General features: G+C 38.7%; 2 protein-coding genes across 2 annotated transcripts; one reads left to right on the top strand and one right to left on the bottom strand.

The window, feature by feature from the left end:
• Positions 1 to 37,089: 37,089 nt before the first annotated feature.
• Positions 37,090 to 42,377, bottom strand: CIP111 (Cam interacting protein 111). Its single transcript, XM_079047564.1, has 11 exons — positions 42,027 to 42,377; positions 41,287 to 41,436; positions 40,408 to 41,162; positions 40,125 to 40,329; positions 39,819 to 40,026; positions 39,338 to 39,741; positions 38,791 to 39,217; positions 38,176 to 38,256; positions 37,905 to 38,095; positions 37,647 to 37,834; positions 37,090 to 37,341 (listed from the first exon to the last, which is right to left on the bottom strand). Exons 1-11 carry the CDS (start codon positions 42,339 to 42,341, stop codon positions 37,284 to 37,286), a joined length of 2,982 nt encoding a protein of 993 aa, XP_078903690.1. The 5' UTR covers positions 42,342 to 42,377; the 3' UTR covers positions 37,090 to 37,283.
• A 5,857-nt stretch (positions 42,378 to 48,234) lies between these two features.
• On the top strand, positions 48,235 to 50,856 carry NPQ1 (non-photochemical quenching 1). Its single transcript, XM_079047562.1, has 6 exons — positions 48,235 to 48,389; positions 48,944 to 49,223; positions 49,288 to 49,454; positions 49,532 to 49,628; positions 49,730 to 50,121; positions 50,228 to 50,856. Exons 2-6 carry the CDS (start codon positions 48,972 to 48,974, stop codon positions 50,673 to 50,675), a joined length of 1,356 nt encoding a protein of 451 aa, XP_078903688.1. The 5' UTR covers positions 48,235 to 48,389; positions 48,944 to 48,971; the 3' UTR covers positions 50,676 to 50,856.
• The last annotated feature ends 21,233 nt before the right edge of the window (positions 50,857 to 72,089 follow it).

The following is a 72,089-nucleotide window of genomic DNA, read 5'->3' as shown; positions in this document are numbered from 1 at the left end:
GTTATATATTTCATACATTATCTTTATATTTTATGCTACATTTTGTGTTAATTCTAGAACAAAAGATACTTATTATGTTTGAAATATGTTTTGTAGCAGCCACATGCTCGGGACAAAAAGGAAGCATACAAGGAGCTTTAAGCAGGAAAACGGGAGATAAAGCAAAAAGAAGACAAAGAAGGATGTTGTTGTACCTTGACCCCTCGTCAGTGTTTAGGCCATATCTCATCACTCGTAACTCCGATTGACGAGATTCAAAATGTTCTGAAAACGAGAAAGAATTTTGGACGACTTTCGTGTTTTGATAAAATTTGATTCCCAACGAACACGTCGTGGTGATCACAAACACGCCATGGTGAATGGAATCTTCGCAATTTTATTGATGTTGACTTGGAGAATACGAGATTTTAGTGAAGAAAACGGCGTGTTGGCTATCAAAGATGTTGTGTTGACGCTGAAACCTATACATAGAGCCAAAAATTAGCCCTAATGATATATCTTAAACCCTAGATCGATTACTGCGATTATAAACCCCCAAGAAGCCATTTTAAGGGTCTAGAAAGCTGCCGGAAGGCGTTAAGCTGACAGGAGCCAAGATTTGAAGGATTGAAGAGCAGATTCATGCCGGTAATCATGTGGTTTGTTATCGTGACCAAGTTTAGCATTCCACTGTGATTCCATTATGTGTTTACTTTCTGATTTGGGCATTAAAACCTTTTACTTTGTGAATATGATTGAATGAATCTTTGAATTTGTGGATTAATTGCTATTTGGAATGTTTATTCGTGTTTAATTTATTTTTTCAAGTTTAATTGAAGATCCATATGTGTTAAGATTGTTACTTATTCCTTATTTTTGAATTGATAGAGTTTAGATGACCATTTGACTGTGTTAATTTAAATCAAAGATGCCCACTAGAGTTTTGACCAAAACCTAGGGTTTGGAAATAAGTGATGAACTTTAATGTGTATGCATGAGTAGATGACCAATCTATGCATGATTTAAATACTATGACCATTAGGATTAATAAAGATCAAATCTTGCTTAATACGAACTAAATACTGATTTGCATGATTGTTTGTTCACCCGATCAATGAATTAATAGCTGTGTTGAAATCAAAGGATTAGTAGTCATGACCATGACACTAGTCATATTAGGAATCGGTGAATAATGAATAAATATCCTCTGTATCAGTAGTTAGTCATTAATTTAAGATGTAATTTATTTAGACCAAAGTCCCTAAAGAAATTTGTCTTCCAGTCAGTTTATCGATATTTGATGTTAAGTGGTATTTAAAGTATTTAATAAAACTCTTCTTATTGCTTATGTGTTTTGTGTAACCTATAATCAAACACTCCAAATTAATTCACCACCGTTCCCCTTGTGTTCGACACCTGTTCTTACCACAACTATACTATTACACGATTAGGTTCATTGCCTAGTGTGTGTGTTAGTCTGGTTGCGATAAAATTAGTTTTATAAATTTAAAACTTGAGCAATTAATATATATATATATATATATATATATATATATATATATATATATATATATATATATATATATAAATCAGACATCACCAACTTTCAAACAGATAGAGACAACTTTCGTTCTCAATCTGGCTGGGTGTTTACATTAAATGGAGGAGCAGTTACTTGGAAACATTCCAAGCAAGACACAATGGTTGATTCTACTTGTGAATCAGAGTACATAGCGACAAGTGAAGCATCAAAGGAAGCAGCTTGGTTGAAGAACTTCATCGGAGATCTTGGAGTAGTTCTAACCATTCACGAACCAATGGAACTTTTTTGCGATAATGAAGGAGCGATTGCTTTGACCAAAGAACCGAGAGATCAGGGTAAATCAAGACATATCGACATAAAGTACCATTATATCAGACATAGAGTTGAAGAAGACCATCTCATAGTAAATAGAGTTATGCCATAAGATAATACTGCAGATCCTCTCAAAAAGGCTTTGAGTAGTATTAAGCATAGTCAGCATGTTAGGGGCATTGGTCTAAATGATGACATTGGTTTTAGTAGTTAGATGATTAGTTTGAAACTTGTAACAAAATAAATGTAATTGACGTTTGGTGATTAAATAATGGAGATTATTTATGAGTTTGTTTACCGCCTTTGTTAATTATTTATTCTTTTATTTCGTTTTGCATGTTTTACTTCCCGGATAATTTAATTATTAAAACTCCACAGTCGTTCCTACTTTGGGAAGGAAGTAGTGAATTAAGACTGTCATGAATTGGATTGTAATTTGTCTAAGGGTGTTAGACATAGCAATTGTATTGCTACAACATTCATGGGTACTTAGAAATGGAGATTTAAGTATTGGATAAACCCACGCTCATAGAATTACTTCATGGATTATATCATGAGTAATTCTGAGACGACGATATCTTATATTCTTGAAACGGAGATATATGAGTTATAATTTACAAGTCGATTGTGCATTGGTGTTGCGAAAATGCATCAATAACATGTTGTTATAAAACGCACTATCATGTACGATTTGGTGAGTAAAGGATACAAGCATATAAGTCAAAGTTTATTTGTCCCTTTTTCCCTAACAGTAAAAGCGATATCTTTGGCCCCTCGGTGATTTGGTGTTGACTTATAGTGTTGGGCCCAGCCAGGACTCAATTGATGTGTTGAATTTGAAGTCTTATGTCGTCATCACAAATCAGAAAATCGGGAAACAAAATTTTGACAATGAGATTGATTCTAATCCATGTCTCATGTCTATATGATATCTAGTAGGATGGAGGAATTTTGGATCACTTATCTTAGGACCAATGTATGTTTAGTTCAGAGTTCGGTAGTTGCTACAGAAGCACTCTTTGTTGTTTAATTTAGAAGTTATACCAGTAATTTAGTTTTAGACTTATCGAAGTGGGAGACTATTGGATTAGGTGTCTAAGCCAATAACTAAATTAGTATAATCTTGATTATTAGCAAAGTCCTTTTGGGTTGCCCTCAAACCTAGTAATTGAAAAGGATGACTTTTACAGAAAGAGACTGATTTATTAATTTATTATGTGATTAATAAATTAATTAGAAATAAAAATAAATGAATTTATTAATATGTTATGGAATTAATATATTAAATAGAAATTATTTAATTAATAATTAATCATAAATTAATTAGAATTAGTTTTGAGATTAATTGGATTATTTAAAAGTGCAGGGACTGTTTGGTTATTTATTGAAAGTTAAAGTAGGAAGACTCTAGAACCCCATGGGATGGGGTGGACGAAAATTGGCTAGGAATAGACTAGAGTTTTCGTCCATGGGGTTAGGATAAGGAGATAAGGCGGCTTGATTATTATATTAATTAATCTAGGCCTTATCCCAAAAACCCTAGCTTTGACCCTAAGTTTCCTCCAGCTATATAAACTCATCCCTGGCCTCATAATTTCGACCACCACTCCTTTCCAAGAAGCCAAGGCCGAAATTTTGAGCTTCCCTCTCCTTTCTCTTAAATCCTCCTTGTTACTAGGGTTGGGTGTGAACCATCAGAGGCACGAGATTTCTAGTGCTAGCTTCCAAGCAACTTTAAGAAGGGTTTTGATTTGATTATCTACTAGTATAATCAAAAGGTATGTTTTCTAAATCCTTTTATTAATTTCAAAAATACTAGGGTTACTATAGGGTTCTTGATATTCAAATTGGTTATTGCATTCAATAGTTAAAACTTAAATCCTTAGGGTGTATGCGTATTTAGGGTTTATGTTTTTCTGCCAAAAATATGATTTTTGTAACATGTAAAATCCATCAAGACGTCCTTAAGTAATCATGCTCAATTTCAATTAATAATATTAGATGGCATATTACTTCCATACTTCACATTATGTAAACATGCAATAAAGGTATCACATGTTAAGGCATTTTACATCTTTTATATAATCATGCACATATCATCACTTCATCATTAATGCATATTTATATCACTAGCATGCATTATCCTAACCAACATAGACAAATATTACCAATAAATTATAGCATGCATATAGAATGAAGAAAACATCAAAATAACAATCTACACAAATCTCTCCTTCTATCATGGATCTATCACACCCTCACATCAAAATAGCAACCAAAACGTATAGCATGAAGGAAACATCATTCAAATCAAAATATCATTCAAAATTGGGGTACATGCAACCTAAACAACCTAGTTTCATTCCAATCCCTCTAAGATGTGGAATCCCTAACAAGTACTGTAAATAACCACAAAGATTGACTCACCTTTGACAAAAATGTGTCCTCTCTACCTTTCAAATCTTTTATAAACTGAAGAATCAAACATTCCCCTATTAAAGCACAAATATATGGATTACTATAAGTTTACATGAACAAATTATGGTAATTTACTACCCAACCATGCAAATTGGTTATTAGGTCAAATTCTCAAATTTTAACCTGAAACAGCAGCCTATTCAAGGCCACTTTAGCCCCAATAAGACCATAATAAGTTGCAATATTTTTTCATATTTCAGTATATTAGAATTTTAGCTTTTCATAAAGTGCTTGCACAAGTCCATACGATGTTTCTTGATATTTTTATGAATTTTACAAGATAGCATGTTCGTTCAACTAATTTCTGACCAGTCAGTGAAAAAGACGATTTTCACCTTGGTTAGGGACAATATCAGGTCTTGGAAAAATCATTGACAAACTAGACTCAAAATTAAAACTTTGAAAGTTCACGGATCCCCAATCCGACTCCTAATGGTTTTTCTATATTTTTTTCAAAGCAGAGATTGATTGGTAATTTTTCAGAATTTCCCAGCATTGCATTTTAAGAGTTAATTGACAGCTTAACCTATTAAGCAATAACCAAAATCAATTATAAAGATGGAAATTAAGTTATTAACAGTATCAATGATTCAATTAGTTAGAATGGAAAATACAACCTCAAATTATGACTCAAAGTGCATTGCTTTTATAGGAAAACAAAGTGCATTGATTTTATAGGGAAAACAAAGTGCATTGCTAAAAAGAGTACCCCACCAAAGCTTAAGTTTGATCCACCTTAAAGCTTCATGGAAAGACTTTCTAAGGCTATTTTGAAGACCTTTTGGGTGGCTCAAAACATGGCCTTTTATAGAAAAATTGCCCTCTTGAATCAAGGTAGCAATAAAATGAGTTTTATCAATCACCAAGGAATACAATGTTCTCAAAAACTTGGAGTATTTCATGAACATGAAGCATAGCATTCTTGGAAGAGTTCATACTTGAAATTGACAGCAACAAAACATCAAACTACACCCAACTAAACAATAATTTGATCATATGAACATTCAAATATTGTAACGTAAATGAAGAGATGATTATAACACCATATAGGAAGAAATTTAACACCACAACTCAACTAATTGCCAATCAATTGAAACCTAAACCTTGAGGAAGAAGATACCAAGAAAACTTCCCAACTAACTGATCAACTTTGACCTTAATTAATCTTCAATCCAATTTCAATGACCTCTTTCCCTCCCTCGACGCCTCTCGATTTTTTTTTCCTGTTTTCCTTATTGCTATTCCCGTTTTTTCTTCTTCTAATCGATGCACAACAAATCAGTAAACAAAAAACGATTGATTTGGTTTGCCTCTTAAACGCACAAACATGTTGCGTACCTCCCTCTGTCAGCTCATATTATTCTTTTCTTCTTCTGATTGACGCAATAACAAAAGACCAAGAACGATTGGATATTTTTGTCTTCCCTAGCTAATCTCCTTAATCTCTCACCAATCACGTACTCTCCATTGTTGCTCTTTTTTTCGATGCACGACATCACAGCCTAAGAACGACTTGGAGATGTTCTTGGTGATCGCATGTATAACCTAAACATAAGAAAAGGACATACTCCTTAATTCGTTGATTGTAACTCATGGGGATTTAATGCCATTTTTCCAATTAAGTCCCTACACTTCCATGATTAAATTCCAGACACCCCTAACCCTAATAACATAACATATTAAGTTTATATTAATGAAACTTTAGCCCCTCAACACCATCTACACTGTAACATCCCAAAATTCAAGACCAAAAATTTCGTTTTTAATCAAGTTATTATAAAACCAACAATATAAGAAAACATCCATAATAACGTTCCATGTCAAAATCAAAGTGTCAATAATCAAAACATGTTATCATAAAATAATATCAGAGTGTAATCCCAAAGATCTCATGTGTGGAAAACATAGTGTTATGCGCTGCGATCGATCCAACTCATTTCCTTTGGAAACGAAGTACCTGAAACCAAAACTATAGACCGTAAGAACGAAGCTTAATGAGTTCCCCCATCATACATACCATACACATAACATATTGTCAGGCAAAGGGTGCCTGACCTACCCATGTCAAGCCATTTTGGGGGGCTCGACCTACCCTGCCAGTCAATTCTGGGGTGCCCGACCTACCCTTCCAGGAAATTCTAGGGTGCCCGACCTACCCTCCGGTCTATCTTAACCGGCTACGGGGACTATTTCACCCCTACCACTACCATATAATATCATAGCATTAACATACTGCCAAGCAATTCTGGGGTGCCCGACCTACCCTTCGGTCCTTACGACCGTGACACGGGGACAATTCCCCCTACTACCATTATCAAATAACATCATATCATGCTACCACATAACACATATCAGGTAGTAGCAAACCTAGATGATTATCACAAAGACAATCATCTATCAAACGACTCCTACTAGTGGGCCAACATTGTGGTCGTATACCCACTTCTACTGGAAGGTAACTCACCTCACACTGCTGAAGTCCCGCAGACAAAACTCTAGTTGCTGGATAATAGGTTCCCGAACTGTCAACATCAAAATAACACCCAATTAATCGTTGGGTTCCAACACATATCCATACGTCCATGCTTGGGGTAAAAGACTACTCTACCCCCTAACTTAGCTTGATTCAAGCCCAAGGCCCAATCCAAAGGCCCAAAAGTCAACTATGAGTCAAGGCCCAACATATGGCCCAATTTTCCAAATTGGGCCCACACCTTTACATGGTCTTATTCTAAGCCCCAACCTTTTAGTCCAGTCCGAACATTTGGCATTTCTAATGGCCCAATATCTCATAATCATAAAGGCCCAATTATAGCCCATCTATGGCCTAATTTTCCAAATTGGGCCCAAACCCTCACATGGGCCTTACCCTAAAGCCCATCCAAAATTCTTAGTCCATAGGGTTGTTCTTGGATGGCCCATCAATAGCCTAATCACCAAAGCTCGATAGAAATGCCCAACTCAAAGCCCAAGTGAAATTAGGGTTTTCACATAAAATGACGATTAGGGTTAAGTGTTTCTCACTTAACCCATTAAGGACTTAATCCAATAAGTCCATCAATCTACTAGGTCAATCATATAGTGTGGTCGGGCTTAATACATAATCCCAATCCGGCCATCCAAAATGCAGGTCCCGACAACCCATAACCCATATAATCTAAAATTACGGTTTTCTAACCCTAATTAGGGTTTCCAACCCAATCACAACCCAGTAGGCCCAAAAGCTAAGTCCTTAGATCCATTAGGGTTTCATTAGGCCCACTAGGGTTTCATTAGTCGGGGACCAACCACTACCACCTCGGGTAGTGGTGGTCAACGGCGACTCACGGTGGTGGTTATGGTTCTAGTCCATTTTTGTCCAAGCATCCCAAAAGCAACTACACGCAAGCAAAAGCACACCGCCACCCAAAACGGAGGCTGGTGGCGGTAGGAGGCGGCAGCCACCACCTCACGGTGGTGGTTATGAGTTTTTTTTCTTATTCTAGCACCGATTACAACATTACAATGCAAAATCCCAAATAACACACACACATGCACCCTTGTGGTGGCCGGCGGTGGCACATGGTGGCGGCCACCACCTCACGGTGGTGGTGGTGGCCTTTTCTCGATTTTCCTATCAAACAAAACCACACACAATATGCACAGCAGTAGTAGACGCACAAACACTTGTCCTTTGCTCGAGAAACGAACCCAAATCACCCACCTGTGGTGAGCGGCGACAGCAGTGGCGCAACAGCCGGCAACAACGGCGTTTGGATCGGCTTCAGCGACGGAAGGAGCGGTCTCGTCTTCAGTGGAACGGCGTGCGTCTTCAACTGATGGCGACGACTCCTCCACGGTTCACTTATGTATCCGACAACCTCGTCGCGATAGCGTTCATCAACGAGGCAGCAAGCGGCGGCCTTGTCGTCGTCGGCAAAGGAAGATATGGCAGTGAACAGTCTCGCCGGCATCCACGGTTGCGGTGGTGGCTCACGTCTTCAGCGGCAGAAGAACGACGCCGGTGGTGGAGGCATAAGGGTGGCAGCGGCGCCGGAGACGAAAGAGTATAAGGTGGTGGCGGCTGGATGTCACTCCCAGGGTTAGGGTTTCAGGAGGGATATATACCCGATGCCTCCCAAACTTTTCGCCATAATGTCACCTTTGGTCCCTCCCTTCCCTTTTTTCTTTCAAACTCAATCCATAATTTACCCTTTTAACCCCTCCTTCTGAAAACCCTTACAAATTAAGTCCGAAATTTTACCAAGCAGCCCCTGCTTGACAAATTCTTTTCAACTTAAGTACATAATTTACCCTTTTAGCCCCATCCATCCAAAATCCTTTCATATTAGGTCTCTATGATACCAAACACCCCCTGACTACTGAAAATCGTTACAAAATAAGTCCCGAAATTACACTTTAACCCCCCGAAACTGTAAATCATGTCATTCGACTCCCCGAAACCAACACTCCGATAAATATTATGGATTTTAGGGCTACTATTCATCCATTAATTTTATTTATTTATTTATTAATAAACGGGATGTTACAACTCTCCCCCACTTAAATTAGATTTCGGCCTCGAAATCATTCCTTACCATTGCTTACGCGTCAAACCACTCAAGTAACATGGCCACAATCCTGGGTACACCCTAGCCTTCCCAAGGCAATCCAAATCATCCCTCGCATGATTCTAAAACCCGAAAAATAAACGAACCCCTTACAACAATCACATCTACTCAGTCTGAAATATGTAGTCTCGAGATGGTCTGACTCCCTGGCAGACCACCCATGCTGAGCTTTACCAAGCTTAATCTTCCTCGAGTGCAGGGGCGGACGCAAGATTTTATAGTAGGGGTTGCACAGGAAAGTTAGGGGTTGCACGGTAGTAGAAAAAATAAAATTTTCAAAAATTTTCCACTGCGGCCGGAAAAGTTAGGGGTTGTCGGTGCCACCGTGGACCACCCCTAGGTCCGCCCCTGCTCGAGTGACCAACCAATGCACACTTTCTGCCTTGATTATCCCGATGCTACCATTAGAAATAAAACCACTGACCATAGTCAACAATAGAGCACTTATTCTTGACCAAAGGCTCAAATAATCCTTCGAGTAGAAGATCCATCCCTGCAACCGTTAGACTTAGACGAGAGCTGCGCAACAGGATCAAATCGACTACTCTGAGGTTATTTAATCCCACTGTGAGTGACTTAGCATAACCCAAGTAATCTGTTATTCTGTCCGTACTTGCAACCCAAAACACAAACACTATTACTGCCCAAACGCTAAAAGTGTCTGAACACTGAACTGCCTGAAGCAGTATGTTGCCACATGGCTGCTTTCCAAAATCTACCGAGGCCTCCCTGGTCTCAATTCGTTCACCAGTCATTTGAAATACCGGGTTCCTGCCCGATTGCGGAGCCAAAAGGCTCACACGCAGTCGCTCCACACGAATTCCGAACGAATTCCTTCTCTGTAACTAGTTTCCACTAGTTATCACGCCACTGTGGCCCTAACGACATTCTGATCCAACTGTGCGGGTCCATGCGTCGGATCCTGACGTCACCAATCCAAGGCTAAAAATGATTGCTACAAGACCTAATGGTAGCCTTATATCACAAATGACCTTAAGCAGTCCATTGCTTCCCTGATCTCATAACTGTAGTGGCGTTCCTACAGTCTTATCATTGGCTCAACCAGGTCTAATCCCTCTGGGGAAATCCATAAACCAATCTGTAGATTTCCCACGCCCTCACTGTTACACCCGAACTGGTGGGTACTTCTATTCCTTCCGCGATCTAAATAACGCTCTCATGCTATCTACCAATCCTAGTGAATGCTACGGCTACACCCGCAGTCTTACAACATTCTAGCACTCGCCAACCTCGTGAATGCTACGGCTACACCCGCAGACTTACAACACCTTCCATACCGGTCGAACACGCACTCGACCTAACACTCAAGTGAACTTGAGTCCTAACTGGAACTCTAGCGTGGTTCCCAAAACCTGCTATCTGATGGCAAGGAAAAGCATGAATCAAATTTTGGAACGTTTTCTGAACTCCCAACTCACCCAATCCTCCTCCTAGACGGCCAATCGACCGCCTTCCGTCCTGACGAGGATGCGAAACTCATCCTAGTTTCACACCTATTACTGCTCCTAAGTACCTGGTCGATTCTCCCCCACTTAGATTCGACTAAGTCTTCATGGCACGTGAGAGTTGAAGGATTCCCAATCTTTCTCGCTTTCTAATATCCCACTGATGACAACCTGTGCTTACCAATTCTAGCGATCACTTACCAGTTAAACCCTAAGATCACCCATCCTTTGAAATCTTGAAGAGTACTCTTGAAATCTGGTCTAGTCTGACACCTTAATCCACCTCCCATGTTGACAATTGGAGACCTTAATCTTCACCCTGGCTGACGAATCCTTCTTCCCACTTCCAATCTCGCAGAACCACTGAACTTTAACGGAACACATCCCATGCGAAAATACAATTCTCTTGAACATCCAATGACCAACCACTTATGCACCTAACATTCGCAACTGACACCACCATCTTCATACTACCAGTCCTTACCTAGCAACGGTAGTGCCTTAAACTCTAAAGTTCTTCCATAGGCAATTGCCAACCATACCCGAACAAATGATAGAACCATTGAACTCTGACTTCACTGGAGAGTTATCGCTCTAACCCTAACATAATATTCTTTAAATAATACTCCTGCACAGATCCCGACACCCTCCTAGAAGCAGAAAATAGCACATCCGCAATCATCTGGAGGATTCATGATCACCTCCTCCTGAGATACCTCGACCATTCTGAGGACATGGTGCAAAACTCCCTTCCGATCTTGATGACAGGAACTAACAATAGGATCCTCCTTCCTGAAGGATTCTAAGACTTCATAGGCTTTGGGCTTTAGATGAGCCCCTAAATGCCCCGCGACAAATCTGTACTATGAGTCGAGAGAACACTAAACACCCCGAACCAGCAAAAGGGAAACAATCTTACAGTAACCACTAGTAATTCACGGTATGCAATTGGAATATGACGATAATTGATGATCTAACCCAACAGGAGCAAAGAAATGAACCAGAGATACACTTACTCATCCTACTACAGTATCCCAAACCACAACACAATTCCAACAACAATGTGTAGATAAAACTGAAGGAAGGCAAGGTTACATACCCGCAACATTTCATGATGGAGTTCTGACTTCTCCTGTCTGACACTGCAGGGCCTGACTCCTTCTGCTGACATGACCAACCCCGCTACACTTGTAGCAGCCTAAACCCCTGGAATGTCAAACTCCCTTGTGTACTTTCCCGCACGTACTGCACTGACTCCGTCCCTGCTGGCCTTTCAGCCAATGATCAGAAGTCTTGGGTCTCTCCCAGGGACCCCCTACTATATGCACCTGACACGACCCTCTCTTCTCAGAATGCTCCAAATCGATCTCGCATCCTTGGACTTAGAAGTCATATCCTCCAGGGTTTGACACCCTGTCACGCTCACTAGCTTACTTGCCAATGACTGAGCTGCAACAGTTGAAACTGTTGGGTTTTGAGCATTCTAACACTCCTATGGTGTACATGCAACCCTATAAACCTTGGATCTATGTTTTCTCTATTATACATGCAAATATTGAATATTCCAAGGTTTCATCCTAACTAGCATATTATGAAGCACCTATACTACAAAGTTCTAGTTAGATGGCATACCTTTTGATGTAGCTTGATGTCTTCAAGCTTTAAGAGCTTAGCCCCAATAGTGTGGAAGCCTCAAATGGAATCACAAATCACCAAAAACATCTTGGAAGAACTTGAGAGAATATGTATGCACACTAAAATCGGCCCACTCTTATTTTCACACACTTGTGCCAATTTTGTGAGCCACCTAAATGAACTTGGCCCATTCCATATATATAAGAGTCCATATTTAATTAGTTCTTTTTGATCACTTAATTAATTCTAAATTAATTCTTGATCAATACTAATTAAATAATATGATTCCATATTAATATATTAGAACTTATAATATATTAATATAAATCATAAATATACTATTCTCAAAAGACTATCCATATAAATTGTGCCGGTGAAGTGCAACCCAAATGGACCATGCCGGGTCGGGTCAAGTACATACCAAATATAGTTATGGACTTAGACATTAATCCAACAGAAACATCCTCTGTCCGTAAACCGGGTCACAAACTCCTCCCCGAAGCTTCTCAGATTCTCCAAGACTCTCACCGATTCGAGTATGGATCATGTGTTTTCAGTAGTACGGGCCCAATACTACCTTCCACACCTATCCATACTTTCCTCAGTAATCCTCCCAAATCCTCCAAGTCACTTCCTCAAACTGATGTACCCAAGTCTCACTAAACCTCACTACTAACCCACCGAAGCATATCCTAGGCTTTCCTAGGTTCCCGAACCCACCCAGTCCTCAGCTGCTGAAATATTCCCAGTAATGTCAACTAGCTACCTCATGAATATAGCCACATGCAACAGAGATCAGATAATCCTTCAAGTAAAAGACCTATCCCAAGAACGGTTGGACTCAGACAAGAGCTGCACAATAGGGTCAAGTCCATCACTCTGAGATTATCCGGCTTGTGTCCGATGTGACTTAGCATATTCACTTAGTAGCTAACTCACATCACTAAGAGTCCCACAAAGCACAAAGCAAACATCATTCAGACAATGGAAAATCTAACCATCATACTCCAATCAAACCATTCTATCCTCTAATCAGGAATCACTACATGCAATTCAAAGGCTCATACAATCAGGCATAACCTAAACAGGCTATCCTATCACTGACTGATCAGTACTAGCATGCAAGTTTACAAGCACATATAATAGGCATATAAGGCATCCTCCCTAGATCCTTAGCCCTAATCTAGCATGCAGTTCTCATAATCAAATCATATCATAACATAACATGTATGGGTATCTTGGGGAAAAACTTACTTGAGCTCGGCTGATTGCACGCATCACACACCTTGTTCTTTTCAAAGTTCTTTTCTCTTTTCAAATTCTTTTCAAAATTCTTTTTATAAAATGATTTTTCTTTTGAAAATTTTCATACCAAGTCCTCAGTTTGAGTCCAGACACACCCGAGAGTGTGCTCGAATCCCTCAAACCAAGGCTCCGATACGAACTTGTAACATCCCAAAATTCAAGACCAAAAATTTCGTTTTTAATCAAGTTATTATAAAACCAACAATATAAGAAAACATCCATAATAACGTTCCATGTCAAAATCAAAGTGTCAATAATCAAAACATGTTATCATAAAATAATACCAGAGTGTAATCCCAAAGATCTCATGTGCGGAAAACATAGTGTGATGCGCTGCGATCGAGCCGACTCCTTTCCTTTGGAAACGAAGTACCTGAAACCAAAACTATAAACCGTAAGCACGAAGCTTAATGAGTTCCCCCATCATACATACCATACACATAACATACTGCCAGACAAAGGGTGCCTGACCTACCCATGTCAAGCCATTTTTGGGGTGCTCGACCTACCCTGCCAGGCAATTCTGGGGTGCCCGACCTACCCTGCCAGGCAATTATGGGCTGCCCGACCTACCCTCCGGTCTATCTTAACCGGCTACGGGGACTATTTCACCCCTACCACTACCATATAATATCATAGCATAAAGATACTGCCAAGCAATTCTGGGGTGCCCGACCTACCCTTTGGTCCTTACGACCGTGACACAGGGACTATTCCCCCTACTACCATTATCAAACAACATCATATCATGCTAGCACATAACACCTATCAGGTAGTAGAAAACCTAGATGATTATCACAAAGACAATCATCTATCAAACGACTCCTACTAGTGGGCCAACATTGTGGTCGTATATCCACTTCTACTGGAAGGTAACTCACCTCATACTGCTGAAGTCCCGCAGACAAAACTCTAGTTGCTGGATAATAGGTTCCCGAACTGTCAACATCAAAATAACACCCAACTAATCATTGGGTTCCAACACATATCCATAAGTCCATGCTTGGGGTAAAAGACTACTCTACCCCTAACTTAGCTTAATTCAAGCCAAAGGCCCAAAAGTCAACTATGAGTCAAGGCCCAACATATGACCCAATTTTCTAAATTGGGCCCAAACCTTTACATGGTCTTATTCTAAGGCCCAACCATTTAGTCTATTCCAAACATTTGGAATTTCTAATGGCCCAATATCTCATAATCATAAAGGCCCATTTATGGCCCATCTATCGTCCAACTTTCCAAATTGGGCCCAAACCCTCACATGGGCCTTACCCAAAAGCCCATCCAAAATTCTTAGTCCATATGATTGTTCTTGGATGGCCTATCAATAGCCCAATCACCAAAGCGCAATAGAAAGGCCCAACTCAAAGCCCAAGTGAAATTAGGGTTTTCACATAAAATGACGATTAGGGTTAAGTGTTTCTCACTTAACCCATTAAGGACTTAATCCATTAAGTCCATCAATCTACTAGGTCAATCATATAGTGTGGCCGAGCTTAATACATAATCCCAATCCGGTCATCCAAAATGCGGGTCCCGACAACCCATAACCCATATAATCCAAACTTAGGGTTTTCTAACCCTAGGTAGGGTTTCCAACCCAATCACAACCCAATAGGCCCAAAATCTAAGTCCTTAGATCCATTAGGGATTCATTAGGCCCACTAGGGTTTCATTAGTCGGGCACCACCCACTACCACCTCGGGTAGTGGTGGTCAACGGCGGCTCACGGTGGTGGTTATGGTTCTAGTCCATTTTTGTCCAAGCATCCCAAAAGCAACTAAACGCAAGCAAAAGCACACCGCCGCCCAACACGGCGGCTGGAGGCTGCAGGAGGCTGCAGCCACCACCTCACGGTGGTGGTTATGAGTTTGCTTTTTATTATTCTAGCACCGATTACAACATTACAATGAAAAATCCCAAATAACACACACACACTAATACAAACACACACACACACACACAGCCACCCTTGTGGTGGCCGGCGGTGGCACATGGTGGCAGCCACCACCTCACGGTGGTGGTGGTGGCCTTTTCTCGATTTTCCAGTCAAACAAAACCACACACAACATGCACATCAGTAGTAGAAGCACAAACACTCGTCCTTTGCTCGAGAAACAAACCCAAATCACCCACCTATGGTGAGCGGAGACGACAGTGGTGCAACAGCCGGCAACAACGGCGTTTGGATCGGCGTCAGTGGTGGCAGGAGCGGTCTCGTCTTCAGTGTAACGACGCGCGTCTTCAACCGATGGTGGCGGCTCCTCCACGGTTCGCTTATGTCTTCGACAACCACGCCGCGATGGCGTTCATCAGCGAGGCAGCAAATGGCGGCCTTGTCGTCATCGACAAAGGAAGATACGGCAGTGAACAGTCTCGCCGGCATCCACGGTATGCGGTGGTTTCTCACGTCTTCAGCGGCAGCAGAACGACGGCGTGGTGGAGGCATAAGGGTGGCAGCGGCGCCGTAGACGAAGGAGTATAAGGTGGTGGCGGGTGGATGTCACTCCTAGGGTTAAGGTTTCGGGAGGGATATATATCCGACGCCTTCCCAAACTTTTTTCCATAATGTCACCTTTGGTTCCTCCCTTCCCTTTTTCTTTTAATCATAATCCATAATTTACCCTTTTAACCCCTCCTTCTGAAAACCATTACAAATTAAGTCCGAAATTTTACCAAGCAGCCCCTGCTTGACAAATTCTTTTCAACTTATGTACATAATTTACCCTTTTAGCCCCAGCCATCCAAAATCCTTTCATATTAAGTCTCAATGATACCAAACACCCCTTGACTACTAAAAATCGTTACAAAATAAGTCCCGAAATTACACTTTAACCCCCGAAGCTCTAAATCATGTCATTCGACTCCCCGAAACCAACACTCCGATAAATATTATGGATTTTAGGGCTACTATTCATCCATTAATTTTATTTATTTATTAATAAACGGGGTGTTGCATACACCATTTAATTGAATTATAGTTACCTTAATAATTCCATAAATCAATTTTATTTAATTATTTCCCTTTAATTATTGATTAATCCTCTTAGATATTAAATACTACTATTTTCATTTAATTTATTCCATTTTATCATCATAAATCTAAAATCATCCGCATAGATAATTATTCGAGTAACGGAAAGCTAACGTCGTTTACGAAAGGATTTATGGGTCGTTAGATTGCAAGCATAAGGCAACCAGCAATGTTGGTTGAGGTTCTCAGTATTACAGGGCGGGTGTGTTGAGAATTCCTAGGAGAGCCTAGGAAATTCCATGGTGAGATATGTATGTTGTTTAGCATAAGGATGGTGTGTATAGATTCAGTGTGGTGACTTAGAGGATTGGGGATGGTTCTTAAGGAAAGTATAGAAGGAAAGTACAGATAGGTGTCGAAGGTAGTATTGGGCCCATACTACTAAAAGCACATTATTTGTACTCGAGACAAGGACGGTCTTGGAAAAATATAAGGGGCCTGTAGAGCGGAAGTCTCCTCGGTATAATGTTGATCGTTTGTATGTTTGTATTTCAGTGGAGTATGGTGTCTACTGGAGGAGGAGCTTCTAGATCTGGTTCTGGCGCTAGTGTCGAACCAATAGATGAGCGGTTACGCGAGTTTAAATCATCAGAGATCACTCGCAGTAACATGGAGGCCACCCATGTGACTTTCGGTACCATCAAGGAGGGGATTATGGAGCTTCTGGATGAGCAATTTGGGGACCTTCAGACAGAGATAGTTGTGGAATAGATAGGAGCACAGACTCCCTGTTTTCGGGAGTTCAAGGCCTCCGGAGCTCCGGAGTTCTTTAGGGCTAAGGACCCCATTACCAGCAGCCAGTGGATCGCTAACATGGAGAATTCTCAGCCAACAAGCTTCTACCTTGAGGGGGAGAAGGCGGGGTTTGCCTCCTACCTTCTAACAGACTGAGCCCGTGACTGGTGGGAGGAGCTAGATTACCCATTAGAGGTTGAGATTGTTGATGATCGTCTTGTAAGGGTATCGAGGGTTCATCGAGGTTGTGTATTGGAGTTGTTCAGTGAGCGGTACCCAATTGATTTGGTTCCTATTCCTTTGCGTGAAAGCAATGTTATTGTAGGTATGGATTGGTTGAGCCCTAATGGGGGCAATGATTGATTGCGAGCATCCGTTGGTGTGTGTTCAGACCCCAATTGGTGGAGAGTTAATGATTCAGGGAGAGGGTGTTCAGCATGGGCCGACTCTCTGTTCAGCAGCCAGGGCCAGGCGCCATCTTCAGCAGGGTTGTTTTGGGTTTGTGGCTTATGTGATGGATACCCGGGAGAAGGGTAAGATGACGGTGGGTGATGTACTGATTGTTTGGGAATACCTGGATATGTTCTCGGAGGATTTGCCTGGAGTGCCTCCAGAGAGGCAGGTGGAGTTTCGGATTGACTTGGTTTCAGGTGCGACCCCGATAGCCAAAGCACCTTATCGGTTAGCACCTCCGGAGATGCAGGAGTTGTCTACACAGCTGTAGGATTTGTTGGACAAGGGGTTTATCCGGACAAGTAGTTCACCATAGGGAGCGCAGATCTTCTTTGTGAAGAAGAAGGATGGGTCGCATCGGATGTGTATCGATTACCGGGAGCTGAATAATCTAACGGTAAATAATCGTCATCCGCTCCCGAGGATTGACGATTTACTTGACCAACTTCAGGGTGCATCTTGGTTTTTCAAGATCGATCTGCATTCTGGTTATCATCATATGAGGGTCAGAGAGGAGGATATACAGAAGAGGACCTTCTGGACTCGCTATGGTCATTACGAGTTCGTGATGATGCCCTTCAAACTCACTAATGATCTAGCTGTATTCATGAATCTCGTGAATCGCGTATGCAAGCCTATGTTGGATCGGTCGGTGATTGTGTTTATTGATGACATCCTGCTCTATTCCAAGTCCCTGGAGCAACATGATGAGCACCTGAGAGAGGTATTGTAGACTCTGAGGAGGGAGAGGTTGTACGCAAAGTTCTCCAAGTGTGAAATCTGGTTGCGCAAGGTGCAGTTTTTTTGACATCTTGTCAACCAGAACGGTATTCTGGTCGATCCGACTAAGGTTGAGGCAGTGATGAGGTGGGAGTTTCCGAGGTCTCCATCTGAGATTCAGATTTTCCTTGGATTGGCGGGTTACTATCGGAGATTCATTCAGGATTTCTCCAATATAGCAGTTCCTTTGACCAGATTGACGAAGAAGACGATCATGTTTCGTTGGGGGCCTAAGCAGCAGTCAGCTTTTGAAACTCTGAGGCAGAGATTGTGTGAGGCGTCAGTTCTGACCCTGTCGGAGGGTGTTGAGAACTTTGTGGTATATTGTGATGCGTCGATCACGGGTTTGGGAGCAATGTTGATGCAACGAGGTCATGTGATAGCTTACGCTTTAAGGCAGTTGAAGCCTCATGAGGCGAGTTATCCTACATATGATTTGGATTTGGGGGCTGTGGTTTTTGCCCTCAAGATTTCGTGACATTACCTCTATGGGGTTCGTTTTACTATGTACACGGACCACAAGAGTCTGAGATATCTGATAGATCAGCCGAATCTGAACATGAGGCATCGTAGATGGTTGGATGTGGTGAAGGATTATGATTGTGAGATCCTTTATTACCCGGGAAAGGCCAACATGGTGGCCGATGCTCTCATCCACAAGGTGGTTGCTGCCCCAATCAGGGATGTATGTTTGAGGGTGACAATGATTAACCTACTTCTAAAGCAGATTTGAGAGGCTCGGACTGAGGCTATGAAGGAAGAGTACCAGAAGAGTGATCGCATAGTGGGTCAGGTGGCTTCCTTTGATTATGATAGTCGGGGATTATTGACCCTTCATCGGAGGGTGTGGGTTCCATATTGGGGTAGTGCACATCAGGTATTGATGGATGAGGTGCATAAATTGACATTCTATATTCATCCCGGAGCGAAAAAGATGTATAGAGATCTCCAGCCTGACTATTGGTGGCCATGTATGAAGCAAGACGTGGCCTGGTATGTGGAGAGGTGTTTGACTTGCCGAAAATTCAAGGTCGAGCATCAGCGACCTCACGACAAAATGGAGTCGTTGGAAGTCCCCATTTGGAAATGGGAGGAAATTAAGATGGATTTTATCACCAAATTGCCTAGGACGGCACACGGAGTGGATTCGATATGGGTCATCGTGGATCGCCTGACGAAGAGCGCGCAATTTATTCTGATCCAGGAGAGCATTTCGGCGGAGAAGCTGGCCGATATCTACATTCGGGAAGTGTTGCACTGTGTGGGGTGCCGGTTTATGTGGTCTCTGATAGGGATGTCGGGTTTACTTCCAGGTTGTGGAAGATATTCCACGAGGATTTGGGTAATCGTCTGCATTTCAGCACGGCTTTCCACCCGCAGATTGATGGTCAGAGTGAGTGGACTGTCCAGACTTTGGAGGACATGCTTCGGGCATGTGTTCTGGATTTTGGCGGTCGTTGGGATAAGTATCTTCCTTTGGCGGAATTTTCGTATAACAACAGTTATCACGCCAGGATTGATCGACCTCCTTTTAAGATTCTCTACGGGAGGAAGTGTAGGACCCCGATATGTTGGGGTGAGGTCGGTCAGTGGGTCATGGAGAGTATCGAGGTGGTACTCAAGACAACGCAATTGATTCAGCAGGTTTGCGGTAGACTTCAGACGTCTCAGAGCCGACAGAAGAGTTACCCAGATAGATGTCGGACAGACTTGGAGTTCCAGGTTAGGGACATGGTGCTCCTGAAGGTGTCACCTTGGAAAGGTGTCATCCGATTCAAGAAGCAGGGCAAGCTGGGCCCTAGGTATATTGGTCATTTCAGGGTGTTAGACCGAGTGGGCAGTGTTATGTATCGTTTGGATCTGCAATCGGAGCTCAGTCAGATCCATAGCACCTTTCATGTCTCTCAGCTGCGGAAATGTTTGGTTGATGATTCCGCAGTGGTTCCATTGGAAGACATTCAGGTGGATGACCGTCTGAATTATATAGAGAGACCAGTGGCGATCCTTAACAGGAGGACGAAGGCTCTACGAAACAAGGTGGTGGATCTTGTGAAGGTGCAATGGCAACACCGAAAGGGTTCTGAATGGATGTAGGAGCCTGAGGACAAGATGAGGGAGCATTACCCGGAGTTGTTTGCGGTAGCGGACTTCGATGACGAAGTCTAATTCAATTGGGGGAGAATTGTAACACCCGATTCGAGGTATTTTTCATTTTGACCCTTGGTATGTAATTAGTTTGCAAATTTGGTCCCTAGGGGGCATTATTGCCATTTTTGGTAAAGATGTGAGTATCCTGGGTTTACCTTTAGTACGCACGGCGTACACAATCAGGGGACACACCCTAATTTTAGGGTTTAGACCCTATTTAAGCAACCTTATGTCCCAAGGTTCTCTCATTTCCCAGCCTTCATTGCCCTTTTGAGCCTCATTTCGAAACCCTAACTCATCTAAAGATATTTGACCCCTTTGTGTGTGTTTCAGTGGGTGTTTGGTGAACCTTGAAGAATAAGAAACTTGGAGAAGAAGCATTAACCAAGAAGGAGCTTGTAGATCCAGATTCCACTCATCATTTTTAGGTCCATAAAGGTATAAAGCTTGGACCTTGCTCATTCTATGCTTAGATCTAGTTGTTATGGAGTTTTGGACACTTTTTGGTCCCATGAATGAGATCTAGTGGGTTTTTTCCACTCCAAAAGTTAGGAGTTGCTCCTCTTGATGTTTCTGAGATCCTTAGTCCATAAAGTTAGCATCTGGATGGTTGAGGATCAACCATGCATGAGTACATGTCCACTTGGTGAAAGTGGGATGATAAATCTAAGGTTGAGTTCATTTGAGCCATGCAAAGGCTCTAAGTTTGTGACTTTATGGATTAAGACGTTATCCAAGGTTTGGATCCGAAATACAGACGTTTGGTAGTAAGCATTAAGTGCTTAATGGGAAAAAGGGCTTAACGGGTGTGTACATCGGGCGTACGCCTCTGGATCCCCGACTCCGTGAAGCAACCTAATACGTCGGGCGTACTAAGGGTACGCTTAGCGTACTCGACCAGTTGGTTTTTGTTGTTTCGGCCTCCTTTGGACTTTAGGGTTTTAGGCCCTTGTTGGGCCACAAGTCTTTCTGACTTTGGGCTATTGTTAGGAAATGAGCCTTCATGGATTTGGGCCCATATTGGGCTTTGACTGTGCTTTAGGAATTGGGCCATTATTGGGCTTTTGTTCCATTGAGTTTGGGCCATGACTTTTGGGCCAATTGAGGGAAAGGTAAGATGGTCATTTACACTGAGAGTTGGGATTAGTTATATAAGTCTCGGTTATGGTTTATGATCCAATTATTAATTGGGGTTTTATGTGATTGATTAGTGCGGGGATTCTCTGGTTCAGCAGCCTGAGCATCTATTTGACTGACAGCAGACTGAGGTGAGTTTGCTCACTATACTGTAGAACACTAGGGATTGTATGTGATTGTAGTCTTTGTGACTCATGTTATATGTGTTGTATGCATGTGTGCATGTTTACTATATGTATGTATGTGGGGTGAAATAGACCCGGTACAGCCTTGTACTCACATATGAGTTGAAATAGTCTTGGAGGTGAAATAGACTCGGGGGTGAAATAGACCCAGTACAGCCTTGTGCTGACATATGAGTTGAAATTGACTCGGGGGTGAAATATAACTGGGTATGAAATAGACCCGGTACAGCCTTGAGCTGGCATATATGTATGGTATGCAGTATTTTGGGGAACTCACTAAGCTTTGTGCTTACGGTTCAGTTTATGTTTCAGGTACTTTCAGATCGAAAGGGAAGAGCTCGGGATGATTGCATTACACACACCATGATTTTACCGCTTATTGACTCTGATGTACTTTTGGGATGTTATTTGATTTACTCTGAATAATTTATGGTTTTGACAAACATGTTTGGTTGATGGTTTATTTAATATAAAAACGAAAATTTTTGGTTCTGAGTTTTGGGACGTTAAATGAATTGATCAACGACTGTGTTGGCAGTAGACATGATGATCGAGAGAATTTTGATTTTGATCGCATAGTAGGGTTAGAGTTCTTGTATAAATATCGGGAATCAGAAAGATGAAAATGTATCCCCACGTCATCTTTTATAACCGACATCAAATTCAAATTCAAACAAGGAGCCAGTAAGCCAATTCCATGTGTAAAGTAGATAACCGAAACTACATTTCCCCACGTATAAAATTAATGAGCACTTTTTCTTGAGCCACGAGAAAGAAACTGGAACGTCACATCCAACGGCTACTTCGTCATTCCCAGAGGAATTGAACAGTCACCAAGCTTCGTTAAGATCCAAGGACCAATCTTCGTCAGTCAAGGTTGGGCCTCATTCACTTATGGGGATAATAAATAAAATCATGAGCCCGACTTTGAGAAATATTGGTCTGAGTTGGTATGACCCAAAACGTCGAGGATTTCAGTGCCAATGTGATCCAAAAGAAAAGATAGAATCAATACTAAGAAAATTTTGGATATTGTGATATCAAAGAAACTTTGATATAAAGGCAGTAAGATCCCGGGAAAGATATTCTTCCTTCGACATCAAGGGAGATATCAAAGTGCTTTTGTGGTTTCCTATGAATTAGAATCGAATACTTATAGAGAAGTATCGAAGGGCCTCTTTTAACAAGCTTCGTAGGTGGCTTTATTTTCAAACAAGTTCGAAACTTAACATAAGAGCGGATCATTGTAAGAAAATACTTGTGTAATCAGTGTAATCCACAACAAGAAAACTTTGGAAAAATTAGAAGTGACTTAAGATCAAAGTAAATGTTCATACATAAATCTCATTTCATAAAAACAATAAAGAACTGGATCTATTGGGAAGAAATTACCTGGGATTAGTACATTTCATTGAGACCACGAATAAGAAATGAAAATGAGATTTTGAACATTTGAAAAGGTAAAGTGAAACATAAGGTTTCGTATAAATCTTGAACAATAAATTGTTCGCCGTCAATTCGTAAGGTATAAGAGATGAACTTTTTTTTGCATGCTTATGAACAAGATGTGTTATAATGGACTTCCCAATCGCAAAAATAAGGAAAATATTTTTGTATTTTTGAATTTTAAAAAATGAAAAGACAAAAATAAAGAAAATCTTTTTGGATTTTTGATTTTTAGAATAAAAGACAAAAATAAAGAAAATCTTTTTGGATTTTTGAATTTTAGGAATAAAATACAAAAAATAATATATTTGAATTTTTGAATTTTAGGAATAAAAGACAAAAATGAAGAAAATAGCAAAGAAAGATATTACCAGCGTTACGCATTCGTCATTGATAACAAATAGTTGTGCAAAGGATCCGAGATTAGACCTTCTATACTCAATTAGGAAACTTAAGTAGACCTTCACTCATCCTTAGCTATTGATAACGAATAGTTTTCAAGAAAACCATCGCTTACCATTCGCTATCACCTCACGCAAGCCTTCTCAATACCTTCCCTCTTACCTCCATCAAACCTTCTCTTCCCATTCACTATTTCATCACTCAAACCTTCTCTTCCCATTCTCTATTTGGCAACATTCTTTGAACGATTCAGAGCTAATGTCGAAAATGAAGCATATCGAAGAGTTGTGCGTGAACAGTAACCTCTGAATGAAGTCACACTAATAACGAATTTTAGTCAAAAACTTCATAATTCAAAGACAAGAAAAATTAGTTAGAGAGAGGAACATAACAAGCTTCCATCATTTCCAAACCATTTAAAATTCTCAGAAAATATTTTTCATTAAGTGGTTTTTACAAAAATTTCAGCCAATTGGTCTGTGATTTTAACAAAATGAACTTCAATATTGTCATCATCAACATGATCTTTGATGAAATGGTATCGAAGTGCAATATGTATTGTTTTTGAATGATGAACTGGATTATGACAAATGCGAATTGTGATTTGAGAATCAAAAAATAAAGGAATTTTCTTCATGTTAATCTCATAGTTACGTAATTGACTTTGGATCCAAATCACATGAGAAGTACATGCCACAACAACAATATATTCAGCCCCAGTTGTCGATATCGATACACATGTCTGCTTTTTTGACTGCCAACTCACAAGCTTCCCATCTAGAAATTGACATCCTCCAGTAGTAATCTTGCGATCCAATTGAGAACCCCCTATATCAGCATTGGAAAATGCTTAAATAAAGAATCTTATGTTTCCTGGATACCACAATCCAAGAGTCGGAGTTCGATGAAGAAATCAAAAAATATTCTTAACGGTTGTGAGATGTGGTTCTCTAGGATTTTCTTGGTACCTGGCACAATTACAAACCGAAAACATAATATCAGGTCGATTATGAATGAAGAGAAAGTTATATGGATAGTGAGCATGTCGAATGATACCAGTATAATCCGAGAACAATTCATTGTGTGACTTATAGGAACATTCTAAAGTACTTGCGAGAACTATTGAAATATTCCTAATCTGCAGAGTATTTGAAAGAAAGCTATGTTTAAAGTTGTTACACATGTGCTAAACTTCCAAATAGATTGAGATGATTCTCAATCACAATCGGGTGTGTCCTCATTATGAATGAAGAGAAAGTTACATGGATAGTGTTTCCATATAAATTTTAAATTACAGTTACAAATCAGAGTTAGAGTACATTGTGGTTTGGAGAATCACATATAAAGATGCTTAATGTATAGTTCTATATGATGAGTAATCCCATTACACAAGTATTGGTATCTAAGTCATATTTAATCATCTAATACATTCTCAATAGTTTTCTCTATATATAAGTTATATATATATATATATATATATATATATATATATATATATATATATATATATATATATAACTGAAAATGTTTGTATTCACAAAGTTTATACAAATCAAGTTTGTCATCTACTTAACAAAGATCCTTCATTAGCTAAAGCATGAACGTCAAGCTAGTGCTATGGGGCCTTATTGATATAAGTAGATGTATTTTATTGAAATTTAGTATTTGGATATTGGAACAATACAAGCATCATATATTATAATGAATTGATATATTGGATATGAGTCTTTCATTGAATAATAGTTGTGTTCTATATTAGCATGTTTAAATCCTTGAATAACTAGGTTATTCTAAATGTCCATAGTCGTTCATAGTTGTGGGAGAATCTATGAGGTAAGACTAATATGAGTGGATTGGTTGATTTTCATGGAGATGAAAATAGCAAGAGCTGCTACCAACTTCGTAGTTAGTTGATTAGGAGAATAAGTATTGGACATGACCCGCATCAAAATCACTTTATGGATCGTAGTCAAGAGTGATGTGTTTGATCAAGCTTGTATCTTTGTATTCTTAGACCTGATATACATATTTGGGACTTGAAGTGTAAGAATTGTTGTGCTTTGACATGGTTTAACGTTGTTCCGTTAAAGGCAGTCATAAGGGCCATCGTTGGGTATGACATGAACTACATTGATGGGCATATGTAGTCAAGATAGGATTTGTTCCTCTTATTCATTCAGAGTTAGACATCTAAGGCCTTACTCAAAGTTGAACACTGAATGAGATTGATGGTGATCCATATCTCATGTTCAACATGATGTCCGAAACAAAGGAATAATTGATACCACACATTTAGTAATAATTGTAGCTTAGAGCTCCTGGAATTGGTTGTTGATGAGATGGCACCCTTCGTATGTTGTTAGGGGCAGTATCCCTTTGCTAGACGCCATCTACTATCTATATCAGTCTATAATGAATCTTGTGCAAGTGGGAGATTGTTGAATCTATATGTCCAAGAATCATTATTGAGTGACATTGCTAATAATATATGATCCTATAGGGTCACACATTTATCAAGTTGCACATTTTGTATATTTATTATTAATATGATTATTAATAAATAATATCATTTCTTGTATTTTAATTAGAGAATAATTACTTTTTTTATGAAAATGATAATTATAAGAGAGTATAAATAGTTATTGTCTCATATGGTATGAATTAATAAGTCATGCATAACATTTTGGACTAGTTGGATTCTTTTGTCTTTTACCTAAAGACAACGTTTATATTTTATAAACTTAGAGTTTATAAAAATTAAATAATCCTCCTATTTCCAAGAGGTATGGCCAAATTTATTAAACAATTATATAGGTTGCTTGTCAACCTCCATGCTTTGTCTCCCCATGCCCCTAAAGGCTACAAATACTTTAGAGTATTTTATTATAAAGCCCTTACTTTACATGGGATATAAAATGAGAGTTTCATGCATGAAAATTGGCTATTGTTTTGCTTCTTTCTCCATATGGCCGAAATTTGTCTTTCACTTCCTCCTCCTCTCTCTCTCTCTCTCTCTCTCTCTCTCTCTCTTTTGAACTTAGTTTGGTGGTTTAAAGCTTCCTTGAGTTGTCTCCTTTAGTGCATATTTGAGTTAAGCACCTAAAGGCTTAATACACTCAAGAATATAAGAAGGAACTAGAATTCCAAGTGCCTTAAACTTGATGGTTGATATTTGTAGAGAAAATCATACTCTTTGATTTTTCTATCTTCATCAACACCCCAAAACCAAGTGGGTTCAAAGGCTTCAAAGGTTGTCATTCTAAAACACTCTTTGGTTGTTTTTATGTCATTCTAACCTCTATAAATGGATCCTTGATGGTTTGGTTTTGTTATAATCTAAAAATAAACTTGTTATTTTTAACGCTTCCGTAGAACGGTTTTTATGAAAAACACACTTATATTTTGTATCAAAACCAATCATAGTGGTCATATCAAAAATCGAGTATGGATTGAAAATAAGTCTGCGAAATAAGTTAATTGGTTCATAGAACCATGTTTGAGGTAGTATCCGACTCAAGTCAGGAGGTTAAAGGAAGGGATAACCAAAGCAATCGACAGAAGTGTCGCGACTTGCGTTAAGGCTAAGCAGTTTGTAGCTAGAATTGTTACCTGCTGTAATGTGATTATATCACATTAGAATATGAAGGAAGGTGTCATCCACGTTGGAGTCTGACTCAAAAGATCTGAGTCTAGCCATTGCATCATACGACAAAAGGTCATTAGATGCACAACCCATCGGTCTGTTACGGTAATCGAAGTAAAGACCTTATCTTAAGTTAAGTCTGTTTAAGAAGGAGTAAGAGTCTCTAATAAGGAACGAGTTTATAACTCGAAGGTTATGATTGACATTCCAACATCGGATAAAGAGCGGGTGCAAGATTGAGCACTGCTAGCAGTCAAGGAGTCCTAGAGTTAGATGCTCATTTTAAAGGACATAAGAGTTACGCTTATTACCTAGGATGAAAAGATAACGTGCGGTGTCATTATACAAGTCCTGTTTTTTGATGATTTAGGGACGTAATCATCCTAAAGGGGAGATAATTGTAACACCCGCATATTCGGGATAGTCAAATAAGATATAATAAGCGTTAAAAATGACTTTTTGATAGAAGATTATTTAGGACAAAAAATCTTAACAAAAGTTATATTAAATGTGACAAGGATTTTGGATATATAAGGAATGCTTAAATCAGACTTATAACGAAGAAGTTATAACCCGTTGAAGTTCCGTGATTAAACAGACATGGCTCCGCGTATCGTAAAAAGTGAGATTTTGATAAAAATGATTTTAGCCTTAGTGATCTAAACGAAATTCATAGTATTCGTTAAACTGAGAGTGTGCATATAGAGAACGTCCAAATCTGACTTCACTAGAGGAAGTTATGATTTTTTGAAGTTTCAGCGTAGTAGTGCGGGCACATAAATCAAAATTTAGATCGGTCAATTTTTAGCCAAAATGATCTAAACAAGAATTGAATATCTCGTTAATAGGAGTTCAACGATAAAAATACAGTCGAAAACGGAGTTCGTATGTAGAAGTTATGAATTTTACACGGTCATTAGCAGTGTAATCTTTTCATACTGTTAAATTTAGGATCGGTCGAGAACTAGCCGACAGGGTCAAAAGGAAAGTTGTATTACTCAGAAATACCTACGTCTGGATACAAAGAACGTAAAAAATGGAGCTCATATTTGAAAGTTATGAATTTTTTAAGATTAAAGTTTTACTTGCGTTTTTGCTTGCTGCCCACGCCATTACGTTGGGCGTACACCGAAATTATGTTGGGCGTAATCATTGCTGGAAACCTATAAATAAGTGGCGAAAATCCCTCATTTGCTCACATCTTTCAAATCCAATTGCTCCTAGACTTCTTTCTTCTGGGATCCAAGTTCTTCTAGTCCTTAGAGGCATCAAAGAGCCCATAAAATAGAAGTTTTCGAGTCGGAGTTCTGTCAGCGCAATTTATCTGTATGTTAAGTTGCACTTACTACGCTTTAAGTGTGACTTTATATTTATAGTCATAAGTCATTATTATGAACCTATAAATAACATTCGTCGGTGATTCCGACGTCATATTACAGATTGATCTACTTACGGAGATAATGTCTAGGCTGGATTTAGTGAGGTGTTTAAAGTGGGATTTCCAAACAGTATACTCTGTATACCAAATGGACCCTACCTTCGATATGATCCTACTCGGTTGTCTCTTATCAGCTACAGATCAGTAGACATTGAGATTATTGAGAAATCTAGACTATTAATTAGTCATGAAAAAATATTAGACTAAGACTTAGTGATAATGATACTAGGTTACGTCAAAGGAAAATTCAGTTGCTAGAAGCGAAGCGCTGCCCAACTTTCCAGTCATCACTTTAACAAGTGAGTGCATAGTTACTTTCATCTTACACATATATATGAAGTATTTAACTACTTAGATGTTATGTGTGCCTATTGTCTGAATTTGCAATACTTGTGCTCGATATGGTTACTTGGTTATACTATATTGAACTATTTTATAATACCTAAAGTGTATTGGGTAGTAAAGGATTATATGAAGTAATATATAATGAGGGATTGTAGCCAGCATGGTAATATTGTACTGCTAAGGATTAGTCATCTAGTAGGGTGTAGAGGATAGTCACGGATTAATCTAAACAAGTCTGGACAACATGGACAGGTTTTCAACGTGTAGATGTTTTATTAAGTCCTCCACGGGAAGGTGCACAACCTGTAGATGTTGCTAAATCGTACACGGGCAGGCTTACAACCCATAGGTGTTAATCAATTGTAGACGGGCAGGTTTACAATATGAAGTATTTAACTACTTAGATGTTATGTGTGCCTATTGTCTGAATTTGCAATACTTGTGCTCGATATGGTTACTTGGTTATACTATATTGAACTATTTTATAATACCTAAAGTGTATTGGGTAGTAAAGGATTATATGAAGTAATATATAATGAGGGATTGTAGCCAGCATGGTAATATTGTACTGCTAAGGATTAGTCATCTAGTAGGGTGTCGAGGATGGTCACGGATTAATCTAAACAAGTCTGGACAACATGGACAGGTTTTCAACGTGTAGATGTTTTATTAAGTCCTCCACGGGAAGGTGCACAACCTGTAGATGTTGCTAAATCGTACACGGGCAGGCTTACAACCCATAGGTGTTAATCAATTGTAGACGGGCAGGTTTACAACATGTAGGTGTTAATCAATCAAGCACATACATGTATACAACCTGTATGTGTTAGTAAATTTTCTTACGGGCAGGTCTACGACATGTAGGCATTAATGAATCATACACGGACAGGTCTTCGACCTATACGTGTTACTAAATTATACATGGGCAGGTCCTCGACCTGTAGATGTTAAGGAACCTCATACAGACAGGACTACGAACTGTAGGTATGAATGAATTATTCATGTGGGTACTCCATTCACTCCAAGACTATCTTATTAGCACATATTTGTAATGGACCTGCAAAGTAGTAATGCTCACTTAGAGATCCTTTAGGATAGATCCCTTGATATTATCAATCTAGGATCAGTGAGTGAGAATAACGAGAATGGGTAATCGGGTTAATTTTTTGATTTGAATTATATAATTATACCAAATTGATTATAATATTGTGGGTTGAAAACCTTATGTACTCACCAGGTTTTCCAACTTAACCCACTCAACTTGTTGTATCACAGGTAGCGATCTAAAAGATACATTCTGCTAAGAGATTCGAGGAGTATTAGGTCATTAGTTTAATTACTATAAGGCTTGTAATATTTCTTTATGCTTATGTTTCTGTATTGACGATGACATCCCAACATTTTAATATAAATAAAATACATTTCTTCGAAAATGCTTTGATAATATCATTATCATGTTTTTGGTAACAAATTCCGCAATATTATTCCTCAAAAAGGATACTTTGATTTTGAATAAGCATAAACAAATCGGTCTTTTATGGCTGTGAAATTGGGGATGTCACAAAAAGCATTTACTCCTATCTCTATGTTGTTTGTGATTTTAAAAAGCATTAAGTTTAGTGATTTTGTAAAAAGTGCATTAACACACATCTATGTTAATTTTAATTGAAATAACAATAACACACACCTGTATTCAACTTATGTAAAAAATAAAGCTACTCTCGAAGTTAATTTTGTTGTTGTTTTGTTTGGAATTGGCCTGTTGCATTCGTATAAGCATTGGGTGGTTGCTCTTTTCACCTAAGTGATATAATAGATTATCACCAAGGGTTTCAAGACATTGAAAAATCTCTTTGTTTTTTTTGTTTTTTTTTACTTGAGATGCATGTTTGTTTGTTTGGTGTTTTTGCAATTATCTCCCCATCCTTTGGTGCCCACCTGATTCTAAATGAGAGTCATGGTATGTCAATCAATGTGGTCATGCTAATGTCCATGTAGATCTTGAGGAGGCCATGCAGAATGGAGGCTATGGCTTTGAATGCATATGATCTCGATCGTCCCAATATTAAATCGTGTGAGGAGGGTGGTGATTCCATAGTGAATGTTAGTCATTATGTATTTTGTTTCCAACTAAGATCATCCTTGAGAGTGCGCGGAATGTCAAGTATCATTATTGTTTTTAATAGTTGGATTGAAAAACTAATTATGGTAGAGGACATTCGACTCAATATTTTTGTTATAAGATATATCACCATTTGGAAGTAGTGTTCGAATAAAATATTTAATTATTTATTGAGTTGAAACTTTCTATTAGAACTTGGTCAATTGGAATTTCTCTGATCCACCCTTGATGAGCAATACTCTTTACCAGTGTTGTTTGAGAACTAGTTTGGATTATGTGAAGCAGATATCATTGTTTTCTTTGTTAAGTTCTAGCTTGTCGTTTTACCCAAATTCTATAACGAGAATTTCTAATCCTCGGATGATGGGTTATTCCCTTGGTGTTTTCTGACCACACAGTTGTTGTTTTGATTGTAGGGTACGGGCTAGGTTGTCGAGTTGACCATTACATACATACTTGTCCAATTCGATTTTTAGGACATTACAGTTGGTTGTATTGTGGTCGCGCAAATACCACAATATTCACGGAGTTTGTTGTCATCTCGAGGAAGCCGTACTTTATGAACTATTCGTTGCTTGTTGTCGGTAACTGTTACAACTTCCAGTTTTGCTTGTAGATATGTGTCATTATATGTTGTATGATAGTTAGGTACTATGTTTCCTTTTTTTTCATGCATTACCTCGGTATCATCCTGTAACACCCCGTTTATTAAATAAATAAATTAATAAATTAATGAATGTATAGTAGCCCTAAAATCTATAATTGTATAGCAGGGTGTTGATTTCGAGTAGTTAACTGGAATAATTTAGAAATTGAGGGTTAAAAGTTATAATTGAGAGTTTGGGGGTTAAAGTGTAATTTCGGAATTTAATTTGAAAGGATTTTTAGAAGCTGGGGGCTGAATCGTAAATGTCGGATTAAAGATGAAAAGGTTTTAGGGAGGCAGGGGCTAAAAGGTAAGTTTGAGACTTAATTTGAAAGGATCCTATGGGGAGGGACCAGACTTGTAGATATGCCAAAGTTTTAGAATAGTCGGGGTTTAAAACCTGCCACCCTTACCGTACAAACCCTAACCCGAAATGATGTAGCCGCCGACCTTATGACTCCCACTCTCTCCGGCCGCTGCCACCTTTCACCTAGTCGTCCTCCGACCATCTACCACCATCGGCGATGTTGAATACCGACGGGAAAGGGAAGCAAAGTTGCACCAGTTGGGGAATCGGAGAGCAGCGTCGTCATTTGGAGTTGTCGTCCGCCACACCCACTCCACTGGTATCGCTGCCACCGTTACGCTCCAATAGTTGAAGACGAAGGCGCCGCCAGCCGGCGGTTAACGCTGCTTCGATCTACGATGGTCTCCGCTCATCCTCCTCACCGTTCTCCTGGTGTTATTTCTCAGTCCCGACCGCTGCTTCCGGATGGCTCGAGTATGTCGCTCTGTTCGTCGTTTGCCACCCGAGGGGTTGTTGTGTTCGTAGGTTTGGGCCTCTGTCGAGTAGGAACCGTGAAGAACCACCATGGCAGCCAGCCATGGTGGCTGTCACCGCAATCCACCACTGTGCCGCCATTGTTGTCGTTTGTGTTGTCGTTGCCGTCGCTATCCATTTCTCAATCCATAGTGTGGGTGTGTGTTCTGTTTGGTCAGAAAGCCATGAAAAGGCCACCACCACCACCGTGAGGTGGTGGCTGCCACCATGTACCACCGTGTGTGGGTGTATTTAGTGTGTGTGTGTGTGTCCATTGGGTATTTTTCATTGTAATGTTGTAATCAGTGATGTAATAATGAAAAGAAACTCAAAACCACCACCGTAAGGTGGTGGCCGCCGCCGTGATCCGTCGTTGACCACCACTACCCGAGGTGGTAGTGGGTGGTGTCCGACTAGCAAAACCCTAATTGACCTAAGGAAACCCTAATGGGCTTAAAGATTTAGTTTTGGGCCTATTGGGCTATGATTGGGTGGGAAACCCTAATTAGGGTTTAGAAAACCCTAATTTTGGATATAGGGGCCTTGGACTTATTGGGACCCACATTTGGGCCATTGGAATGGAATTGTGAATTACACTCAATCATACCATATGATTTATCTAGTAAAGTGATGGACTTAATGGATTAAGTCCTTACTGGGTTAAGTGAGAAACACTTAACCCTAATTGTCATTTTATGTGAAACCCTAATTTCACTTGGGCCTTGAGTTGGGCCTTTCTATTGGGTTTTAATAATTGGGCCAATAATGGGCCATCCAAGAATGATCATATGGACTAGAATATTTAGATGGGCTTTAAGGTAAGGCCCATATGAGGGTTTGGGCCCAATTTGGAAAATTGGGCCATAGTTGGGCCTTGGATCATTATTAGACTTTTGGGCCTTTGGATTGGGCCTTGGGCTTGAGTCAAGCTATGTTAGGGGTAAAGTAGTAGTCTTTTACCCCAAGCATGGATTTATGGATATGTGTTGGAACCCAATCATTAATTGGGTGTTATTTTGATGTTGACAGATTCGGGAATCTGTCATCCAGCAGCTAGGGTTTTGTCAGCGGGACTTCAGCAGTGTGAGGTGAGTTCTCTTCCAGTAGGAACGGGTCTAAGTCCACAATGTCGGCCCGTTTAGATGATAGTAGTTCCAGACTACGGTCTGATGTCGGGGCGGTCCCGAGAAGAGTATATGTATGCTTGATGTCTTTGTGATTCATGCATGTTGTGTGTTATGTATTCCGGGGCAAGCCCGATGCCGGGGTAAGCCCGATGCAGAAATAGCTTATATGTTATGTGTGCCAGAATTTGGTCCGATGTCGGGGCAAGCCCAAGGAAGTTTGTTATGTTTATATGTTATATGCTTATGTGTTATGTGCTTGTTGATATGATATGTATGTCGGACTTCGGTCCGATGCCAGGCGGGGCCCGATGCTGTGGGCAAGGCCCAGTATGTGTTATTATGTGTTTATGTTATTTGCATTATTGATGTGTAATGTGTTTATATGTATACCAAATTTCGGTCCGATGTCGGGCAGAGCCCGATGTAGCGGGCAAGGCCCAGTGTATGGTATGTGGTAGTATAGGGAGAATCACTAAGCTTCGTGCTTACATTTTTCAGTTTTGGTTTCAGGTACTTCAGTTTTGAAAAGAGGAGATCGGGATGATTGCAGTGCACACACCATTTGTTCGGCCTGGGATGTTCATACTCTGATATATTTGACAGTTGTTAAGATATTTTGAGATACAATGTTTATGATTTTTATATGACGTTTGATGATTATGGTTTTATTAATGGTTTAAAACGAAATTTTTGGGCTGTATTTTTGGGATGTTTCACATCCCCTTCCTTTTTAAGGGTAAGATTTATGTTGCTTTGGGTTCCGCACATCGACTTGTCGAGTCAGAGCCACTGCTTTCTACACGATGAGTTTGAATTGTTCATAGATTGATTTTTATTATTTTATATATTTTGTTCACTCTTTCGAAGAGCTTTTGTCTTGTAGTGGATTTTTCGCATTAGCTTTACGAATAGCACGCTTGGACAAAGAGCATGTATGAAAACTCTTATAACCATATCGTCGTCTCCAACTGGGCATTAAAGGGAGATTCCTTTGAAACTGGTTAGGTATAGTTTCGCCTTCCATATGATGAGAAATTAGTATGGTGTGGTTTTTGGAGTGGAACTTGAATTGTTGCATGAAATGGTGAATTCTCGATTAAGTTGTTCCCAGCTATGAATGTTGTCGATTGCTAAGCTTTTAACCCAAAACCGTGTCGATCCCCTCAATATTATTCGAAATTTTGTTCACCAAAATTTATGGTTGAGCTTTAAAGGATGCATGTGTATCTGGTAAATTTATACGTAATCATTTGGATCTTTTGGTATGGTAGGCGTGTGTCGAGTGGTAGTGTGTAGCTTAGCAATTTGATTGCAAATGGTGATGAATCGTCTGTGTCTTGGCCTAACATTTCATGAGGGATTTTCTGGCCTTATTTGGGATTGGTTGTGTTATCATGAGTAGGTTGATTTGTTTTGTAAAATACCTTGACCGAAAGCTTTGGTAATCAAACAAGGTTCTGGAGATGGATTTTTCTTGTGGGTGATGGTATTAACTCTTCCGCCAATGGTGTTGTTTGTATCATAGCTGACATTGAGACGGTGTTTCGGGATTGGTTGGTCGTAGGCGTAGGTTAAGTAACTAATATTGTTTCTAGGTTTGGGAAAGTGGGTAATGACGGAGTTATAGGTGTTGATCATGGGAGGTTGGTAGGTGGTGTTTCCTAGAATATTAACATTGAGTGGATGGTGTTATGATTGGTTTCACCATTTTTCTTGTCACCCATGTTTCATGATCGTAGTAGTTGTAAAAACGGATGGAACCAATGATACAACCAAGTCTCGGAGGGAGATGATTAAGGATGGGTGGCTAAAAAGCTTAAAGTCTTCTTGCTTGAATTGGATGTTCCGAGACATGTTAATCACAAAAAAAAGAGTGCGGTTAGTCGTAATTTGTAGGTATGTCCAAGGATTACGCTTCAACACCCAAGTTAGGTTGTGTACCAAAAAGAGTGTATGATAGTGATACAGAGAGTTTGGGAGTGAACTGTTACTTATTGATACCTCTTATTGGGGAGGTATCTATAGTGTTGGTGAAAGGGACAATGTTTGGCATAGTGTATTATTTTTGTAGTTCTATTGTGCATGATTTTTGCAAGTGATTGTGGGTGGTACACGATCCCTTGTTGGAATTTGGAGGGACGTATCTGATGCTTCGACATTGCTTTGGGTTCAAGTGTCGCAATCTGACTCAATCCTTGCTTTGGCTCCTAGGGTGTGGCTGCTCGCCTAGTTTTGGTATACGTTGGTTGGGTCAGTGGTACACACATGCATACATACATAGTACATACATGATACACCATCCATCCAGTAGATACGTATGTATGCATGCGTTCATGCAACACACGCACACAAACACACAAATACATACCCTTTTTAAATGACATGTCAGTGCGATGTTTGAAGTTTGTGGGATTCGGACCTTAAGACCCAATTTATTTTGCAGTGTTCATATCCCAAGTTATCACCACTATGTCATATTGATTTTTGGAGTGTTAAAAATGTTATATAAATGTTATAATTTTAAAATGTTATGATTCAAAATGATACAATTAAGATTAAGGATTAAAATATTTTTTAATCAAAAGAGATTAATTATCATAATATTTTATATTATAATTTGTGGATAATAAAAAATTAAGAATTATAAGCAATTTGGATCATAAGATATTAAGTTTGAAATATAAAGATATTAAGTTTGAAATATAAAGATATTAAGTTTAGAAATAAAAAATTGATTATAAGTGAAAAATTAAAATCTATTAATTTATTTTTTTTATTGTTGAACTGGTTTTCATTTCTTATCAATTAAACACATTATAGATTCCATGTTCTTCACATTCCAATTCATTTGAAAGTTTAAATGTATTTCTAAAGCATTTACCGATTCAGACATTCTTAAAACTTACTTATGGATTATCATCTAAAGTTGTACAAAATTTAATCGATTCAATTCAAGCCAACCAATCTAATTAAAACCAAATCACATATCCAAATGTAACGCCGATCGAATCGGTTCCAAATTTTTATTATCCAACTTGGTAAGCCCTGATCAGATAAAGAATTAAATTGATCCAATCCAAATTTTATTCAGTTGGATCCATCCAATACTTAATATCCAATTTAAATTAATATGATAACTTTAACAAAAACATAATGAAAAATAAATAAATAATATGTTTTAAAATAACTATTGTACTTTGGTTGAACTTCTCATCTTTGAAGTACATGTTTTTTTAAGAATTCATGAATATATATTGAGGAGGTTGGTTATAGTTGTATATAGTGCAAAATTAGACCGGATTGGTTGTATAAAAAACATTGGATTACTTTGAACCAAATATGTCAATTATCAACTTTTTTCAAAAAAATAATATTTTTTTTCGTAATATCATGTTCAAAACTTTATACACACGACAGCAAACAAGCAACAACTAAACTGTCCTCAAATTAGGTTGAAGCCCACCATATTTCACAAGAGTTTGCTTTGTATGAGACTATGAAAATGCAGCTGCAATGTGAGAAATGCACGATGAAATCGATTTCAAAATGCTCCTGTTTCACCACAACTATAATAATCAATTTTCTTGCAACAAAATATGGTTATTTTGATCCTAAACAATCTTAATATTAAAACCACAAGTTCAATGATCAATTTTTTAGAGTTAATTGCAATAAACAATAATGTACTTTCATTAAGTTGTTTATTATAGCATTCTAATTCATATCTTTTTACATCATTATATGATTTTTTTTAAGTATAATGTCTTGATAAGAAAAGAAAAAAAAAATGAACGTTCAATGCTATAATTGGGTAGATTTTTTAAAGTATAGTGCCATAATAAAAGGGTAAAGTTTACCGATTAGGAACCGAGCTCAATCCTGTTGCAGCCGATTCAGGGACAAAATCGTCTTTTTGGGTAGCAGTGGAGACAAGTCTCTGAAATTTTTCAGTCAATTCTTCATAAGACTCTACATCTGAAGGTGGCACTTGTTCAATTGCAGATCTTAAATGATCCATTCTTACTTCCAATGCATCATGTTTCTCCTGACATAACAAACAAACATGTGTCACTAATTATCACTTTTAAGAATCTTGATTAATGAGTTTCACAAACCTCGATAGCTGCAACAGCAGCTTCGCGACAGATTAGAGAAATGTCTGCCCCTGTACAGCCTTTAGAAAGAGTAGCCAATTCATCAACGCATAAATCAGAACTGCAACTCATTTTTTGCAGATGGATACTGAAAATCTCTTTACGATCTTTTTCATTTGGTGGGCCCACATATACGAGCCTATCGAAACGCCCTGTCACATTTGTTATTAATAAGAATGGATTTTTGAATTCGGTGTGTTTATATTTATATAAAGTTAGGGTTAGTTTATACCTGGTCTCAAAAGAGCAGAATCGATCTTATCTGGTCGATTTGTAGCAGCAATAACAGTTACATTAACTCTCTGGTTCAAACCTAAAAAAAAACCAACAAGTTGGATGATATTTAATTATATGATACAAGTCACGTTGTACTGTGTTTGGCATACATTGGACTGGGACTAATGTCAATGAGACAAAAAAATTGCAATTTTTTGTCCCACCCAAAAAGGTTAAACAAGGTGGGACTGGGGCTCGCTCTCGATATCACGTCTATGAAAAAGACGTGAATGCCCTTACCCTCATCATCAAAAATATCCCTAGAAAGCTTGTCCAATTCAATCCCGTCCAGTGTGAAGGCTGCATTTGTTACACTGGACTGGACGGGACATGACTGGACAAGCTTTTTAGGAATATTTTTTATGACGAGGATAAGGGCATTTACGTCTTTTTCATAGACGTGATATCGAGAGCGAGCCCCTGTCCCACCTTGTTTAACCTTTTTAGGTGGGGCAAAAAATTGCGATTTTTGTCTCATTGACATCAGTCCCAGTCCAATGTATGCCAAACACAGTACAGCGTGTTGTGTCGTGTAACAAAATGAAAAAAAAAAAATCAGGGTCCTATTTACCATCTAATTCAACAAGAAGCTGACTCATAACACGATCAGAAACCGAAACCCCGTCATTTTCCTTTCCACGGATATTAGCAAGACCATCTAACTCATCAAAAAACACAATGGAAGGCGCGTTAGCCCTTGCCTTTGCAAACAAAGACTTTACAGCCTTTTCAGATTCACCAACCCATTTGCTAAAAAGCTCTGGGCCTTTCACCGCAAGAAAATTCAATTTGGCTTCAGATGCCACTGCACGGGCCAAAAGGGTTTTGCTGCAGCCCGGGGGGCCAAACAACAAAACCCCGGTTGGTGGGCGGGTCCCGATTCGCCTGAAAGCATCTTGATGCTTTTGAGGCCATTCTACTGCTTCCATCAACTGCATTTTAACCTCTTCTTGACCACCAACATCTTTCCAACTAACCTTCGGAACCTCAAGTATCACCTGATTATTTAAACAAATCAAAACAATAAGAATAAAAAAAAATGTTTCTGCAAAAAGGTTATTCTTCCAGCAACCCCTGAGCTGGCCCACACTGTCAGTGACCCAACTTTTTTATAATACCTCTCTCATGGCGCTTGGTCTCACTTTAATTCTTGCTTTTTCAAAATCTTCAAGAGACACACTCAAGTTTCTAGCCAACCAATCACTTTCATTGATTTCCAGCTGCAACTCTGAATTGGATAAAGATGAACACTCCAAATTATTCTCAGAAAACAAGCCTTTTGTATCATCTGAACACATGGAAACATTCATCTCATTATCGGGATGGATTTTATCACGAATCTTGTGAATGTTTCGCCTAAGACAAACAAATGCAGCTTCATTACAAAGGGACGCCAGGTCAGCACCCACAAACCCATGAGTAGACATGGCCAAATGGTGGATTTCAGTATCTGAAAGATTGTGTTCTTTTTCTTTGAGTAGAGTAAGTAATATATCATAACGTTGGTTTGGAGATGGAACACCTGTATAATATTGAAACAAATAGAAAAAAGATTAGTAAAAAAAATATTCATCGAGGGCATTAACGTCTTTTTCATACCTATTTCGATTTCCCGGTCAAGTCTTCCGGGACGTCTGAGAGCAGGCTCAATACTATCAGGCCTATTAGTTGCAGCAATAACAAGTAAGCCTTCAGTTCTACTAATTCCATCCATCAAATTCAGTAAAGTTGCAACAATTCTTTCAGAAAGCTCTTCACCTCCTTCTTTTCTTGATGGAGCAATGGCATCTAACTCATCTATGAATACCTACAACCACAAACACAAAGTCACAAACACCTTTTTTAAACAATGATGAACAAAATAGATGAAAAAGGTTGGAATACATGATGGAAAAAAGAACTTACCACAGAAGGTGTAGCATTGGTAGCTGAATCAAAGACTGAATGTAAAGCTTGCTCACTTTCACCATAAAACTGACTAACAATTTCAGGTCCATTTATGGAGAAGAGATTGACACCAACATCATTTGCACATAATTTAGCCAAACAAGTCTTCCCTGTGCCAGATGGACCATGAAGTAGTACTCCCTTTGTTGGACGCAAACCCATACTTAAAAAAAATAAGAAAGTGTAAATAAATTTGAATTCAAGAGCATATAAGTTAACAGAAAGTGGATATAAAATATACCTTGAGAGAGAGTTCTTAATTGATGATGAAACAATGATATCTTTCAAAACCGTATACTCCTTTGATAAGCCTCCCAATTTTGGAATATCAGTTACTATATTATCTTTACAATCCTCGTTATACAGATCAAAATTCATTTTCTCACAAGTTTCCACTTCAGAACTCTGCGAGAAAAGATGAACTTTTGTCCCATTGTCGATTAAAAAAGCTTTACTTTCTTTATCATCATTATCATTATCTTCAGATACCTTTACAGCACTTAAGACCTTAAAAAGACAAATCTCTGAAAGTATTGGAATTACAACAAGATTCCCGTGAAGTAAATGGCGGGAATTCAAGAGTGATGATGTACAAGTTTGAAGAAGCTTCTTTCCAACTTCATCCTCCAAGACTTCTTTTATGTTATAAGGATTGAAAGATTGATCTGACACTGTCTCTGTATGTCTTGGTGAAGTCGGTTGACTAGAAACAGGAGAATTCAATTTTGACCGAGTCAACTGTGGTGTTTTTGGAGATGAAATATTCCCGTTTTCATGTTGGTTGTTGAGTTCGGATGGAAAGTTGAAAAGTTTATTGCTTTTAGTAGTAAAGCTGTTCTTTGAAGAAACTAAGGATAAATGCAAGTCTTTGCACTTGTATATTGGAAAGGAATTATTCCCATGGTTGACAGGGTAAACAAAAATTATCCTTCCAGAAACTGGATAACCCATGGCAGAAGAGAGGGTTGATGATAATCGCACCTCATTTTTATGAACCTAAGAGTGAAAAAGTAAAGGAAACAATGCAAGTTCAAACTTCAAAGTAAGTAATATATGTCTTATTATGTATATAAAAGTAGTTCACTATTGTTATAATAGAGAAACATGATTGTTTTCAAACCTTACGAGAAGGGAAAACTGTAGCTAGAATGAAGTAGTTCCCTATTTCATTAGCCATTCTATCATTGAACCCATAATGCCCTGCACATTCATCCACCAATGAACTAAGAAGGTGAACAGAGAAATCTCTCCTTAAAGAAGCAAGTGAGACCTGTTGATGAATTCATATAACTATTAAACCACAAAAACAAAATAGGAGAAATTAGTTGATGTCAAAGAATAGCATTAGTTACAGTAACTAGGCAGAAGAAACCAAGACATTGATGTTGAACGAAAAGTGATCCGCATTATTGTAGAAGTAGATACTTGTTATCTTGTAATAATAACGAAAGATACAGACAATTGTGCGTATATCCTTCTATAAGTAACTTTAGAAGTTAGCAATGGCAACAAATCAACAATATGATGGAACTTCCAAGAAACTTCATTGGTGTAGGTAAGGGAATAGGATACTTAGGGGTACTTGGATGTGAGTTTTGAAAGTAATTATTGCAACTTAAAGATTCAGAATCAGATAATCAGTTGATTAAAGCTATCAAGTAAATTCAACAGTTGTCTTAAAAGTTAGTTTTCTTAGAGCCACATCTTCCCTGCTTCGCCAAATTTGATTACTTTGACCCTTCAATACTTCAAGTCACAGTGATCGGTTTAAATAACAAATGATGACCGTTTTAGGAGAAAGGGAATCCCACAAACCAAAGTTCTACTAGAAAAAAATGACAACGAATAAGTTATACTTACGGATACAACCGAACCAGGAGTGATAGAAGAAGCAATCATGGAGGCTTCTGAGAGCCATATTTTACACGTTTTGGACTCAATTCCACCAGAAGCATCTTCAACGCTTCGACAAATCAAAGCAGAAGTACCAATAAATGAAGGGTATTTGGTAGAAGTCTCTTCGAGTGAGCGCAATAGTAATTGTTCGTCATCTTCACCATTATAACTTGGGTTCAGATTCGAATATGCGGATGAACTACTGAGAGAAGATGGTGATGTTGCATCTGAATTGGAAATTTTTTTTGACTTGGTGTTCTTCTTACCCTTCGGAGGCATTGTTTCAAACAGACCAAGGAGGGAGGGAGGTTGGGGTTTCAGGTTCCATTAAACCCAAAAGGGCAAAAGGGGGGTCTTTTTTTGGAGAAAATCCGTATATTGCAGATTTGCCCCTTCTTGTTTTCTGCATGACCATTTCTCCCCCTTTATGCTCTTCAAATATATATTTTTGTTTTGTTGGCCATCGATGGTAATGAACAATGACGAATCTAGAACAAAAATCACATGATTCTTAAATTAAGTAAATCCAATAAAAAATCAAGAACACTTGTGTGTGTGTGTGTGTGTGGTGGGGGGGGGGGGGGTCGTGTACCTTAAAAAAACTGGACCAACCAGTTCAACCGGTTAAAATCGATCAGGAACCACTGATTAAATTTTTTTAAAAACCGACTGAAATATAATTGAAAAACCCGGTACGATTTAATGAAAAACTAGTTGATTATTAATCCATTGATAAAGCAGCGAACGGAGATTGGGAGTCTATGGCATGTGGACTTCTTTTTATAAGATCAATTTATTTATTGATTAAAATTTTTAGAGTAACGATTAAGATCGGTTAACTTTTTGTTATCATTCTCATTATTTAAAGTAACAAATTGTCTTTAATAACTTATTTTTTTCTCCTTTTAAAATGGTTTTTTAAAACACTTTTTTTAAAACAAACTTAAGATAGGCCATTTATTTTTTCTAAGCTAGTTCCTAATTTTTCTACTATATATATTCTAAATGAAATTGAAATTTTAGATAGGTCTTAGGACCTACCTTTTCCCTTGGTAGATACGTCATTGGTAATGAAATACTTCTTTTTAGACGACACCAATAGCTAATCGGCTATGCACAATTGAAATATGTTGACCATCTATTAGGTTGGGGCCTAGGGTTGTCTTTGTCGAGCGGCCTCAAACTCCACTAAGGATGATGGTTGTAAAAATTGTGAAAATTGTTACCGATCGTTAATCGCCAAAGGTAATAAGCATCAAGTATAATAGAGTTAATACGTAATATTTATCAAACTATGACAAAATACAAGTTCCCTATAGGAAAAATCAACGGAATCATCTGTAAATCGTAAAAACTAGTGATATATATATATATATATATATATATATATATATATATATATATATATATATATATATATACACGTCAACGTGATCCCGAAAATATAAATTTCGCAAGAATCTGACACAGTATATGTGAGATATGACATTTATAGTAAATGAATATATACAGTAATTAAAAAGTTACAACGACGAAAACTACAAGGAGATTTGTTGACTTTTGGAAAAAGTCACCAACTAGGCAATCGTAGTACTAAGTAGGAATTATGAGGCAATGAACGCCTAAAACAGAAGTCATATGAGAGAATTATGATTTTTTATAAAATCATAACGGTAATAAAACTAATCGAAAAAAGAAAGTAAAAACTAGACAAAACGACCAAAAGGAAAGTTGTAGAGAATGACGAGATCTACACGAATATATAAGAGTCATTGAGAATGAAGTTCGTATGCGAGATTTACGGAATTTCAAAGTTGAATTTTTACCATCACGCGCGTTCGCGCACACCTAACACTCGATACGTCTAGATACGGGATGATGCGGCACGCTGAGGGGCGACACATGGCAGCATCATACGGTTCACGCCCATTTGCACGGTGCGCACTCCAAGACTTGCTATAAATAGCAAGCTTCGACAGATCATTTCCTTACCCCTCTCATTCGTTCTCTTTCTACCTCGATTTGCGTGCCACTACCGTCACTCAACTCGAATAATGGTTATACTAAGAATATCTATTTAAATATAATTATATAATAAAGCATTGAGATTCCATTCATGTCATAAGTATATAGTTTGACCGTATCCAACTAACATGCATTGAGGTCATTATCAGTTAGTCTGCTCTTAAAAGCACTCATTTCCTCAAGTATACCCTTCAAATACGGATACACTAATAGTATATAAGATGAATGAGAATTACGAAAGCCCTAATACCTAGGAATACTAGAACACTATTTTTAAAGAATCAGAATACTTTTGCAACATAACAAAGTTATATACAAATAATATTTCCAAAGAGTAATATACAAAACCTGTGAATTCATCAACATTATGTTGACCTCTCAAAACCACATGTATTCCTAGGAAACCGAGTGACAGAAGATTGCATCTCCGGAAGCAGTGGTTAACCGACAAAGTTACCGAAGACCTACCATCATTATAGCTACGCCTAGCTGTTAGGGCACCTTTTGTAGTAGAAACACTAGTACTTCCAAAACCTTTTCCGATGTAAATGATTACGTATATATGGAAGTGATATTTATGTTACATATTGTTTTGTAATGTTTTACTAATTGAAATCTGTATAATTCGAAAACGAAAAAAATGTCTAAAGGAATTAAATAACTCGAAAATATTAAAGTTAAGTCCAATGTGAAATGACATGATCGCTATTGTCAAGACTACGAGACAGTCTTAGGTTAGCCTATGTGTAGCTATGTAACATACACGTTCGGTTATCGTGTTATGTAATTTTAAAAGTGAATAATATTATGAAATATTATATAATTATGAGTATTGAGTTCTAACGGATAGTTTTTACTAGAAATGAAGTAAAACTATGTTTAGAATCACTCGGAAAATATTGGAAGTCTTAAGAGATTCCAATCTAATATTGAAATTTAATGAAAATATAAAATTTGAAATAAGTAAAATTTTATTATTGAAAGTTGTAGAGAATCTCGTTAGAAATATTTAGGCGAAAACCTCATCGAAATCCGAGTTATAACGAAGAAGTTATGACCAATCGAAGATCCGCGACAGAACCGGCACGGCGCCGAATGACGTAAAAAGTGAGTTTTTGATAAACTACTTTTTAGCCTTGGTGATCTAAATGAAAGTCGTAGTATTTGTTAAACCGAGAATTTTGCTAAAAAGAACGCCAAAATCTGACTTCGTATGAGGAAGTTATGATTTTTCTAAGTTTCAGCTTAGCAGTAGACAGCTAAAAACTCGAATTTTAGATCGAGTGATTTTTAGCCGACACAACCTAAACGAGAATCGAAGGTCTCGTCAATAGTAGTACAACGGTAAAAAGACAGACGAAAACGGACATCGGATGAAGAAGTTATGGATTTTTAACGGATTTTCATGTCCCGGTCTGTTAAAAATAATAATATTAAAAATAAAGTCAAAATTAGCCAACGAAGTCTAAACGAAAGTTGTAGAGCATAATTTTCCCTACGCGTGCATATAAAGAACGTCAAAAACGGAGCCCGTATGCAAAAGTTATGGATTTTAGAAGTTCGGGGTACAAAAATCAAGAAAAATACGAAATCCGAGGAATTTCGCATGGCTGGTGTTCGGCCACGTCACCCTCGTCTGGATCTCGCCCCGTGTCCGCCTCGTGTCCAAACTAGCTTAGTTCACCGATGCTCTGTGCAGCCGAGACTCCGACGCGTGTCCGATGACTCCTCGCATCTGAGGCGCTGGACCAGTCCGAAGCCGACGCGTGTTGCGCCGGTGTCCGAACCTCGCACCCTCCACCTGGCCTTCGCTGCTACTGCCACCTGCCCTCCTCCGGATCCAAGCTTCGCCTATAAAAGGGAGGCTGCGAGATCTCCCGGGTAATTTTTAGGAAATTGCCACTTTTTACCCCCAAATCAGTATTTTAGCTATTTCGACTTCCCCCGAAGCCCCGTAATCATTTTCAACACCCGAAACACTCCCCGAAGTGCCCGAGAAGCCCGAGAAATTTATCTTTTCGGTTTGAAGCCCAACCCTCGCAAGGCCCGGTTTTCAATAAAGCTCCCGGTTTTCATTGAAGAAAGTCAATTATAGTAACGAAGTGATGCCCAAATTACTATTTTAACCCCCGATTAATCCACGGTGAGTTCAATATATAGGAACAATTGTATGTTATGTGTTATATGTGCTATGTGCTTTTCAGTGTTATTATTCCGGGTTATTTTCCCGTGTCATTTTTATTTCTGCTATTTATGATAGCAAAGCTATACCTTTGACCATGTGATCAGTGAAAGGACTTAGATTCACGGTGGTACTGGTACGTAGCCTCTGGCCATGTAGAGCATGTCTCCGTAAGAGAATGACTTATATTCTATGGAATTGACAGCTGGTTAGACAGTGCTATAAGCCTGAAATCTACTGAAATGTTTAAATCAGAAAGTGTATGTCTTCTGTGCCATTTGGGCCGAAGCTTTATTGATGTATATCAAGTATGGAAATTGTTATGTCTCATTGATTGTATATCTTTGAATCAAATCATTGATTGATATGGAAAGTATGTCATATGATACTCATCTGCCTTTGTTGTTCCTTGTTCCTCTTTGCTTCTGCCATATTGAAGTATATATATGGATAACGTTATATTGTATCTATTATTGAACTCACTAAGCGTCACCGCTTACCCCTCTCAATGTTTAACAATTGCAGGAGATAAGTAACCAGTATAGTCTTATACTGTTGCAAGATTTAGAATAGGTAAGACTACTTCTTTGTATTTAGTATTCATGTATGTATATGAATAATAGATTCCTGGATAGTTATGTAATATATTAAACTTAAATAGTCGGTTTGTATCCAGTCATTTGTAATCAAATTATCAATGTAAAATATTATTTATGAATATGCATGTAACATGTTTTTGGAGTAACAATATTGTGAAGTATGAAAGTTTTGGTCTTTTAGAAATATGAAAGTTTAGAAAGGGGTTCTTTCAAGCTAATTTATATTAATCATATTCACATTTAACAAAAAAATTTACATTTTTTTACAAAAAAATGTTTATAAAAAGCTTTACAAAAATAATGATTATATAACCTTATATGTGTTATATAGTTATATATTTGAATTATAAAATAATAATTATAAAACCTTATCTATATTAAAAGAACAAAAAAAGGAAAATATGATTGTAAGTGAATTAAGTTAAGAATTATGATTATAGCGACCATGAAATCTTTAATAAATATAAACAAAAGAAATATTAAAAAGAAAAACATTAAAGAAATATATTTGAACAAAACGTGACAAAAAATCTAAATCATAGAAATATAAATAAATTAAATAAAAATAATGATAAATAATAGACGAAGTTACATAAATGGTCCCTATTGTTGGAACAAAGTACATAAATGGTCCTTATGGTAGGAAGGGCAAATGTGTCATTTCACAAGAGACTTAACTAAAAAAGTTAACACCGTTAGCCAAAAAGATCGTCTTTGCAAGATTTTGAAACCATAAGGACCATCTATGCACAAAATTTGTCACAAGGACTAAAGTTTGTCAAGTGTGTCAACCACAATGACCATTTATGTATTTTTGTCAAAAAAAATTCTCAAAATTCCGAAATTGTTCATTGGGTTTCGGACTTGTTTTTGAAATTATAGAGTTTTTTTTCGAAGTTCGAGATTTTAGTTCGAAACAGTTCAAAAATTGTTCATTGGATTTCAGACTTGTTTTTGAAATTGTAGAGTTTTTTTTTCGAACTTCGAGATTTTAGTGCGAAATGTCAGTCCAAAATATTTTTTTTTTTAGAAAAATATTTTTTTCTATGATCATGATACATATTCTAGATTTGGTGGTTATTTTTTCCAAAAACATTTTTTCTTTTATTTTACTTCAACTACACATCGTTACTCAATTTCCCTAATAATTATAATAAGTTAGATATTCATCAAATATATTTATCCGTAATTTTTAAACAATTTGGTAGGGTATTTAGGCGTTTCCCTGAATTGAATTCTCTTCCAAATGAACTTTGAGACCTAAGATACAAGATAAAGATAGGATTGAGTACATATCTTCCATTGATTTATGTGACGTGGGTTCGAATTTTACCCACCACAAGTTTTGTCCTACCATAATTGGGATAAGGAGTCTAACTTCCCTTGTAGAATTTTCCAATTTCTTCCTCCGCCACACCATATATATACTTTACGCCACTTCGAATGCTACAATGTTTGAAAAAAGACGCAGATTTTACAAAGACGGAGAAGATAACAAGCTTCAAGTACTCCGATCGTCAGGTAACTCTTGTCATCTGTTTTTCGTGGATATTTATTCATGGGTTCGAGAGTCATTGTGGTTTCAAATCGCTGAAAGTCGCTGATTTCTTGAATATTGCCAATTTGAAGTACGAATTGTCGGTCTAAAGTCCAAACCTTTTGTTGATTGTATATGATTCCCAGGTTTTATGAATGTGATTGTAACATGAATTCGTTGTAAGAATTATAAAGTAGTCCTACTCCCAAATGAATTCTATTACAGTATGTAGCAAATGTACCTTAGCTGCTAATGCGAAAATAATTTTTGTTTTCCATACTTTCATTTTAGTGCTTACTTGGGTTGAAATTGATTCGATAATATTTCGTATCCAATGCTTGCAAAATTTGGGCTATTTTGGACTTATTTTGAAAATGAATTTAGAAATATATTTTCTGATGAATATCGTGCTTACAAATTGTTCTAATGATTACATTTTTCCATATTCAATACTAGTTTGGTACTTCTGTTTTGATAATGACCTCAGATAAGTTTTGAAAATTAGAATTCAATTTCTACCTTTTTTAATTTTTTTAAGGTGGCATTTGGAAGCCAACAAACTGGCTATGGCTCTTTCTCTTCACACCGTATTTCTCTGCAAAGAGGAAGCCCTCAATTTATATGCAAGATCACCATGTAATGAAAGGTTTCAGAGAAGTGGACAAGCTCCTACCAACATAATCATGATGAAAATTCGATCCAGCAATGGATATTTTAATTCTTTCCGGTTGTTTAGATCTTATAAGACCATTTCTTTGTCAGATTCTAGCCATTGCAAGGATAAATCTCAGATATGCAGCATTGATACAAGTTTTGAGGTACTTCTTCTATTGATGTCAACCTTGTTCTTTACTTTGAACTCATAACTCGTTCTATTTATAGGAAATAGAAAGATTTGATCTTAAAAGGGGCATGACTTTGATTCTTGAAAAGCAATGGAGGCAATTTGTACAATTGGCTATCGTATTGGTTTGCACATTTGTTATCGTTCCCAGAGTTGATGCCGTTGATGCTCTTAAAACTTGTGCTTGTTTACTCAAAGAATGCAGGTATATATATTTAATCTTAAAAAACTCGTACTAATTTATATTTTATGCTCAAAAACCTTGATTCTCTTAAAACATAGGATTGAGCTTGCAAAATGTATAGCAAACCCATCTTGTGCGGCAAACGTTGCATGTCTACAGACGTGTAACAATCGGCCTGACGAGACCGAATGTCAGGTATAATCTGTCACTGTCAATGTCACTCTGTCACTGTATTCTAGAATACAGTAGTCAAACAAATCTTGATTCTTACAAATTCATTGGCTTCATGTGGACAGATAAAATGTGGTGACTTGTTTGAAAACAGTGTGGTGGACCAATTCAACGAGTGTGCGGTTTCACGAAAAAAATGTGTGCCCCGGAAATCGGATGTGGGTGAATTCCCGGTTCCGGATCGTAATGCAGTGGTTCAAAATTTTAACATAAAAGACTTTAGTGGGAAGTGGTATATAACAAGTGGTTTAAATCCTACATTTGATACATTCGATTGCCAACTTCATGAGTTTCATATGGAAAATGATAAACTTGTTGGGAACTTGACATGGCGCATAAAAACTTTGGATGGTGGTTTCTTTACTCGATCTGCTGTGCAAACATTTGTTCAAGATCCAGATCTTCCTGGAGCACTATATAATCATGACAATGAGTTTCTTCACTACCAAGATGACTGGTAAATTTCTTTCAATTCTTTAATTTTCACATATTCCCTCTACAAACCCTAACATCAACACGAACACAAAAATTACTTAATCCAAACTCAAATTCACATCTAACAGGTACATATTATCTTCCCAAATCGAAAACAAACCCGATGATTACATATTCGTATACTACCGGGGTCGAAACGACGCATGGGATGGATACGGTGGGTCCGTGATCTACACCCGAAGCCCGACACTCCCCGAATCGATCATCCCAAACCTACAAAAAGCAGCCCAATCCGTGGGTCGAGACTTTAACACTTTCATAAGAACCGACAATAGTTGTGGGCCTGAGCCTCCATTGGTGGAACGACTGGAGAAAACAGCGGAAGAGGGCGAGAAGTTGTTGATAAAAGAAGCTGTAGAGATAGAAGAAGAGGTTGAAAAAGAGGTGGAGAAGGTTAGAGATACAGAGATGACTTTGTTTCAGAGGTTGCTTGAAGGTTTTAAGGAGTTGCAACAAGATGAAGAGAATTTTGTGAGGGAGTTGAGCAAAGCTTTTTGGGCGCGCGTTACCGATTAGGAAACTTAGATAAATTTCGATGATTAATTCAGACAATATATATGGTCATATGGATTATGTAGATACTAAGAGAAAAAAAAACTTTTGTATACGTGATAAACGTGTTTGTGATTTGTTTATTGGCTTAAAATTGTAGAATAGCTTTTTTTCTTTATGAAAAAAATTGATTGTCTATTGGTAACCAAGAGGTTCACGAAAAGAGATAATGACTTAAAAGGGTAATATATTTTTCGATTTGTATATATTTGGTCACCAAGTTTTTTTTTCGTCCACATTTAGCCCTTCAACTTGTTAAACTGTACATATTCAGTCTTTATAACCCTTATGACCGTCAGGTTAGCCGGAAAAACTGACTTAATAGGGTAATATATTTCTCATTTTATACACATTTAGTCATTAATATTTTTTTGTTTCAAAATAAGCCATTTTTTGTTTTTGCATTCATTCAGTACTTATGAATGATTTATTTAGGGTTTTTCTCACGACATCTTACATGAGACAATCATTGACGAGGTGTTTGGGACTGTTGATGTTTATATTCATCGCGACCTCGACTGCTTTGTTGCATAAGTCTTGTGGTTTGGCTTAGTTTTGTGTTCTGAACGTCGTATCTTCTTCATATAATATCATATTTTAACGATCTTTATATCCACGTGTTCGTTTTTTGAGTTTACTATAACTTTCGTTAAGATTACTCCCGTTAAAATGTAATATATTTTTACTTACGATTTTATAAAAAAACATCCATACATGCATTCATAAAAAACGTATGGGTATAAAGATCGTAAGTAAAAAAATATATTACTTTTTAATGGGAGTAATCTAAATGAAAGTTGTAGTAGACTAAAATATGAACGCATAGATATAAAGATCGTTAAAATCCGAGATCGTATGAAAAAATTATGACGTTCAAAACACATGACCTAAGCAACCAAGCAGTCGAGATCGTGATGGACATAAATATCAAAAGCCCAAAACATCTCATTAATGATTGCTCAACGTAAGATGTTGTGAGAAAAACCTAAAAAAATCATTCATAAGTACTGAATGAGTACAAAAACAAAAATGCATTATTTTGCAACAAAAAAATTTAAGGACTGAATGTGTACAAAAATATTAATGACTAAATGTGTACAAAGTGAGAAAAATATTACTCTATCAAGTCATTTTTACCTGCTAACCTGAAATAACCGGTCATAAGGAGTGAATGTATACAGTTTAACAAGTTAAAGGGGTAGATGTGGACAAAAAAAACTCAGTGACCAAATGTGTACAAATCGAAAAATATATTACCCTCAATGTTTTAAAACCCGGGTCGACCCGGCCGGTTCAACCGGTTGGACCGTGACCCAAGGAAGAAGACGGGTCAATTGAGAACGGTTTTTTGTAAAAATACGGACCGGATCGAACCGGCTGGGTTTCTCCTAAACCGCGGTCGAACCGTTATGTCGAACCGGTTAAAACCGGATTGACCCGTTTTAATAGGGTTTGGATAGTTGGATACATGTAGCGAACGCCAAAACAACGAGCCGTTTGCGGCTTCTTCAATGTTTTTCAATGTTTAAACTTTGTGGACATCAAATTATTGGTTTTATATGTTTATACATTATGAGGGAAAGTAAAAATATATGAAAATAGAAAAAGACCATAAATCGGGTTGACCCGGCGGTTCAACCGGTTGAACCGGTTGACCCGTGAACCGGTCATCACACCGAGTCAACTAAAAACTCGGGTTTTAAAACATTGATTACCCTTTTAAGTCATTATCCCTTCACGAAAAGACTGAAGGGTCTTGCACCGGTTTGCGGGTTGGGCCAATTTTTTTGGGGCAGGATCGGTCTTGATCGGGTTTTTCTTTCAACATGTAATTGTTAATAGAAATGATGCGTTATTTTCTGTAACATCCCAATTTTCAACACCAAAAATTTTGTTTTGATATAACGATTTAGAAAAACATTTATAGGAAACATCATCGAGTCATATCATTTCATAAAACCATAGTCACATGTCTCAAAACCATATCGTAAAATAGTAACAATGTCAGAGTACAATCCCAAGAATCTCATAATGCGGAAATCCTGTGTGGGTGATGCGCTGCTACCATGCCGACTCCTTCCCCTTCGACGAAAAGGTACCTGAAACAAAACTGAAAACTGTAAGCACAAATCTTAGTGAGTTCCCCCACCGTACCACATACCATATAACAAACATACTGTCAGAGAATTCTGGGGTGCCTGACCTACGCATGTCAAGCCATTATGGGGTGCTTGACCTACCCTGCCAGGCCATTCTGGGGTGCCTGACCTACCCATCGGCCCTTACGACCGTGCCACTGGGGCTATTCCCCCTACTACCACTATCACATAACATCATATCATGCTAGCACATAAAACATATCGGGTAGTAACAAAACTAGATAATTATCACAAAGACAATCACTTAATCAAACAACTCCTACTAGTGGGCCGACATTGTGGCCGTAGACCCACTTCTACTGGAAGGTAACTCATCTCAATGTCGTGCAGTAACTGAACTGTCCTCGGCGTTGGAATCGACTCCTCTCAAACTCCTACACATAACAACCTTCCTTAATTACCATTTCATACTCATAACCCTTTCAAGGGTCAACTCAGGTCAAAGTCAAAGTCAAGGTCAACTCCCTGGTCAAAGTCAACATCCTGGTTGACTCAACTCGCCGAGTTGATCCATCAACTCGTCGAGTTCTATAATTTAGAGAAACTCGAATTCGCGATCGGACTCGTCGAGTTACCCTCTAACTCGTCGAGTTTCTCCTTATGACAAAATCGGGACTTTCCACTTGAACTCGTCGAGTTCTCCTTCATACAAATCGGAACATTTGCTCATTGACTCGCCGAGTTCATCCTTGAACTCGTCGAGTCCTGCTTCATAACAGTTGGGACATCGTCTTGAACTCGCCGAGTTCATCCTGGAACTCATCGAGTTCTTGATCTTCAAGTCCATATTCATGTCCATCTTGTTGAGTCCTCTTCTAGACTCAACCAGATTGCTCAGAAACAGAAAAATTTGGGGAACCATGACCCGACTCGCCAAGTCCTATGAACGACTCGCTGAGTCCCCTAAAAGTCCAAGTCCATACAGTCGATTTCAGTTAAGCTTATTGCATCCAAAGCATAGATTTGGCCTCCTAGGGTCGATATAACACGTAAAGTTACAAACTTTACGTGCATGCATGGGTGTTATGAAGCTAAAACACAAAAAACTTAGCCATAAAGGAGTCCTAATGCATGGGATAGGGCCATAGCTCAATAAAGGTGGCAACTTTGAGCTTCCTCAGCCTAAAAGTTCCTAGATCTGAAGTCATTACTATAATATGCACTCAAATCCCGAGATGAAACTTAGAAATGGCCCCAAAAATGACAAGATGCAAGCCCTAAAGAAGATCTAAGTGATAGAAAGCCAAGGTTGAAGCTTTTTACCTCAAACAAACTGGAAAATTCAACCGAAACTCTGGATCTACTGCCTTCTTCTTGAACCTCCAAGCCTTTTCCTTCCTTCTCCAAGCTTCAAATCACTAAAAAGGCACAAAATAGCTCAAGAACACTCACAAACTGATTAGGGTTTCGAGAATAGGGTCTGAGGGTGATGGAGGTTGGAGTGGAGGCCATATAAGGTGTTTAAATAGGGTGCAAACCCTAAAATTTAGGGTTTCATTCAGACAGATCTACTCGTCGAGTCGGGGCTTCCGACTCGTCGAGTAAACTCTTCCACCCGCATCCAAGATTAGCCCCTACTCGACGAGTTTGGGTCCACCAACTCGTCGAGTCCCAGTATAAAAATGTAAAACTCATATTGAAAACTACGTACCGGGAACCAGGCGTTACATTTTCAATTTTTGGACTTTTTTTTGTAAATTTGTTGTTATTTTATAAAAATATTACATTTTTTTCTATCTATGAGTATAGTTAACTTTTGTAATTTTTTTTTTCAATTGTGGTTTTATTTGAGGTTTTTTGTAATGTTTTTGATCACAAATCCGCACAAATGGTCCATGTGGTTAGTTCAAAATTGTCACTTTGGTCCAAAAAAATTTGGACTAACACCATAGGTCCAAACTTTTCATTTTGTTGCGAGTTTGGTCCAATTTGTTTTGAATTTTTTTATAATGACGATTTCGCCCTTATTTTTTTTCTTTTTTGGCTTTTATTTATTTATTTAAATACTTTTATGATTAAAAGAAAATAAAAAAGAAAATATTACCCCTACCCTACCCTCTCTCTTTTACAATACAAAAGACCACCACCACCGGTCAACATCACCGCCGCCACCAACACCGGCCACCACCACCGTCGACATTGATGCTTCCTTTGTAATCTTAATCGCTGGAAACTTCAGTCATCAGAAAGTTTACCTAGCTCCAACGAACACCACACACATACACAACTCTCTCTCTCTCTCTCTCTCAAGATGAACAAACAAACAAAAATCAGAAATCTAACATACAATAACACATAAAAAACCTAGAAATGATTAAACACAAATGAAATGATTAAATACAGATGATACCAAACACATACATCTGTTCAAGAACATCTGATATACAAAACTAGAAATTTGATATACAAGACCCAACACATAAACCTGATTCAACACACAACACTCATCGGAGCAACATCATCTTTAATCCATTTGTTGTTCGAAGCAAAAAACCAAGGGTTTATAGATCTTTAGTGGTTTGAAGCAAAAAGTGAGGGTGACAACACATCCAAAAAGCTAGTGTTTCGAAAAACTAGAATGGTGGCGACGCTAGGGTTGTTGCAAATGATGCCACCTTGCCCGAGAAGGAGAGAGTCGAGCGACTGAAACCCTAAACGGCGTCGGATATCTCGCCATATTTTTTTAAATCCAAAATATGAGGGTGACAACAAATATTCATGTTTGAGCTGCCATACGATGCTCTTCAAACCCTAAATGGCGGAACCTGAACCCCTATGATGTTGCTCAAACCCTTGTGTCGTCTGAACCCGAGCCTTCACTGCCACCGCCACCACTTCTACAAACCCTAGATATCTCGCCATATATGTTCGTGTAACGTCTAGGGGTGGCAATTGTTGACACGACACGACAAAAATACACGACACGAAACGAAATTAGGACGAAACTGAAATTCGAATTCGTGTTCGTGTCGTGTTCGTGTTAAGTGTACAAAACACGATGTCGTGTCGTGTCGTGTTCGTGTTTAAAATTTGACACGAAATTGACACAATTAGCATTTAGTTGTCGTGTTTTTCGTGTTTGTCGTTTTTTTCGTGTTATGTATGATTAAATATTAATTAAATAAACTAATTTTTTATTATGTTATCTTTGTCGTGCCGTGTTGTGTTTGTCGTTTTTTAATTGGTTCGTTTTCGTGTTAGTTAAAAAACACGACATCGTGTCGTGTCGTGTTCATGTTACGTAAAACCTTGTCGTGTCGTGTCGTGTCAGACAAAAAGACGACACGATGGCTCGATTTGCCACCCCTAGTAACGTCCCAAAAATCATGTCCAAAAATTTCATTTTAAAACTATAATAAAAACCATAGTTATCAAACCATTCATTCAAACATATTTAATCACAGTATCATATCTAAACATATCATATCAGAGTAAATTATCCCAAGCTAAAACATCATGGTGTGTGCGATGCAGTCATCCCGAGCTCTTCCCTCCGCTACTGGAAGTACCTGAAACCAAACTGAAAACCGTAAGCACGAAGCTTAGTGAGTTCCCCATACTACCACATACTACACATATAACCACATACTGGGCCCCCGCCCGCTGCATCGGGACTTGCCCGACATCGGACTCGCTCTGGCATCGGGCCCCGCCCGGCATCAAGCCCCGCCTGGCATTGAGCCCCGCTTGATATACAGATCTATCTCTCTTAGGCCCCGCCTGTCTCTGGGCCTCGCCCGCTATACACATACAATCATATAAACATTCTAACACATAAGCAAACACACTCTACTGAATTCCAATCCTAAGGCCTCGCCTAACTTGGGCCTCGTCCATGTCCTGCTACTGATGAGTCATGGAACCCCGTCCACACTCCTGCTGATAGTGAGATACGGGCCCCCGCCCACACTCACTTCTTCCCTATCTCGGGCCCCGCCCCTGCTCTGCTACTAATGAGAAACGGAACCCCGTCCATACTCAGCTAGTGATAAGATGCGGGACCTCGCCCACACTCACCTCCCTACCAGGAACATACAACACAGACAACAAGTATAACTAACCTACTAACATTCCTCGGGCTTGCCTCGGCATCGGACCTTGGTCCGGAATAATATACATATAAACTTTCCTCGGGCCTCGCCCGACATCGGACTGTGGTCCGGAAACATACTATCATACAATGCCTAGGGCTGACCCTTGGGGCTTCCTACCATACATAAACTAAATGGGTCGGAATTGTGGCCGTAGGCCCATGCACATAGTGAGGAGACTCACCTCGCACTGTTGAACCCTGCTGATACCCCTCTGGCTGTTGATCGGCAATTCCCGAACTGCTGACCCTTCGGCTTCCCGAACTACCAATACCAAACATCACTTAGTCCAATACAATAATCCTTCTTAGGGTAAAATGACCATTCTACCCCTAGGCCAACTTGGTCCATAACAAGGTGATGGGTTTGAGCCAAAAGAACATCCTATGTGCTCATGAAAACCCTAATGCTTGGATATAGGTTTCTCTATTGTACATGCAATTCATCCAAGACTTATAAACCCTAGATCTAGCATACATATTTCGAAATTATCATAAGAAAACAGATCTAGATGATTACCTTTTCTACAATGGCTTGAATCTTCTTGTCTTGGAGCTTAGAGTCACAAATGTCACTCCTCTAATGGCTTACAAACACCACACAAGAAAGAGGATGATATTGGAGAGAGGGGAGAGGCACAATTTCGGCTATGAAGACTCTTAGGGTTCAAGTGGCCGAAAATTGGATGCACTGGGGTCTTATTTGATGGGTTTTGAGCATTCTAACACTTCCTAAGTGTACATGCAACCCTAATAACCTTGAATCTATGTTTTCTCTATATACATGCAAATTTCTTTTTCAAGGTTATTTCCTAACTAGCATGGCATGGGGATTACATAAAACATAAAACTAGTAGAAATACATACCTTGTTGTTGCTTGGATTCCTTCAAGACTTTGTGAGCCTAGCACCCCAAATGTTGTGCCTCAAATGCTTCACACAACACCACAAGACTTGGAATAACTTGAGAGAATACTTCTAGCACTCAAAATTGGTTATGCCCTCTCTAGTAACACTAGGTCTACTAGGTCCACTTTTTGCTAGCCATAGGGTTCCTTTTATAGTGTTGTCACAATTAGGGTTTACACATGAATGCCCTTAATTGTCATGACTCTTGATTTCCCATGACCCATGGATTTGTAACTCCCATGGACTATCCATGGAGCTCCATATGGTTACATCCATAACCCATAAACCATGGATCATTAATCCACCATAAAAGAATTGATGATTGTCATAATCAACCCTATATATTTAATTAGTCTCACTTTGATCACCAAATTAATACTAGATTAATACTTGATCAATACTAATTAAATAATACTATTATTAATATATTAGAACTTATAATATATTAATAATCATAAGTACCTTATTCTCTCATTTAGTCTATCCAAGTATTGCAATGCCATGCAACCCAAATGGACCATGCCGGGTCGGGTCAAGTACATACCAAATAAAGTTATGGACTTAGACACTATATCCAACAGTCTCCCACTTGGATAAGTCTAATAACTATATTTGCAAATATGACTTCAAAATCCGACTAGCAATCGTAGCTCTTTCAAAGTCTCTCGGAACTAAGATGATGATGATACGCCATTTAAGATAAGTGATCATATAATCCTCTGTTCTCATGATATCAGCCGGACAAACACATGGAACATGGTCTTACTTATTGTCCAACATTTGTTTCTCGATCTCTGATTTGTTTCGACATAGAACTAAATTGAACACATCAATTAGGTTCTGACCGGGCCCGGTACATAGGTCAAAACCAAATCATCGAGGGGCCCAGATATCGCTTCTATTTCTAGAAGGAACAGATAAACTTCGACTGATATGCTTGTACTAACTACTTGTTGAGTTATTCACAAAGGCACGTTTTATAACATCGAGTTACCAATACGTTTTCGTACAATCAATGAATAACCAACTCATAGTCAACAACTCATATCTCTAGGTTTGAAGATTTATATGATATTACCGTCTCACGATCACTCGAGATAAATTCCATGAAGTGATGCAAGTGAGCGTGGGTTGGATCCAATACTCAGCCCTTATGAGTACTCATGAATGTTGTAGCAACCATTGCATTGTCCAAAGCACTTTTAGACAAATCATACAAGCCAAATTCATGACAGTCTTAAATCAATACTTACTTCCAAAGTTTGACTGACTGTGGATGGTTTGAATAATAACATAATTATTCTGGAAGTAAAAACATGCAAAATTGAAACATAGTAAACAATCAACACAAGATAGTAACACCTTACTCATAAATAAATAACAACTTTTATTTATCATCAGATGTCAATTACATTTTACAAGTTTCAGGAATCTAATTATTGAAACTAATATCATCCCTCAGCCCAATGCGCCTCGCATGCTGTAAATGCTTAACCCTGCTCAGTCCCTTCGTGAGGGGATCTGCCGGGTTCTCATTTGATGATACCCTCTTAGCCACGAGGAGTCCTTCTTCTATTCGATGTCTGATGAAATGGTATTTTCTGTCAATGTGCCTAGATCTCCCGTGATCTCTTGGTTCCTTAGCCAAAGCAACCGCACTTTCATTGTCACAGAAAATTTCCATTGGCTCCTTTATAGCTGGTACAACTCCAAGGTCTCCGATGAAGTTCTTTAGCCATATCGCCTCCTTAGCTGCTTCACTTGCTGCTATGTACTCTGATTCACAAGTAGAATCAGCTACTGTCTCCTGCTTGGAACTTTTCCAAGTAATTGCCCCTCCATTTAGGATAAAGACCCAGCCTGACTGAGAGCGGAAATTATCCCTATCAGTCTGGAAGCTAGCATCGCTATATCCTTCCACTCTCAAGTCATCACTGCCTCCGAGGGTAAGGACCCAATCTTTAGTCCTCCGCAGATACTTGAGAATGTTCTTTACCGCTGTCCAGTGTGCTTTGCCAGGGTTCCCTTGATATCTACTGACCATGCTCAAAGCAAAGGCCACATCAGGGCGAGTACAAGTCATAGCATACATGATCGAGCCCACAGCAGAAGCATATGGTATATGACTCATTTCAGCTATCTCAGCCTCTGTACTCGGACTTTGAGTTTTACTCAGCTTGGCATTACTCTGGATTGGTAATTCTCCTTTCTTGGAATCTTGCATACTGAACCTCTTCAGCACCTTATCCAAGTAAGTACTTTGACTAAGTCCAATTAGTCTCTTACTCCTATCTCTCAATATCCTTATCCCTAGGATATAGGCAGCTTCTCCAAGATCCTTCATAGCGAAACACTTCCCAAGCCAGGACTTAACCTCCTGCAAGGTTGGGACATCGTTTCCTATGAGAAGTATGTCATCCACATACAACACCAAGAAGCTAACTATGCTCCCACTAGCCCTGACATACACACAAGACTCATCCTCACTCCTAGAAAAGCCAAACTCTTTGACTTTCTCATCAAAGCAAAGATTCCATCTGCGAGATGCTTGTTTCAATCCATAAATGGATTTATCAAGCTTACACACTCTATTAGGGTATCTTGTATCGACAAAACCCTCTGGTTGAGCCATGTAAACATCCTCAGCCAACTTTCCATTAAGGAAAGCGGTTTTGACATCCATTTGCCATATTTCATAATCATGAAATGCAGCTATGGCTAACAATACTCTAATAGACTTAATCTTAGCTACTGGTGAGAAGGTCTCATCATAGTCAACTCCCGGAGTTTGAGTAAAGCCCTTCGCAACCAGTCGCGCTTTATAAGTGTGTACCTTCCCATCCATGTCGGTCTTCTTCTTGAAGATCCATTTGCACCCAACCGTCTTACAACCTGGTACATTGTCAACCAAGTTCCAAACTTGATTGTCATACATGGACTGAATCTCGCTGTCCATAGCCTCCTTCCATTTAGCAGACTCAGGGCCTGCCATGGCTTCCCTGTAGTTATTAGGTTCATCCAAATCTATTAGTGTACTATCACTAATAAATGTATCACCTTCAGTGGTGATGTGATAACCATAATAAAAATCAGGTGTGTTCCTCACCCTAGTGGAACGTCTTGGAGGTACAGACTCATCTATCAGATCAACAGGAGTTTCCTCCTCTGGTTGGTCGATAGCATTTGAGGTTCCTTCACCACTTGACTCTTGAAGCTCTTCAAGGTCAATTTGCCTCCCACTGTCCCCTTGGCTTATGAATTCTCTCTCACGAAAGACTCCTCTTCTTGCTACAAAAACCACATTATCACTGGGTCTGTAGAAGAGGTAACCAAAGGATCTCTGTGGGTAGCCGATGAAAATACACCTCTCACTTCGAGGTTCAAGCTTATCATGAGTCTCACGCCTCACGAAAGCTTCACAACCCCAAATTTTGATGTGGTCCAAATTGGGAACTTTCCCAGTCCACATCTCGTGAGGTGTTTTGGCAACCTTTTTAGTAGGGACTAGATTAAGGATATGGGCGGCAGTCTCTAAGGCATACCCCCAGAAAGAGATTGGTAACGAAGCTCGACTCATCATGGAACGAACCATATCCAACAAGGTTCGATTGCCCCTCTCAGCTACACCATTCAACTGTGGTGTTCTGGGAGGTGTCAATTGTGAGACAATCCCACATTCCTTAAGATAGTCAAGGAACTTAATGCTAAGATACTCTCCTCCTCGATCGAATCGGAGCATCTTGATGTTCCTGCCCAATTGATTCTCAACTTCCTGCTTAAACTCTTTGAACTTTTCAAAGGTTTCTGACTTATGCTTGATTAAGTAAATATATCCATATCTACTATAATCATCAGTAAAAGTCACATAATAGCGATTAGCATCCCTTGTAGCAACTCTGAAGGGCCCACACACATCCGTGTGTACAAGGTCCAACAAACCTTCACCCCTATCACAAGTACCTGTGAAGGGTGACTTTGTCATTTTTCCAAGTAAACAAGACTCACAACTATCATCTGACTTGAGGTCAAATGATTCCAAGACTCCAGCCTTTTGGAGTTGGCCTATGCGCTTCTTGTTAACATGTCCAAGACGACAATGCCACAAGGATGCTTTATCCAAGCTATCTGAAGAATCAATATACAACACATTATTTCCTAGATTGTCTACAACATTCACGGCTTCATATACACCATCACAAGGTAATGCTTTAAAGTAAAATACATCATTGTAATAAACATTAATAGCACCATTTTTATTATCAAATGAAAATGTAAAACCTTGTTTGTACAAGCCATGAAAGGAAATAATATTTCTCGCCATTTCGGGCGAGTAACAACACTTATTCAAATCTAACATTAACCCATTATCAAGCAATAAAGAATAAACTCCTATCTTGGTAACAGGTGATGCTTTCTTGTTGCCCATGACTAAGTTTATCTTCCCGTGCTCCACTTGCTCACTTCTTCTTAGTGCCTGCAAATCAGTACAGATGTGAATACCACAACCTGTATCAAGCACCCAAGAATTAGCATTAGATGAGTTATTAGACAATATTGTGTAAATACCTGCATGGGTGGGTTTAACCTTCCCATCCTTTAGATCTTGCAGATATTTGGGGCAGCTTCGCTTGAAGTGTCCCTTATCCTGACAATAGAAGCATTGTGCTTCCTTTGGGTTTGAAGAAGGAGTAATGGGACCTTTCTTTGTCCTACTTGAAGAGGAACCATCAAGAGTCTTACCCTTGGTACCCTTCGAAGGGCTTTTCCTCTTCTTACCCTTTCCCTGCCCAATAGCCAGAACAGGGGCTGTTGAAGGAGTAGAAGTAGCAACCGCTTTACCCTTAAGGCCATTTTCAGCTGTCCTTAAGAGTCCTTGAAGTTTGCTAAGTGTGACTTCCTCCTTGTTCATATGATAAGTCATACGAAACTGATCATAACTTGGAGGTAAGGAATGGAGAATGATGTCAATCGCCATTTCCTCAGGAAAGTCAACATTTAGCTTCAGCAACCGGTCAACGAACCTTTGCATCTTCTGCAAGTGACCGGTGATGGGTTCACCATCCTTCATCCTTGCGGTTATCATGGAGGAGATGATTTCATACCTCTCCTGACGCGCGCTCTGATGGTACCTTTCCATCAGATCCAGGTGCATCTCATAGGGGTAGAAATCTTCATAGGATTTTTGAAGTTCAGGAGTCATGGTGGCCATCATGATGCATGCTACTTTAGTAGCATCCTTTTCATGTGCAACAAACTCCGCAAACTCTTCAGGAGTAGCAGTGGCTTCATTCACAACCTTAAGCTCCTTATCGAGGACATATTCTTTGTCCTCGTAGCGGGTAATCATTCTGATGTTTCTGATCCACTCATTGAAATTGGATCCATCAAAGATGACCTTACCACACAAGTTCATAAGGGAAAAGGAGCCTGTTGGGTTTGAGCCAGAAGCATTGTTGGAAGACATCTGAAAGGAAAGAAAGACAAGTTTCATTAGATTAGGAATCCTTAATAATTCACCCAAATGAAATATTAAGGCTAGGATCCAACAAACTATTTATAGTTGGAAGAGGGATGCCGTAATCCATACTATAAAATATTTGAAGGTAGGTAAATGACGATTACCAATTTCCACCATAAGAACGAAATATTTTATTATTAGGTTTTATTGGTTTTGAAACTCCTAGATCTTTTGAGATACATTGAACTTTTCAATGGCATGTTTGAATCTCGATTGTGCCCTCTCAAGTTTGTGACTGGGATGCCGAGGATCACAAACAAGGTGTGAATAACCATACAAATTGACTTGGTACCCTTAACAATATTACCTAATCGATGTGCCGGTTAACCACACACGCTCCACCGATCTATAATAAGGTCAAGTTACCCTTTGCCACTCTTACTAGTCCATGTTAGTGTGCCGGTTAACCACACACGCTCCACTAACGACTTGGTAAGGTACAAAGTGTAATTTTATGGGCTAGCACCAATTTCACATTTTCCTAAAGTAACTAAGATTGGGAATTTATAATGTATAGTTACTTTATAATTCATTATACTTTTAACGAGTATTTAAAGTCGTATCCTACCCGTTCGGCTAACGACCCTCCACCGATCAAGGAAGCGGTGGGTGAGAGTGGACACCCATTAAGTCACCATTTTATAGGCAACAACCTTATACCCCCCTTATAGACCGGCTTCGTGAATGAGGCCTACTAACGGTAAGAATGACATATTCTTATACATATCTATATAATAAAATTATAATAATAGTATAAGTGTTGATTTTTAAACTTTTTAAAAATCTAAGGTTTAATTTGGAATAAAAGTATTAAAGTGTAAGACTTTTCAAATTCCAAAACTTGAGGGCAAGATTTGAAACTATTCCAAGTCTCTTCAATTTGTAACTTATGAGTTTTAATGGTTCATAAAAATGAAGACTCTTCATTTTATGAAACCTCTTTAGTTCTTTAATCATAATTAAAAGAAGTGACTCTTGGTTATCCATAACTTGAGGACAAGTTATGGACACCATCATAGCCATTAAGATCATGAATTAAACACACATGGTGGTTACACATAATTCCTATGATCTTCTAAAAACTCATAAGAACACAAATTCATGTCAAGCAATTTCAAGAAATCATATAAACATATACAATACTTGAAAATTGATAAAAGTCATGTAAAATTGGTTAACATAATCATTATCATTTTGAAAAACAGATTTTACAAGTCCAAAACAGATTGGGATAATGATCTTAATCCATTTCCAGCAACAAAACTCGAAAAAACTGCGCAGCACGCTCCTACTCGCCGAGTGCACTATTCTACTCGGCGAGTAGAATGAATTTGTTCATGGACTCGGCGAGTCCTCCCCATGGACTCGGCGAGTTCAGCCGTCAGAGTGCAGAATTTTCGATTTTTAAGCAGTTTTGCATCAAGTATACAGAAAACAATCCTAGGCTCTGATACCACTGATGGGTTTTGAGCATTCTAACACTTCCTAAGTGTACATGCAACCCTAATAACCTTGAATCTATGTTTTCTCTATATACATGCAAATTTCTTTTTCAAGGTTATTTCCTAACTAGCATGGCATGGGGATTACATAAAACATAAAACTAGTAGAAATACATACCTTGTTGTTGCTTGGATTCCTTCAAGACTTTGTGAGCCTAGCACCCCAAATGTTGTGCCTCAAATGCTTCACACAACACCACAAGACTTGGAATAACTTGAGAGAATACTTCTAGCACTCAAAATTGGTTATGCCCTCTCTAGTAACACTAGGTCTACTAGGTCCACTTTTTGCTAGCCATAGGGTTCCTTTTATAGTGTTGTCACAATTAGGGTTTACACATGAATGCCCTTAATTGTCATGACTCTTGATTTCCCATGACCCATGGATTTGTAACTCCCATGGACTATCCATGGAGCTCCATATGGTTACATCCATAACCCATAAACCATGGATCATTAATCCACCATAAAAGAATTGATGATTGTCATAATCAACCCTATATATTTAATTAGTCTCACTTTGATCACCAAATTAATACTAGATTAATACTTGATCAATACTAATTAAATAATACTATTATTAATATATTAGAACTTATAATATATTAATAATCATAAGTACCTTATTCTCTCATTTAGTCTATCCAAGTATTGCAATGCCATGCAACCCAAATGGATCATGCCGGGTCGGGTCAAGTACATACCAAATAAAGTTATGGACTTAGACACTATATCCAACATTATTTATACTGGTGCTGCTAGGGTTTCAGTCAAAACCCTAATGGACAACTTAGGCCTTAAGCAATCCAAGGAAGCTTCTGGAATAGGGCCCTTATGGCCGAAATTAGGATGGACACCTCCCTAATTTCGTCCATGCCTAGTCCATGAGGCTCCTCAGCCCAATATTCAACTATCACACATTTGACAGTTTAAGTCCCCGATATTTAATTAATTTCTTTTAGCCACATAATTAATTTTTAATTAATTCTTGTCTAATATTAATTAAACTATATGATTTCTCCTTTAATATATTATTCATATAATATATTAATAAACCATAATAACCTCTCTCTTCATAAATCATCCTATCATGTTGCTTTGGTGAAGGCAACCCAAAAGGACCATGCACAACCGGGTCAAGTACTTAACAAATATAGTTACGCGCTTAGACACTAATCCAACAGTCTCCCACTTGGATAAGTCTAGTAACTATAAATGCAAGCACAATTCGATTAGCAATCGTAGCTCTCAAAGACGCTGTCGAACTCTGATCATATCAGTAACTTGTCCTTTAGATAAGGGGTCGTATAATCCTCGGGTCTAGATATCGTGCAAACAATCACATGGAACATAGTCATACTTATTGTCCAGCAGTTTGTTTCTCGATCTCTGATTCGTCTGACATAGAACTTAATTGAACACATCAATTCAGTCCTGACCGGGCCCGACACATAAGTCAAACCAAATCATCGAGGGGCCCTGATATCGCTTTTAACCTCTCAGGATAAAAGGAATAGATAAACTTCGACTTATATGCATTTATCATCCACTCATCAGATCATGCACAACAATACGTTTTATAACATCAAGTTACTGATGCGTTTACGCATTATCAATGCACAACCAACTTGCAAACAATAAACCATATATCTAGGTTTTAAGACCATATGATATTATCGTCTTGCGATCACTCATGATAAATTCCATGAAGTGATACCAGCAAGCGCGGGTCTAATCCAATGCTCAAATCAAACTCATAAGCACTCATGAACGTTGCAACAAACCTTTGCTATGTCTAATACACTTTAGACAATCTACACACCAATTCATGACAATCTTCTTTCATACCTACTCCCAAAGTATGAGCGACTGTGGAATATTCGAATAATCTTATTATTCAGGAAGTCAAAACATGCAAAATGAAACAATAGGTAAATAATTAACATAAGACAGTAACTTTACTTATAAATAATACTCTTTTATTTAATCATCAAATGTCAATTACATTTATCTATTACACATTTATAAACTATCTAATCTAAACTAATATCGTCCTTCAGCCTGATGCTCCTAGCGTGCTGCAAGTGCTTAACCCTGCTCAATCCATTCGTAAGGGGATCTGCTGGGTTATCCTCTGACGATATCCTCTTTACTACGAGGAGTCCTTCTTCCACCCGATGTCGAATAAAATGATATTTTCTGTCGATATGTCAAGATCTGCCATGATCCCTCGGTTCCTTGGTCAAGGAAACCGCTCATTCATTATCACAGAAAATTTCCATTGGCTCCTTTATGGCTGGCACAACTCCAATGTCTCCAATGAAGTTCTTCAACCATATTGCCTCCTTTGACGCTTCACTCGCCGCAATGTACTCTGATTCGCACGTTGAATCAGCTACAGTCTCCTACTTGGAACTTTTCCAAGTCACTGCTCCTCCATTTAGGGTAAAGACCCAGCCCGACTGTGAACGGTAGTTGTCCCTGTCGGTTTGAAAACTGGCCTCACTATACCCTCGCACCCTTAAGTCATCACTCCCACCGAGGACTAGAAACCATTCCGTGGTCCTCCGAAGGTACTTAAGAATATTCTTGACTGCGGTCCAATGTGTTTTGCCAGGGTTCCCCTGATATCTGTTGACCATGCTCAAGGCGAAGGCCACATCAGGGCGAGTACAAGTCATAGCATACATAATCGAGCCAACTGCGTTAGCGTATGGTACTCGGCTCATTTCTGCTATCTCGACTTCGGTACTCGGGCTTTGAGTCTTACTCAACTTGGCATTACTTTGGATTGGTAACTCCCCCTTCTTAGAATTTTCCATACTAAAACGCTTTAGTACTGTGTCCAAGTAAGTATTTTGACTAATTCCTATTAGTCTCTTACTTTTGTTTCTCACTATCCTTATACCCAAAATATAGGCAGCCTCTCCGAGGTCCTTCATAGCGAAGCACTTCCCAAGTCAGGATTTAACTTCCTTCAGGGTTGGGATGTCGTTTCCTATGAGTAGTATGTCATCGACATACAAAATGAGGAAGCTTACTATACTCCCACTGGCTTTGATATATACACATGATTCATCCTTGCTTCGCAGGAAACCAAACGCTTTGACTTTCTCATCGAAACAAAGATTCCATCTGCGAGATGCTTGTTTTAGTCCATAAATGGACTTCTCAAGCTTACACACTCTATTGGGATGCTTCGCATTGACAAAACCCTTTGGCTGACTCATGTAAACATCCTCAGCCAATTTACCGTTAAGGAAAGTGGTTTTGACATCCATCTGCCATATTTCATAGTCATGAAATGCAGCAATGGCTAGCATCACCCTGATAGACTTTATCTTCGCAACTGGTGAGAAGGTCTCATCATAGTCAACTCCGGGAGTTTGAGTGAAACCCTTCGCAACCAATCGCGCCTTATAGGTGTGTACATTCCCATCCATGTCAGTCTTCTTCTTGAAGATCCAATTGTACCCGACCATCTTACGACCTGGTACATTTTCAACCAAATTCCAAACTTGGTTGTCATACATGGACTGAATCTCGCTGTCCATAGCCTCTTTCCATTTCGCAGACTCCGGGCCTGCCATGGCTTCCTTGTAGCTATTAGGTTCATCCAAATTTACTAGTGTCTCACTAATAAATGTATCACCTTCACTTGTTATATGAAAACCATATAACATAGGCGGAACACTAACTCTACTGGAATGTCTAAGAGGTAAGGATTCGTCAATCGGTTCAACCGGAGTTTCCTCCTCGGATTAAGCGCCAGTGTTAGAGGTTCCTTCATCGCTCGACTCTTGAATCTCTTCAAGATCGATTTGCCTCCCACTGTCCCCTTGGCTTATGAGTTCTCGCTCTTGGAAAACCCCTCTCCTCGCAACGAAGACAACATTGTCACTCGGTATATAGAAGAGATATCCAAAGGACTTTTGTGGGTAGCCGATGAATATACACCGCTCACTATGAGGTTCGAGCTTGTTGTGAGTCTCTCGTCTTACGAAAGCCTCGCAACCCCATACCTTGATGTGTGCCAACAAGGGAGCTTTCCATGTCCACATCTCGTGAGGTGTTTTGGCAACCTTCTTCGTAAGGACTAAGTTAAGGATATGGGCGACAGTCTCTAAGGAATACCCCCAGAAAGAGATAGGTAGCGAAGCACGACTCATCATGGAACGAACCATGTCCAGCAAGGTTCGATTACGCTTCTCAGGCACACCATTCAACTGTGGTGTCCTGGGAGGTGTCAATTGTGAAACGGTTCTGCATTCCTTGAGGTAGTCGTGGAATTCGAGACTTAGGTACTCTCCACCTCGATCAGATCGAAGCATCTTGATTTTCCTGCCCAACTGATTCTCCACTTCTTGCTTGAGCTCTTTGAATTTTTCAAAGGTTTCTGACTTATGCCTGATTAAGTAGATATAGCCATATCTGCTATAATCGTTGGTAAAAGTCACATAGAAGCGGCACACATCCCTTGTGGTGGATCTAAAGGGTCCACATACATCTGTATGTATGAGATCTAATAAATCCTCACCCCTCGCACAAGTGCCAGTGAAGGGTGACTTGGTCATCTTTCCAAGTAAACAAGACTCGCACACGTCATCGTCCCTAAGGTCGAATGACTCCAATACTCCATCCTTTTGGAGTTGGGCTATGCGTTTCTTGTTGACATGTCCAAGACGACAATGCCACAAGCATGCTTTATCCAAACCATTGGAAGAATCAATACATAACACATCATTTCCTAAATTGTCTACAACCATCACAGTTTCATATATTCCATTACAAGGCAATGCTTCAAAATAGAAAACACCATTAAGATAAGCATTAATAGAACCCTTTTCATTATCAAATGAATATCTAAACCCTTGTATATACAAACCATGAAAAGAAATGATGTTTCTTGCCATATCTGGCGAATAGCAACAATTATTTAAATCTAATCCTAATCCATTACTAAGCACTAAAGAGTAAACTCCAATCTTGGTGACATGCGACAATCTTCTGTTTCCGATGATCAAGTTTATCTTCCCATGCTCCACATCCCTATTTCTTCTTAGGCCCTGCAAATCAGAACAAATGTGAAAACCACATCCTGTATCAAGTACCCAAGAAATAGCATGTGATGAATCATTAGATTTAATAGTGTAAATAACTGTGTAGGACGGCTTGATCTTTCCATCCTTGATATCTTGTAGATATTTCGGGCAGCTTCGTTTCCAATGCCCTATTTCGTGGCAGTGGTAGCACTCTGCCTCCTTGGGTTTGGAGTTGGGTTTAGCAGAACCAACCTTGGTTCCACTAGAAGAGGAGCCATTTTGGGACTTTCCCTTATGGTGGCTATTTGAGGGAGCCTTCCTCTTCTTACCCTTCCCTTGCCCAATTGCCAAGACTGGGGCAACAATAGGAGTTGGAGATGATGCAACAGATTTATCTTTGAGGTTGCTCTCAGCTATCCTCAACAATCCTTAAAGCTTGCTCAAGGTGACCTCCTCCTTGTTCATGTGGTAGGTCATGCGGAACTGGTTGTAGCAGGGAGGAAAGGAGTGAAGGATGATGTCAATTGCCAGCTCTTCATCAAAGTTCACATTCAACTTTAGCAGGCGATCGACATATCTCTGCATCTTTTGCAGATGAGCGGTGAGGGACTCTCCATTACCCATTTTGGCAGTGATCATCGAAGTGATGATCTCGTACCTTTATTGCCTAGCGCTCTGGTGGTACCGGTCCAGCAGATCTTGATGCATCTCATAGGGATACATGTCCTCATAGGACTTCTGGAGTTCTACAGTCATAGTCGCCAGCATGATGCAATGGAATTTCGTAGCATCACGCTTATGGGCCTCAAAGGTTGGGATCTCTTCAGCAGAGGCAGTGTTGATGTTGATTTCCTTCAGCTTCTCATCGAGGACATACTCTTTGTCCTCGTAACGAGTGACCATTCAAATGTTGCGGATCCAATCATTGAAGTTGGGCCCGTTAAAGATCACTCTCCCACACAAGTTCATGAGTGAGAACGAGCCAGAGGAATTTGAGCCAGAAGCGTTGTTGTTGACGTTCGACATCTGAAAAAGAAAAATAACAAAGTTTGATTAGAAACGAATTCCCAATTAAACACCCAAATGAGAAATTAGGGCTAGGATCCAACAACATTATTTACAAATTAGAAGAGGGATGTTGTAATCTAACAAGCAAATAACTTGAAGGTAAGTGAATGACGATTCACTAATTTCCACCATGAAAAACAAGTTAGAGATAAGTTTTAAATGTATTGAAAACTCCTAGATCTTTTGAGATTCATTGAACTTTTCAATGGCATGTTTAAATCTTGATATGCCCCTCAAGTTTGTGACTGGGATTCCGAGGATCACAAAGCGGGTGTGAATAACCATGCAAATGTACATGGTTTCCCCAATGTTACAGTCACCTATTCGACGTGTCGGTTAACCACACACGCTCCATCGAACTATGACAAACATCGAGTCACCCTTTGCCACCTTTGCTCAGAGCCCAATTAGTGTGCCGGTTAGCCACACACGCTCCACTAACGTCTTAGCAAGGGTGCAAAGTGTAATTTCATGGAATTGCATCAATTCACTTTTGCCTAAAGTATCTAAGATTGAGAATTTTTTGAAAAACATTTAGTTACTTTATAAATTCATTATACTTTTAATGAGGAAAGGTGTGCCCTATCCTACCCGTTCGGCTAACGACCCTCCACCAATCAAGGAAGCGGTGGGTGAGAGTGGACACCCATTAAACAACCATTTTATAGGCCATAACCTTATACCCCCTTATAGATCGGCTTCGTGAATGAGGCCTACTAACGGTAAGACTAGCATTTAAGTTATACATATATATATATATATATATATATATATATATATATAATCTTATAATAAATAAAGTATAAGGTTGAATTTTAAACTTGTAAAATTCTAGGGTTTGAAATTTAAATAATTCAAATTAAACTTTTAATTAAAATTTAAATTTCAAAACTTGAGGGCAAGTTTTGAACTTTTCAAAACACATAGGATCAAATAGCAAATAATTTAAATTAAACATTTAATTTAATGATTATCTAGATTTGATCTATTCTATTTTAATCACAAGATAATTCATCAAATAAATCAAATAATCAAATTTTATCACATAAGGAATTTATTATTCAATTAAATGGTAATTATCTTTTGTTTT

Source organism: Lactuca virosa, chromosome 5 (genome assembly GCF_052849685.1).
Source record: "Lactuca virosa cultivar CGN04683 chromosome 5, Lactuca_virosa_CGN04683_v6, whole genome shotgun sequence".
NCBI classification, from domain to species: Eukaryota; Viridiplantae; Streptophyta; class Magnoliopsida; order Asterales; family Asteraceae; genus Lactuca; species Lactuca virosa.
The sequence above is the reverse complement of the archived record's forward strand: the minus strand, read 5'-3'. Positions and strand labels throughout refer to the sequence as shown.

Coding starts and splice junctions, on each gene's coding strand:
- CIP111 (XM_079047564.1), bottom strand. CDS start 42,341: ATGCCTCCGAAGGGTAAGAAGAACACCAAGTCAAAAAAAATTTCCAAT. Junction 40,330..40,407: donor ATTAAGAACTCTCTCTCAAG/GTATATTTTATA, acceptor ATTTTTTTTAAG/TATGGGTTTGCGTCCAACAA. Junction 39,742..39,818: donor TGACCGGGAAATCGAAATAG/GTATGAAAAAGA, acceptor AATATTATACAG/GTGTTCCATCTCCAAACCAA.
- NPQ1 (XM_079047562.1), top strand. CDS start 48,972: ATGGCTCTTTCTCTTCACACCGTATTTCTCTGCAAAGAGGAAGCCCTC. Junction 49,455..49,531: donor TGTTTACTCAAAGAATGCAG/GTATATATATTT, acceptor CTTAAAACATAG/GATTGAGCTTGCAAAATGTA. Junction 49,629..49,729: donor CTGACGAGACCGAATGTCAG/GTATAATCTGTC, acceptor TCATGTGGACAG/ATAAAATGTGGTGACTTGTT.